General features: G+C 43.1%; 4 protein-coding genes across 5 annotated transcripts; 2 read left to right on the forward strand and 2 right to left on the reverse strand.

The window, feature by feature from the left end:
* Window positions 1-4488: 4488 nt before the first annotated feature.
* Window positions 4489-5757, reverse strand: RNF113A (ring finger protein 113A). The gene has a single exon (XM_055393500.2). It carries the CDS (start codon window positions 5569-5571, stop codon window positions 4540-4542), a length of 1032 nt encoding a protein of 343 aa, XP_055249475.1. The 5' UTR covers window positions 5572-5757; the 3' UTR covers window positions 4489-4539.
* Window positions 5758-5772: 15 nt separating this feature from the next.
* On the forward strand, window positions 5773-8870 carry NDUFA1 (NADH:ubiquinone oxidoreductase subunit A1). Its single transcript, XM_088833767.1, has 3 exons — window positions 5773-6021; window positions 7364-7453; window positions 8719-8870. The coding sequence occupies exons 1-3, from the start codon at window positions 5920-5922 to the stop codon at window positions 8737-8739; spliced, it is 213 nt and encodes a 70-aa protein (XP_088689893.1). The 5' UTR covers window positions 5773-5919; the 3' UTR covers window positions 8740-8870.
* Window positions 8871-14854: 5984 nt separating this feature from the next.
* On the forward strand, window positions 14855-31259 carry AKAP14 (A-kinase anchoring protein 14). 2 transcript variants are annotated; one of them, XM_055438763.2, is made up of 5 exons: window positions 21624-21790; window positions 21875-21966; window positions 27452-27631; window positions 30034-30086; window positions 31124-31259. In XM_055438763.2, exons 1-5 carry the CDS (start codon window positions 21634-21636, stop codon window positions 31251-31253), a joined length of 612 nt encoding a protein of 203 aa, XP_055294738.2. In that variant the 5' UTR covers window positions 21624-21633; the 3' UTR covers window positions 31254-31259. The 2 variants fall into 2 exon arrangements, with proteins under 2 accessions (XP_088689792.1, XP_055294738.2); XM_088833666.1 differs by lacking the exons at window positions 30034-30086; window positions 31124-31259 and adding an exon at window positions 14855-14945 and having other exon boundaries at window positions 27452-27696.
* Window positions 31260-32571: 1312 nt separating this feature from the next.
* On the reverse strand, window positions 32572-50752 carry NKAP (NFKB activating protein). Its single transcript, XM_055438760.2, has 9 exons — window positions 50236-50752; window positions 47582-47662; window positions 45143-45213; window positions 44703-44840; window positions 42885-42948; window positions 41380-41489; window positions 41206-41281; window positions 39992-40141; window positions 32572-34815 (listed from the first exon to the last, which is right to left on the reverse strand). The coding sequence occupies exons 1-9, from the start codon at window positions 50619-50621 to the stop codon at window positions 34641-34643; spliced, it is 1251 nt and encodes a 416-aa protein (XP_055294735.1). The 5' UTR covers window positions 50622-50752; the 3' UTR covers window positions 32572-34640.
* Between the last annotated feature and the right edge of the window lie 20188 nt (window positions 50753-70940).

Consider the following 70940-nt stretch of genomic DNA (forward strand, 5'->3'; position numbering starts at 1 on the left):
CAAAGAATAGCAAGGAGAGATAAGAAAGCCTTCCTCAGCGATCAATGCAAAGAAATAGAGGAAAACAACAGAATAGGAAAAACAAGAGATCTCTTCAAGAAAATTAGAGATACCAAAGGAACATTTCATGCAAAGATGGGCTCCATAAAGGGCAGAAATGGTATGGACCTAACAAAAGCAGAAGATATTAAGAAGAGGTGGCACGAATACACAGAATAACTGTACAAAAAAGATCTTCACGACCAAGATAATCACGATGGTGTGATCACTGACCTAGAGCCAGACATCTTGGAATGTGAAGTCAAGTGGGCCTTAGAAAGCATCACTACGAACAAAGCTAGTGGAGGTGATGGAATTCCAGTTGAGCTATTTCAAATCCTGAAAGATGATGCTGTGAAAGTGCTGCACTCAATATGCCAGCAAATTTGGAAAACTCAGCAGTGGCCACAGGACTGGAAAAGGTCAGTCTTCATTCCAATCCCAAAGAAAGGCAATGCCAAAGAATGCTCAAACTACCACACAACTGCGCACACACTGGTAAAGTCATGCTCAAAATTCTCCAAGCCAGGCTTCAGCAATATGTGAACCGTGAACTTCCAGATGTTCAAGCAGGTTTTAGAAAAGGCAGAGGCACCAGAGATCAAATTGCCAACATCCGCTGGATCATGGAGAAAGCAAGAGAGTTCCAGAAAAACATCTATTTCTGCTTCATTGACTATGCCAAAGCCTGTGACTGTGTCGATCACAATAAACTGTGGAACATTCTGAAAGAGATGGGAATCCCAGACCACCTGACCTGCCTCTTGAGAAACCTGTATGCAGGTCAGGAAGCAACAGTTAGAACTGGACATGGAACAACAGACTGGTTCCAAATAGGAAAAGGAGTACGTCAAGGTTGTATATTGTCACCCTGCTTATTTAACTTCTATGCAAAGTACATCATGAGGAACGCTGGGCTGGAAGAAGCACAAGCTGGAATCAACACTGCCAGGAGAAATATCAACAATATCATATGCAGATGACACCACCCTTATGGCAGAAAGTGAAGAGGAACTAAAAAACCTCTTGATAAAAGAGGAGAGTGAAAAAGTTGGCTTGAAGCTCAACATTCAGAAAACGAAGATCATGGCATCTGGTCCCATCACTTCACGGGAAATACATGGGGAAACAGTGGAAACAGTGTCAGACTTTATTTTTGGGGGCTCGAAAATCACTGCGGATGCTGACTGCAGCCATGAAATTAAAAGATGCTTACTCCTTGGAAGGAAAGTTATGACCAACCTAGACAGTACTTTAAAAAGCAGAGACATTACTTTGTCAACAAAGGTCCGTCTAGTCAAGGCTATGGTTTTTCAGTGGTCATGTATGGATGTGAGAGTTGGACTGTGAAGAAAGCTGATCGCCGAAGAATTGATGCTTTTGAACTGTGATGCTGGAGAAGACTCTTGAGAGTCCCTTGGACTGCAAGGAGATCCAACCAGTCCATTCTAAAGGAGATCAATCCTGGGTGGACCGATGCTAAAGCTGAAACTCCAATACTTTGGCCACCTCATGCAACGAGTTGACTCATTGGAAAAGACTCTGATGCTGGGAAGGATTGGGGGCGGGAGGAGAATGGGACGACAGAGAATGAGATGGCTGGATGGCATCACCGACTCGGTGGACATGAGTTTGAGTGAACTCCGGGTGTTGGTGATGGACAGGGAGGCCTGGCGTGCTGTGATTCATGGGGTCGCAGAGAGTCGGACACGACTGGGCGACTGAGCTGAATTGACTGAATCTTTTGGTATTTATCTACCCAGTCCCATACAGATTTTGCTCCTATGGGTCTTAGGTAACCTCCAGGAAGTTATTTCAATGGCTGTCTTGAAGTTAAGAAGTTATAATGAAATAATCTACCTGATGCTAATAAAGGCTTTAGAATGGTAAATAAAACCAAAAACTATTTATTAAATGAATGTCCGCAGTCCCCAGTCTAGTCCAGTCTGACATGATATCACATGGACTCGTGCACTAGCCTCCAGACTGATCTGTCTTGTGTCCAGATTCTACAGTCCATTCCCCACACTGAAGACTTATCTTTTTAAAATTCAAATCTGATCAACTCACTTTCTTAAAACCTTTTGATGGCATCCCTTTGCCTTTCTGATAAAGTCCAGAGTCGTTAACATGCCAGCAAGGTGGCTGTTCTTTGGCCCTGACTACCTGGCCACCTGTCTTTTTCCTCCAGCATCCTGGACTGCTTGGAGTTCTTAGCTAAAGCCAGTCTCTCACTTCAGGTCCTTGTTATATACTGACCCTCTGACTTGGATCCTCTTCATAACCCCCATTTACAGGTCTCCAATTGAGGGTTGTCTCCTAGAGGAGCCTCCTCTGAACTCTCAGACTAGGTTAGCACCTTTAGGGTCCAGCTGCAACTCATCTTGGCTCGCATGCTCTTTATCTCCCCATATTTATTTATTTATTTTTGGCCATGCCGCAAGGCTTGTGGGATCTCAGTTCCCTGACCATGAATTGAACCCAGGCCATGGCAGTAGAAGCCCAGAGTCCTAACCACTAGGCTACCAGGGAACCATCCCCGTATTTAATTTTTTTCTAACTTGTAAGAATAACTATTTAGTTTTCACCTATGAAATGAAGTTGCACCATTTAATTAGAGTAATAAAAATAGTTCTTTTAAAAATTTTAATCATAAATTTTGTAAACATGAAAAATACCTTGAGCATACCACGATTTTTGCTACTCATTGTCCTGTTTCTTTCCATAACACTTTTTAGAACACTGTCTTCCTTTGCCTTCCACCTCAGTGTGTGTTAAGTTGCTTCAGTTGTGTCCGACTCTCTGTGACCCCATGGACTGTAGCCTGCCAGGCTCCTCTGTCCAGAGGATTCTCCAGGCAAGAATACTGGAGTGGGTTGCCATGCCCTCCTCCAGAGGATCTTCCTGACTCAGGGATCAAACCTATATCATTTTACATCTTCTGCATTGGCAGGCAGTTTCTTTACCACCAGTACCACTTAAGTTTCTCTTTCTCCAACTGCCTCTACAACTTTCTCTTTCCTGTTCTCCTGGGTTTGTTTTTTTTTTTCTGTCTCATCCCTTAAATGCTGTTTTCTGTGTCATACTTTCTTAAATTCTTTTCCCACTAGGCTTCTCATGTATTCCCACTGTAATTAATACATTCTGTTAAAGAATATATGACATTGTACGAAATGACTTTGATTCTGAATTCTCTCAAGGGCTGGAATTGGCTTAATCCTGAGAGGTCAGCCCAGTGCACTTTTGTTTTTGTACTCATCAAACCTGCACTGTGTGATGTCCAGCTCCATGAGGTCAGGGTATATGTCTATCTTCTTTGCTAATATCCCATATGCTAGGCACAGTGCCTGACAAGAGTGGCTCCTCAAAGAATATCTTTAAATAGGTTAATGTATATGAATATAAAAACTCTAACCCACAATTTATTCTTAACATCTTTTCCCTGGGATCAGCCCAAATTCTAGTCAGATCAATAAAAATTTACTAGTCATTTGTCTTAATTGGCCTCCCTGCCTTCCATCTTGCTGCAATCTGATAGCCTGTAATCATAGTAACATTAAAAAAAAAAGTTTGTGTTCCCCTCCCCAAATTTCTTTACCTACAGAATATAGTCAAAGCTCCTCAGCCTGGGTTCAAGGCTTTGGCCCCGATCTCTTTTTTCAGACCTGAGTTTATTTATTAAGTGCTTATTACATGCCAAGCACTGGCCTGGTCACTGAGGAATTCACAGGCAAGTTGGGAAAACATGTACATAGATTAGTAGGGCATGATCAGCTCTATGAAAACACAGTTTCAGACACTGGATTATAAAATGTTAGGCTTTTGCCTTCTGCAGGTTCACAAGTACAGTCCAGAACTGCATAGGGTCACTACCAGCTACATTTCAAATGTCCAACAGCCACATGAAGCTAGTGGCTGTCATATTGGACCCCAGAGCATAGACCATTTCAATCATCCATGGAAGGAGTTACCTATGCTTCAAGGAGAGCAAGGAGCATTCCCCATACACACAGGTTGCAGGGCTAGCTACCGGTCCCCCATCCTAGTTCTCCCACTCTCACTGCTCCCCCAACCCCTAACACACAAACCTTGGCTGGGGTGTATTTTGAAGTACTACAGGCTCCCAAAAGATCATGCCTGAAAATACTTTCGTAAATTATTAAGTGATGCATAATTGTGATATAATAAATAGGCTCAGTTCTTGTTTTTATCACAGCTTTGGTCACTTCAAGCAAATTCTAGCTCTTTTGTTGAACTTCTCCCATCCCCCAAATTTATATAAAAGGGTGATGAAAAGTAACTGTTACACACAGGCAGCATTTATGCCAGATAAAACTGCAGATTTTACCTACCTTGATGCTTTTGCAAGCCATCCATCCAGGACCCCACTTCACCACCCGCCTTTTCCTCTCACTCACTTTCCCTAGAAAGGAAGGACACAAGTTAAGATTTCCAAAACAACAAAACGTTTATTTTGAGATTTGAGAATAATGGGAAAATTTAAGTAATGGGAACTGGATCCTCATCGGGGTCTTCTGGGAAATCTGAAGCACCACCCCCTTCCGCAGCTCGGTGCTTCTCCAGTTTAGCAATCAATTCTTTCGCTGGATTGAAGACGCCATTGGTCTGCTGGTCACAGACATAGCAGCGCGGGGTGGTGCGGAAATGCTGCAGCGCGCAGCTCTCGCAGAAATAATGCCTGCACTTGGTGACAACTGGGTTTTGGAAGGTCTGGCGACAGATGAAACACTTGAATGGTATTTCCTCCTCATCGCTTCCCACTTCATAGTTTTCGTCCTCATAGACGCCATAGCGACCCTCATCAAGCTCGCGTTCGATCTGCCACCCGTGCTTGTAATCTGAACGGTCATGGAGGAATTTGCAGCTGTCTCCGAAGCCGCAAAAGCCAGTCTCCTTGTAGTCCTTACAAATGTCGGGCTGGTAATCCCAGCGCACGGTGGCACGCAGATGCTCGGGAGCTCGGATGGGGCCCTTCCTCACCATTCCGGAGGAAGCATTGCCCATAGACGTATCCTTGGGTTTCATGTATTTCTGATAATTATTGATTCCCCGATAGATCTTGTCATCTTCCTTGCCCCTCAGCTCCTCCTGGATCTTCTGGCTGCGCTCAAAGATGGCTTGTGCGTCACGCTCCTTCTCTGTGTCTAGCTCGTAGACAGCCGTCGCCCCCATATCTTCCGGCCCCACGGGTTTCGCCGAGCGAGTGGACTTATAGACCACGCCGAGACTCTCGGGTTTGTTCTCCTCCTCCTCCTCGCTACTCAGGTCGCCATATGCTACCTTCTGTTTACCACTGCCACGGGTCTTCTGTATCATCGGATTGTGGACCGCTCGCTTCTTTTCCGGGCGAACCACAGTGTTCCCTTCGTCACTGCTGCTGCTGCTGTCTCCGGACTCCTGGTTGCAGATCGGGCGCTTTCTGCGGCCTGCAGCCACTTTTCGCCCAGGCTTTTTGAAAAGAAAGGTGCACACCTGGTCTGTCGTCTTTCCTGGGGAAAGTTGCTCTGCCATTTTTAGAGTCTTGAGGTCCGAAACGGCGATGATCTGCTGGCTGGCGCGGGGCTGGCTGGCGTTACTGCGCGTCGGGTGCACGACTGCGAGTTGATGCAAAATCTACTGCAGAAAGAGGACTGCGGGAGCGGGGAGTGCGCGAGAGCGCAGAGGACTGCGGGAGCCGGGAGTGCGCGAGAGCGCGGGCGCGTCCTCTTGAGCCCTGCCGCGCCCCGTCGCTTCCTCTGGGGGCTCACGTGACTCCTGCCCCGCTCGCGCGCAGCCGCGGGGCTTACCCGGAAGAGATCGAAGCCGGGTCACCTTTAAGGGACCTGGAAGGGAGTGTTTGGCCTCGGGAACGGTGTTGCGATGTGGTTCGAGGTTCTCCCCGGGATCGCCGTCATGGGCGTGTGCTTGTTCATCCCGGGAATGGCCACCGCGCGCATCCACAGGTTCAGTAACGGGGGCAAGGTAAGGCGGCTTCTCCGGCCCGCCGGCTGATTCCATCGCTGCCGTTACGTAATGGATGGTGGCGTCCGGAGGCCCTTAGGACCCGGAGGCTCTCTCCGAGATGGGTAATACTGAGATCCGTCGTCGCCAGCCTTTTTTATTGCCTAAAAGCGGAGACTTGCGGAACGATACCCGTCCGGAACCGTATTCCACTTTAGTAAGGATTTAGTAAGGTTGCTGGGTGAAGCCAGGCGGGAGGGTGGAGTAGAGACTAGGGGCTGGAAAGGTAGGAGATGAAAAGATGTTAAGTCCAAACTCCTAGGCAGAGGAGAAAGAAAATAGAAAGTCGCTCAGTCGTGCCCGACTCTGCAATCCCATGGACTGTAGCCCGCCAGGCTCCACTGTCCATAGAATTCTCCAGGCAAGAATACTGGAGTGGGTTATCATTTCCTTCTTCAGGGGATCTTCCTGACCTAGGGATGGAACCGGGGTCTCCTGCATTGCAGGCAGATTCTTTACCGTCTGAACCACCAGGAAAGCCCTACCTAGGCAGAGGAGAGAGGCGTCAGTTAGTCTTGCCTTCACCCCAAGTCTCCTTTCTGGCTGGATTTTGATTTTAATTTCTCGAATCCGTATCTCGGTAGCTTCTCGTTTTTCACTTTTTCCTAGCCTTGATTTAATTAGTTCCCCCCCCCACCCGCCTTGACTCGCTGTTTGCGAAATCTCAGTTCCTCGACCAGGGATTGAACCCGGGCAACTGGCTGTGAAAGCGCCAAGTCCTAATCACTGGACGGCCAGGGAATTCCCCTTAATTAGGTTTTTACCTTGACATTTTTTTTTTATCCCCCACTTTCTCTTGCAAGCCTTTAGGAATTTAGCTCAAGCTCCTGTTTTTTACTTTAGGATTGTGATTTTCCTCTCTAACTAGTTGTTTACGTTAACTCTGAAGTATAAAGTATCAACGTATTTGGTTTCTGGTCTTGTGATTGTCTTTCACTTGTGACCTACCGCTGTTCTTTCATCTCAGCGTCCCCAAAAGGAACAAGTAGTCATGGGCTGCTGTCTATGGGGTTGCAAAGAGTCAGACACGACTGACGTGACTTAGCAGCAGCAGCAGTCATGACTTAAAAAAAAGAGGAAAGAAAAAAAATGATGCTGGTTAAAACAGAAAGTGTAAGAAGTCATGGTTACCCTCTTAATTCTAAAGTTTAGTGGTCCGATTTTATTTAATATTCTGTCTTAATTTGGTTTTTATATGAGTGATGATTCCATTTTTCTGGAACGTCACTTATTAAAGTTCTAATATCTCTCTTTTGGCTCACTCACCTTTATAAACTGCAATAATGATTTCCTTTCATTATAGGAAAAAAGGGTTGCCCATTATTCGTATCAGTGGTATTTGATGGAAAGAGATAGGCGCGTCTCTGGAGTAAACCGTTACTATGTGTCAAAGGTAAGATGGCTCTGATGCTAGCTCACCTGTCAGGGTTGAGGTGCATTCTGGTTAACGTTTTCCAAAGGGCTTACAGCAGACTGGGAAAATGCAAATTAAAGTAGCACAGTGCCTTTTACATACTTAATGATCATCTTATTCTCTGCATTGTCTGCCTATATCCTTTCTTGTTCTGTTGTCTTTTTTCTTTTTGATTTATAGAGGTTCCTATTATACATTACAGATGTTAATCTTCTCTTTTATGTGGCAAATATTTTTCTGTCTGCTGTCTTTTTTACCTTATCCTGGCTTTCATCAGATAGATTTTTAATCTGGATGTTCTGTTTATCATAGTTTACATTGATACAAAGGACTTCTGTATCCAAGATTCTAAAAAAATATTTCTACAGTTTCTCCAAATACAATTAACAGTCCTTTCCCCTTTTTCACAGTTAGTACTCTGACCTGTCTACAGGTCATTTGGGGGTATAATGTGAAGCAAGGGTTTAACTTTAGTTTTTTCCAAGAAACAGCCAGTTGTAAGAATTATAGAACAGACCTTTTTTTTGTTTCAGATACCACTCTAGTAAACTAGATTTCCATATGCACATGAGCCTGTTTCACTGATGTACTCTTCTATACTCCATTGGTTTGCCAATTCATGCACCAGTACATTAAAGAAATACTATAATTTATATTTGATTGAATCACGAAATGACGTTTTATGGATCAAAAATGGTCAAACAGTAGCATTTTCATACGGTTAGGCCTAATAGTATGTTCTTATATGTTGTAGAAGTTTGTCCTCATTCTTTAAAAAGATTATTCCTACAATAGAAACAGAATACCTGGACTGTGTTATTTTGACAACCTGGAAGAAATGTCATCACTGATGACACTTTTACTCTATAGTTTCTGAAGCATTTGATTGTGAACTGAGTGTGATAGAATGGTCTTCTGAACAGTGTCATGCTTACAGGGCAAAAGTTTTTTGGGGGGCAGCGGTCCCTGAACTTGAATTCTGACTCTACTACTTCCTGACTGACTTAAGCAAGGGACTTTTAACCTGGCTGAGCCTCCGTTGTTTTGTTTTTTTTTTTTAACTTTTTTCATTTCTAAAAAAGTAGAATAAGGCTAATCTATCTCTTCCTGATGTTGGCTGTTGTTTTATCAAACAGTTTTAAGTGATATGTTTGCTACTGTCAGAAAATGAAAACTAGGAATCATTACGTGCATCTTTGAGAGGAACAGAATTCTCTCATTTTCCTTTTTAAACTGTTTTTCAGGGTTTGGAGAACATTGATTAAGGAAACGTTTTCCTGGTTGATGAAGAACAACTCAGTCATGCTCTTCTATCCCTGCTAGTATATTATGCAGCATATTGTGTAGCATGCATTGTATTTTGTAGTGTGTAATAAAAATAAAAAATAAAATCAGAGGTTTCCTTTACTTTTTAAAATTGTACTATACAAGATCAAGACGTCTACCTGATGTAGCGTTATCACTTAAAAAAAACTGCAAGGCAACTGAGGCTTATAAAATTACAGCTGTAATATACACCAAGCACCAATAACTGCCCAGCGCATGATGTGTCACAAAGGTAGTTCCTACTCTTGTAGTAGATAATAAAATATTGGAAAACAGTGTTTCTTCAGAGATTGCTAGAAGAATACAGAAAAAGTAGTACTTTTTTTTCCTCGTTCCTTTTCTAGGTGAATCCCTATATGCTTAGAATTCCAGATTGCACCTTCATTGTCCATGCCTCCTGTATCCACATATGCTGCTGCTGCTGCTGCTAAGTCGCTTCAGTCGTGTCCGACTCTGTGCGACCCCATAGATGGCAGCCCACCAGGCTCCACTGTCCCTGGGATTCTCCAGGCAAGAACACTGGAGTGGGTTGCCATTTCCTTCTCCAATGCGTGAAAGTGAAAAGTGAAAGTGAGGTCGCTCAGTCGTGTCTGACTGAGTGACCCCATGGACTGTAGCCTACCAGGCTCCTCCATCCATGGGATTTTCTAGGCAAGAGTATTGGAGTGGCTTGCCATTGCCTTCTCCGGTATCCACATATAGTAGTCACTTAAGTGTTGATTCTTATTTTAGCTTATTATGTGGAGCAGCAACAATGATTATGTTTATTGAAATGAATATATTTGAAATAAAGAATTGCATGTCCAGTGCTAAAGGTAACCAGATAATGTTAAGATCTGAAAAGGTGTAACTGCTGTGAAGGTGATAATCCCCGTGTATAGATCAACACCCCAGGTGACCACGGAGCCTCTAGGTGAGAAAATTAAGTTACCTTTCTTCTCCATCTTTTTTCCGGGGCTTTCCAGATGGTAAAGAATCCACCTGCCAATGCAGGAGATGCAGGTTCGATCCCTGGGTCGGGAAGATCCCCTGGAGAAGGGAATGGCAACCCACCCCAATATTCTTGCCTGGGAAACCCCATGGACAGAGGGGCCTGGTGGGCTACAGTTTGTGGGGTTGCAAAGGAGTCAGACATGACTGAGCCACTAAACAGGTTTGTTTTTTTTTAATCCAGTTTAACATTTGATTTACTGATGAATTTAAGCACACCTGCACTGTATGGCTTCTATTGACCTCGTCTTACAGGACAGGGCTTACAGAGGACGGAGGTGGCGGTCACACTCAGAGGAATACTCTATATTGTGCCACCTTAAAGGAAAGCTGTGGTGATGGTTACAAATTTAATACAACCTCTGGTCTTTCTTTAGTGCTATTATACAGGACTCATTTTATGATTGTTATGAGGGCTATCTGGAAAGGAAGGGAGAGCAGGTAGTGCAGAGAGGAATACAGGAGACTTAACAACATCACTAAATCCGTCACTAAATGTATTGATTTTTAGGTCTGTTCTCTGTCCATGGGCCTCTCGGTGGGGCCCATCCACTAGCAGACTCATCCTTAGATAAATGTCAGGGCTTGTCACAGCAAGGAGCTGCAAAGTGACAGAAATCAGTTGGTCAGGTTCAGCGTTAGCATCCAAATTCTTCAACTCTGTCTTTGGTAGCACTTGCTATGAAATTTAGCCTTATTTTTATACTCTACTGCCAGGGAGTGAACCAGATTAAAACACTTTGAAGCCAGATGAAGCTGGAGTAGAGTCTGAGCTGGGGAGGAGAATGTTCTTAGGACCTTCACAGTTTGATGCACGGTTGAGAAAAGACAAGATGAGGACATTTCTGGAAAGAATGAATCCAAGGCTATCTTTGCATAATCTTTCATCGTTAAAGGTTTCTTTGGTATATTTGCGTGTCTTCTGTGTCTGATGCTGTTGGCCACCCCCAAAGTCTCTTTGGCAATAAAGAGCCAAATCACCAGTTTGGGGATTTCCACAAATCTTGACTGAGGACTAAACACCTAATTGTTCTTTTCAGGGCACCATTGAGAAAATGGCCTCGCAGATCTGACTTGTGTTAACCCATGTAGATGCTGCTTTATTCATTTGCAGGCATTTTGTTTCATCTGTTGTTTTGTTTCATAGCAGGTGTCTTCCTCAATTCCAGAAAACATGGAGAAATCAATTATTATATGGGCTGGAGGGTGATCGGGAAATAAAATTTACAAACAAGTATGCAATTTCTTTTTTAACTTAATTTTTATTTTTGACTGCAATGGGTCTTCGTCGTGGCAAGCAGGGGCTACTCTCTAGTTGAAGTGCACAAGCTTTCATTGAAGTGGCTTCTTGTTGTAGAGCACAGGCTCTGGTGCACACAGGCTTCAGTAGTTGCAGCACACAGGCTCAGTAGTTGTGGCTTGCAGGCTTAGTTGCTCTGTAGCCTGTGGAATCTTCCTGGACCAGGAATCAAACCCATGTCCCCTGCATTAGCAGGGGGATTCTTATCCATTGCACCACCAGGTAAATCCAACAAATATGCGATTTAAATTATGACACCACAGAACTGTAATGCCGAAGGCAGTAGGAGAAAAGGGAAGACAATGGAAACACTGAGTGTCACTTGCCCCCAAGCAAACAAGAAGCTTTCCTGTGTGTTTAAGATTTTCTTTAGCATACCTGCCTGTCCCTCTATGTGCCACGTACCACACAGCTGGGGAATGTCTGTTTCACTTTGCAGACAGATGGTTTTCCTTTTAGGCTTAATACTCTTTGTTTCTAGAGGCCAGAAAACAGTGCATGCCCCCAGAAGCTCACTCCCATCTCTTAACTTTAAGAGCCTAGTCTTTGGGTCAAGGTGGGTCAGGTCTCTAGGGCAACTCTGGAGTTTTCATCCAGTGTCTGTTAAGCGCAGCCCAATGTGGGAATGACCATCTAGGCATCCCCGTCAAAAGACCAGCCATCTGGGAACAGTTCTGCCATAGTACTTGTGTAGGAAGTACATAGTACTTGAGTAGGAAGCTGTTCAATGAGGCACTCCCCCAGTGGCAGACCTGCGTGCTCAAGGACCGCTGGAATGTTGCAAGAGGTCTTTGTGATATCACAGCTCTCAGGGATCTGCCCACCTGGGGCTGACAGGCACAGTACTCAGGGTCTGTGGCCTTTATGGATGGAGAACAGGCCTCCGTTTAGGAAAGGCCCTGGGCTATCACCTCCTCTCCCTTCCGGGAGAGTCTTGTCAAGCCTTTTATGGTGGAAAGGCCCTGGGCTATCACCTCCTCTCCCTTCCGGGAGAGTCTTGTCAAGCCTTTCTCACTTGCTGAGAAGCTGCCCAAACCCCTGGTGCCTTGCTACATTTGACTCACTGCTTCTCTTTTCAGGTAAGCACAGTTTATCCTCCCAACTAGACTGTAGATGCACTGAGGGTGGGAAACTTGTTTCAGCTTCATGTTACCTCAGGGCCTGCAGTACTCAGAATACCCATGCTAGCTAACTGGGATCACTTGCCAGGGGATCGTCAGCATATAGTATGAGCTTCATCTCTGAGAACAGCCTTGTGGGGCATAGGCTGGGGTTGGGGGAGTAAGAAGATAAACAAGGGGAGGGGGTGACAGGCTGAGCATGAAGGTACCAGGAGAGGTGAGGGCAGGAGCTGAGAGGGAACGAACATGACTGAAGGGCTATGTTGAGGCCATCTGATCGTGGGCTGGAAAAGAATTTCCAGATACAGAGCATTTCAGAAGGGAGTGAGTTTTTATTAAGAACAAAGAGCAGAGATAATCTGAGCAATGTGAATGCAGTGGGACGACCTCCTGACAGAGGAGGGAAAGCTGACAGTTTTCGTGAGTTAATAGCCAATTTTTATAGCCTCAAGACGAAGAAAATTCCTGCAGGAAGGCTAGCGTTAGGTGATGGGTTGGGGCGCTATGGGGTGTTTAGTGGAGTGGGCACCTTGGCCTAATTGGGAGTCAGGAACTTGTTAGTGATGATCAGGGGGTCTTTTGGCAACCATTACAAAGGGGCTCAGTCAGTTTGGGAGGTGTCCTTGGTTCTGGGCTTCAATTCTGTGGCCTTGGTGCAAGGCCTCGCACCTGTGGCCTAGGACAAGCCTCAACAGGTTACAAGTGGGAAGGAAGAAAAGCCAAGGCCCAGGGTGTGTCTGTCCTTTCTCCTGCGCTGATGTCAACTGCCCCTGCGGGACCCCCTGCCCGCTTCTGCCCCCCTCCCCAACTTGTTCCTCCCCTGTCCTCAAGTCAGGAAGAAGCTGACAGCGACCAAAGCAACACCCACCACTGAGCACCGCCTCCTGGGTACCAATTCACCCCACTTTCCACACGCGGGGCAAGCGAGGCCCCGCCCCTTTCCCTCCCCTGGCTGGAGCAAGGAGACGGCGCGTTTCTGACCCCGTGTGACCCGGTGTCCAAGGTCCCCCGCAAGCTGACCGCGCACACTCGCCAGGCTGCCCGCAGGGTCTAGAAGGGCCCGGAGGCGGGGCGCGGGGCATGTCTTTGCACACAGGCTCCACGTTCTCGAAGGCGCAGGCTGGCGCACGGCTGGAGCAGGCCCTGCCCCCGCTCTCCCCGGGCCGGCCCCAGCTCTAGGGCAAGAGCTTGGGGACTGGGGTGTGTGAGAGGGGAGCTGCCAGAGGCTTCTTTCCTGCTCCTTCTCCTCGTGCCCCACCTGCTTCTCTCCCATCTGCGCCCCCACTTACAACCCCCCTCCCCACCCCCGCCCCCCAACACTCTTCTGCGGCGCTGCCCCGGGAAGAGGCATCCGAGGAGGCCATGGTTTGGAAGACCCTGTCCTCATTGCTGATGAGGGTTCAAAAGGTCTCTCAATCTGTTAGGCCCAGAGGCCAGAGTTTGTCGCTTCAGCGAGGGGCTTGGCTGGGGGTAGAAGGTGACGTTTTGGCCACCCACTTGAAGCTTCTGCTTCAATGAGGAGCCTAATCAGCTGGGAAATCTTTCCTGGCTCCCCCTCGAGAACATTTTACCTTCTAAGAGCGTCTCATCGGTGGATTGCACGTCTCTCTCCTCTGGGCATAAGGAATCCCACTGCCCACCCTTCCATGCTCACCCTGGGCCTCGCACCAATGGCCCCAGGGCTTCTTAGGTCTTGCCGCCCCTGCCGCATGCAGGAGGCTAGAGCTCTGTCCTTTTGGAGTGCAGCTGCCACCCGGCCCCGTGTTTCCAGTTCCCCCTCTTTCTCCCAGGGAACCCAGGAGGAAGACAGGGCTGTGGATCAGGGCCTGCTGAGGCACTAAAGGGTTCATGGCAGTTGGTCCAATGGGCCATATGGGAGTCAGATCGACAAACAGAACCCAGGCCAGTCCTCATCATCCAGCGTTTTCATAGCTCAGGAGCCTCTGTGCTCCCCAATGCCAGTGTCCACACGAGCCCTCCTCCTGCCTTGGCTCTGTTGTACCAAGCACTGTTCTCAGCCTTTTCTGTAAAACTGTGATTTTATCCTCATTAAGAATCCTATTCCACAGGCACTGTCATCCCCATTTTATAGACAAACTAAGAAATGTTAAGTAAATTGTTCCTGGGTATGTGCTGATAACCATTACAATAAAAGCTCATCCTGGATTAATAAAAGACATCTTTGAAAACAATCAGGCACTCAAGGGAGATCCTAACCTCAGAAGTTGGGAATAAATAAGCGAAAGCTCAGTCAATGAAAGTGGACAGCTCTGGGTTTGAGTTTTAGCCAACTTATGTAATACACTCTGTGCCCCTGCTCAACTGTAATGAAAACACCAACACCTGCTTCTTGGGGCTATTGTGATGTAGCACTTCCCAGTGACTGGCACACAATAAGGACTCCCAGTATATACCAGTTGCGAGGCTCACTACTCCTGGTGCAGCCCTGCAAGCCCACCTGCTAGGGGGAAGCTAGCATGGACAGGACAGCCTAGTCCTGATCCATAGGTCAGATTGCTGCTGTGACCTGACTAGCCCCCTCTCTCACTAACAGAAGAAGTCAATCATTTGGGCTTTGATTCTTATTGGCTGAAATTGGTGTTGCCTTGGTAGCACATGTAAACATTCCAGCCAGGAAGCCTAGGGAAAAGCTGCCCAGAGACTCTTCCTGAGGCTTCCCCGGGCTGCTGCTGTTTCATACGAGGATCCAGGATCCAATGATCCGGTCACTCAGGTATTGAGGGTTATGAAGGGTGGGAGGGCTCTGCAATAGGGGCCTGCACTTATTTTCCTGATTCGTCACTCACACCTCAAACTTGACCCCAGCCCTTCATAGCCATTCTGCCTTCTGGTCTCTCATTAGGTAGGGGAGGGGGAGAAAGAGCTAGGAGAGGCCAGTGGGAGGGAGGCTGTGGGTCTGTGGTCCACAGGCATGCAAAGATAAGATGGGAACTGGCTCCTGAGCCCTGCTCCCGGGGTCCTTCTGTAGACAAGGCCCCCGCTAATTTGCTGGGTTTGAAGGGCACAGATTTGGCTTCCAGTCAATTCATCAAGAGGCAATTTACTGAAAGTCAAGTCACTGAATAACCAAGTAGCCAAATGGGCCATTTTCTGAAGGATCACGTTGCTGGATGGGGTTTATGACAAACTGCTTTGGCCAAATTGGCATGGGCCTCGGGGTAGTAGAGCCAGTTCTCGAGGGCTAAAGGCCTCCAGACACACTTACCCCGACCCTTCAGTCCCTTCTCACTCTGGGATGGGCTGCCTGGGAAGATTCCGTTTTCCCCCAAAGGATGACCCTGTCCATGCCTCCACTGTACCCAGGGGAGCTGGGTTGCCTAGTACAGCACCCACCACAACCTGGGACCAGTGATGATGTCCAGAAAGGGAAGAAAGGATGACCTTCTTGAAAGAGACTCACAGTGATGAGGTCATCACTCATTGTGAAGCGTGGAGGGCAGGGAGGAGGGCAGGGTGAGAAGAGGCAGGCTGTGGAGCTGGATGCCCTGGTGTGAGGTTGGCTTCCTGGTTCACATGGTAACTAGAGTCCCTCTTTTTTTTCTTTTTTTTTTAAATTTTAATTGGAGGCTACTTACTTTATATTATTGTATTGGTTTTGCCATACATTGACATGAATCTGCCCTGGGTGTACATGTGTTTCCCATCTTGAACCCCCCTCCCACCTCCCTCCCCATCCCATCCCTCTGGTTCATCCCAGTACACCAGCCCCGAGCATCCTGTATCATGCAACGAACCTGGACTGGCAATTCATTTCACATATGATAATATACATGTTTCAGTGCCATTCTCCCAAATCATCCCACCCTTGCCCTCTCCCACAGAGTCCAAAAGACTGTTCTATACATCTGTATCTCTTTTGCTGTCTCGTATACAGGGTTATCATTATCATCTTTCTAAATTCCATATATATGCATTAATATACTGTATTGGTGTTTTTCTCTCTGGCTTACTCCACTTTATATAATAGGCTCCAGTTTCATCCACCTCATTAGAACTGATTCAAATGTATTCTTTTTAATTGCTGAGTGATACTCCATTGTGTGTATGTGCCACAGCTTTCTTATCCATTCGTCTGCAGATGGACATCTAGGTTGCTTCCATGTCCTGGCTATTATAAGCAGTGCTGCGATGAACATTGGAGTACATATGTCTCTTTCAAATCTGGTTTCCTTGGTGTGTATGCCCAGGAGTGCGATTGCTGGATCATATGACAGTTCTATTTCCAGTTTTTTAAGGAATCTCCACACTGTTCTCCATAGTGGCTGTACTAGTTTGCACTCCCAACAACAGTGTAAGAGGGTTCCCTTTTCTCCACACCTTCTCCAGCATTTATTGCTTGTAGACTTTTGGATAGCAGCCATTCTGACTGGCGTGAAATGGTACCTCATTGTGGTGTTGATTTGCATTTCTCTGATTATGAGTGATGTTGAGCATCTTTTCATGTCTTTGTTAGCCATCTGTATGTCTTCTTTGGAGAAATGTCTGTTTACTTCTTTGGCCCATTTTTTGATTGGGTCGTTTATTTTTCTGGAATTGAGCTGCAGGAGTTGCTTGTATAGTTTTGAGATTAATTCTTTGTCAGTTGCTTCATTTGCTATTGTTTTCTCCCATTCTGAAGACTGTCTTTTCACCTTGCTTATAGTTTCCTTTGGTGTGCAGAAGCTTTTAATTTTAATTAGGTCCCATTTGTTTATTTTTGCTTTTATTTCCAACATTCTGGGAGGTGGGTCATGGAGGATCCTGCTGTGATTTATGTCGGAGAGTGTTTTGCCTATGTTCTCCTCTAGGAGTTTTATAGTTTTTGGTCTTATGTTTAGATCTTTAATCCATTTTGAGTTTATTTTTGTGTATGGTGTTAGGAAGTGTTCTAGTTTCATTCTTTTACAAGTGGCTGACCAGTTTTCCCAGCACCACTTGTTAAAGAGACTGTCTTTTCTCCATTTTATATTCTTGCCTCCTTTGTCAAGGATAAGGTGTCCATAAGTGCATGGCTTTATCTCTGGGCTTTCTATTTTGTTCCATTGATCTATATTTCTGTCTTTATGCCAGTACCATACTGTCTTGATGACTGTGGCTTTGTAGTAGAGCCTGAAGTCAGGCAGGTTGATTCCCCCAGTTCCATTCTTCTTTCTCAAGATTGCTTTGGCTATTCCAGGTTTTTTGTATTTCCATACACATTGTGAAATTATTTGTTCTAGGTCTGTGAAAAATACCGTTGGTAGCTTGATAGGGATTGCATTGAACCTATAAATTAGTTTGGGTAATATATTCATTTTCACAATATTTATTCTTCCAATCCATGAACACGGTATATTTCTCCATCTATTAGTGTCCTCTCTGATTTCTTTCACCAGTGTTTTATAGTTTTCTATATATAGTTCTTTTGTTTCTTTGGGTAGATATATTCCTAAGTATTTTATTCTTTTCGTTGCAATGGTGAATGGAATTGTTTCCTTAATCTCTCTTTCTATTTTCTCATTATTAGTGTATAGGAATGCAAGGGATTTCTGTGTGTTGATTTTATATCCTGCAACTTTACTATATTCATTGATTAGCTCTAGTAATTTTCTGGTAGAGTCTTTAGGGTTTTCTGTGTAGAGGATCATGTCATCTGCAAACAGTGAGAGTTTTCCTTCTTCTTTTCCAATTTGGATTCCTTTTATGTCTTTTTCTGCTCTGATTGCTGTGGCCAAAACTTCCAAAACTATGTTGAATAGTAATGGTGAGAGTGGGCACCCTTGTCTTGTTCCTGACTTTAGGGGAAACGCTTTCAATTTTTCACCATTGAGGATAATGTTTGCTGTGGGTTTGTCATATATAGCTTTTATTATGTTGAGGAATGTTCCTTCTTTTCCCGCCTTCTGGAGGGTTTTTTTTTATCATAAATGGATGTTGAATTTTGTCAAAGGCTTTCTCTGCATCTATTGAGATAATCATATGGTCTTTATTTTTCAATTTGTTAACGTGGTGTATTACATTGATTGATTTGTGGATATTGAAGAATCCTTGCATTCCTGGGATAAAGCCCACTTGATCATGATGTATGATCTTTTTAATGTGTTGTTGGATTCTGATTGCTAGAATTTTGTTAAGGATTTTTGCATCTATGTTCATCAGTGATATTGGCCTGTAGTTTTCTTTTTTTGTGGGATCTTTGTCACGTTTTGGTATTAGGGTGATGGTGGCCTCATAGACTGAGTTTGGAAGTTTACCTTCTTCTGCAATTTTCTGGAAGTGTTTGAGTAGGATAGGTGTTAGCTCTTCTCTAAATTTTTGGTAGAATTCAGCTGTGAAGATGTCTGGACCTGGGCTTTTGTTTGCTGGAAGATTTCTGATTACCGTTTCAATTTCCGTGCTTGTGATGGGTCTGTTAAGATTTTCTATTTCTTCCTGGTTCAGTTGTGGAAAGGTGTACTTTTCTAACAATTTGTCCATTTCTTCCAAGTTGTCCATTTTATTGGCATATAATTGCTGATAGTAATCTCTTATGATCCTTTGTATTTCTATGTTGTCTGTTGTGATCTCTCCATTTTCATTTCTAATTTTATTGATTTGGTTCTCTCTTTGTTTCTTGAGTCTGGCTAGTGGTTTGTCAATTTTATTTACCCTCTCAAAGAACCAGCTTTTGGCTTTGTTGATTTTTGCTATGGTCTCTTTTGTTTCTTTTGCATTTACTTCTGCCCTAATTTTTAAGATTTCTTTCCTTCTACTAACCCTGGGGTTCTTCATTTCTTCCTTTTCTAGTTGCTTTAGGTGTAAAGTTAGGTTATTTAGTTGACTTTTTTCTTGTTTCTTGAGGTATGCCTGTATTGCTATGAACCTTCCCCTTAGCACTGCTTTTACAGTGTCCCACAGGTTTTGGGTTGTTGTGTTTTCATTTTCATTTGTTTCTATGCATATTTTGATTTCTTCTATGATTTGTTCGTTATTCATCAGTGTGTTGTTCAGCCTCCATATGTTGGAATTTTTAATAGTTTTTCTCCTGTAGTTGAGATCTAGTCTTACTGCATTGTGGTCAGAAAAGATGCTTGGAATGATTCCAATTTTTTTGAATTTACCAAGGCTAGATTTATGGCCCAGGGTGTGATCTATCCTGGAGAAGGTTCCGTGCGCACTTGAGAAGAAGGTGAAATTCATTGTTTTGGGGTGAAATGTCCTATAGATATCAATTAGGTCTAACTGGTCTATTGTATCATTTAACGTTTGTGTTTCCTTGTTAATTTTCTGTTTAGTTGATCTATCCTAGAGTCCCTCTTTTTATGACTTAGGGCCCCAGTGGGAAAACTGCTGGCATACAGAAAGTCAGGGAGAAGGGTTAAGTAAAGGGAATATTTACAAAGGTATGGGCAGAGGGTAGGGAAGGGAGGGTGAGGATGGCTCCTTAGGGCTGGTAACAGTGGGGCCATGACGTTCAGGGGAGAGTATGGTTACCCTCATCAGACTGAGAAGTGAACGAGCTGTCCTGGGACTGGTGGCCACCTCCTCCATGCAGCCAGTTAGGGGTAACCCGGGAGGCGGAGAGCCCCAGGGGAATACCTGCCTGGAGCTCACTTTCCTTCTTTCAGCCTGATCTCCCCATTGTGTGGCACCTCCTGGAAGCCAGAGAGCACGGACAGCCCACTGTTACAGTCCTGGCAGGTCAGCGTTCCCTGCTGGAGAGCAGGGGAGGTGGGGAAAGTGGGCCTGGAAGGCACAAGATAGGTGTCCAGCCATAATCTCACAGCTGTGCTGAGAGTTAAATGGAATGAGGCACATTAAATACCCCAAATTGGGAGTTTCTATTTATAGAGAAATATATAGCTCCCTTAGGAGCGAGAGAGCCACTTTCAGGGAGCACTGCCCAAGCAGGGATTGCCTGCAGGGGGTTTATAACTATGCTAGAAGTGAGTGCTCCTCAGTGAGGAGACTTCAGCACAGCAGGGAAAGAAAGACTCCAAGACTCAAGGGAAAACGATGGAAAATGTGCAAAGACTTCTAGCTTTGTGATGAACCCTTTACAGTCCTGATAACTAATTTCCACAATCTGGACAAGTGTTAAACACACTTGGAAAATTTTAATTATCTCTTACAAACATCTTGGGCCTCCCTGGTGGCTCAGACGGTGAAGAATCTGCCTATAATGCAGGAGACGTGGCTTCAGTCCCTGGGTTGGGAAGATCCCCTGGAGAAGGGAATGGCAACCCACTCCAGTAGTCTTGCCTTGACAATTCCATGGACAGAGGAGCCTGGCGGGCTACAGTCCATGGGGTCGCAAAGAGTCAGACATGACTGAGTGACTAACACACACAAACATCTTACTAAAATAGGAGCAGACAAATATTTTCTTAACAAATTTCAAGCTCTGAGCCAGCATCATACTTACTGGTGCCACACCAAAATGCACACCCCTTGAAGCCTGAAGCTAAAGAAACCACTGTCTCGTTTTCCTTCCATTTTTCTGGAAGTGTTACCCAAAGCTAACACTTATATATTGCAGGGAAAGAGATGGCAAAAGAAAAGATAGTTTCTGACAGATAATTGCATATCTGGAAAATCCAAGAGGAAAAAAACTGAAAAGCCAACCCCTCCTCTACTGTACTGCCTCGAATCCTTTTAATTCACTTTATCTTCCAAGAGCCACATGCCCTCAGTAGCCTAAATCAGGGTTTTGAGTTGTTGTTGTTGTTTTATAATTTTATTTATTTTTGGCTGTGCTGGGTCTTCATTGCTGCACAGGCTTTCTCTAGTTGCTGCAAGTGGGGGCTTTTCTTTGTTGCACTGCACAGGCTTCTCATTGTGGTGGCTTCTCTTGTTGCAGAGCACAGGCTCTAGGGCCTTCGGTAGTTGCAGCACATGGGCTCAGTAGTTGCGGGTCCTGGGCTCTAGAGCACAGGCTCAATAGTTGCGGCACAGGAGCTTAGTTGCTCCGTGGCATGTTGGATCTTCCCAGATCAGGGATTGAATCTACATCTCCTGCATTGGCAGGCGGATTCTTTACCACTGAGCCACCAAGGAAACGTGGGGGTTGAAGTTCTAATAAAGACTGTCTATGGGGTCGCACAGAGTCGGACACGACTGAAGTGACTTAGCAACAGCAGCAGCAGAAATCAATACTGTTAGAACTATAAGGAAGCTAGGAATAATTTGGCTACACCTTCCTTAAGTCTTCATGGTTATGAGAATCAGAAAATCCTTGGTTTTTAGGAATAGTAGATCTCAGCATCCAGGCACAGAAAGTAAACAGTGAGACCCCTCCTACCCTAACACTTAATACCCTCCCTAGAGGCAACAACCATTTCCTGTGTCTTGTGATTCTTCAAGAGATAGTCTGTACTTAAGATGAGTTTATACAGGCATGCACACACACACACACACACACACACAAAGTAACTTCTTGAATTTCTTTTTCCAGTGAAAAGAAAATGAATGTGACCAAAAATGTCAGATTTAAGGAGGAAGCAAATGAGGATCAAGGTTCTACAAGCCAGGGGAAGGCTACAGAAAACCTTCAAGACATAACAGAAATAGCTCTAACTTTGACCAAGGATGCCATCACTGCTGCTGTCAAGTCTGCAGAAGGTAGTAAACCTGTCTGGGTGCCTATGGTCTCGTTAGGTAATGCCCCACTAGGAGGTAACTAATACATTCATACTTTGTTTGCAGAAGCTGAAAACCCCGTCAGAAATATCAACTGGATCACCCATGGTGAATTCACAGAAGAAAAGGGCCGTAAGCAAGTTGAGGAGTTTGTTTTGGTAAGTCCTTTGGCCACTCCAGCTTTGCACACAAGGGCAAAGAATGACAAAAAGGATCCTGTTTGATGAAAAGTTGGAAGTCCTGCTAGAAAGCCTAAGTGATGATACCACAGGTGACTTGAATAAATAAAACTGTCTCATCTGGATTTCAAAATCAAGATGGGATAGTCTTTGAAGGTGCACAGCACGATCGTATTTCCCAGTGTTTGTATTGTCTTCACTGTACACTTCCCTAAGAAAATCAGATATTCTCAGCTAAGCAATTTTCCCATGCCACTGCCCTATAATGGGGGCCTAATGGCCTAAGAAGGAATTGTTTAGTTGTTAAGTTGTGTCTGACCTGTGCAACCCTGTGGACTATAGCCCACCAGGTTCCTCTGCCTATGGGATTTTCCAGGCAAGATTATGGGAGTGGGTTGCCATTCCCTTCTCCAGGTGATCTTCCCAACCCAGGGATCGAAGCCACGTCTCCTGCATTGTAGGCAGATTCCTTACCACTGAGCCACTGGGGAATCCTTTCTAAGGAGGGAGATGCCTCTTTAAAAACAGGGGTTCTGTAGTCCCAGCTCTGGAGTTCTCACGTTAACAGAGGGGATGTAGAGAGATCACATGGCGTTTTGACTTAGCTCTGGAATGTGTTCACTGTACAGTCAGATGCACATGCTCCTAACTCCTTTTCTTTTTCCTCCTGGTCCTGGCTCTGACCTATTTGTGGGGCTTATCCTGGCAGCTCTGGGGAGAAGGCCCTGGGTTGCTTTGCATACTGGCGGGGTGGAAGAAGAACACTGGTCTGAAACCCCCACTCACTCTATTTCCTTGGAAGAGAAACCAGTTGAAACTGGTGGAGGCAAACTCCCGGAGCCTGGAAGAAGTGTCCAGCTGTCTCTGTTTCTGTTCCTCTGGTCAGTCCATCCAAGCCTTCTAGCCTAATGGCACTTTCCCAGGCCCAGGAAGGCCCCAGTCAAGTGGGAAAGAGGAAAGGTCAGGGGTTCGGGACTCCACACCCTCCATTTGTGATCCAGCAGCACGACTGCTGTTGCCATTGCAAGGGGTACCAGGAACACAATGAAGACAAATGGTGCAAAGTTCTGGTTCCCCTTGGGCCTTCCCACTCGGAGAACATCTCCCATTTGGGTTTGGGCCAAAGGTTCTGCCTGCTGCACTCAGGGTTTATGAATCAGACTGAATGGGACAGAGAACAAGCAGGAAACCATGCCTCTGGAGATCCTACTGGTCCCAAGTAAAAGGCTAAAAGTCAGTCCTGCCTGGGCTACAGGGCCCCATGTGATCCAAGTCTCCATCCCTGCCTCCTCCCAACTGACTGCTCAGACCCCATCGCCTGCCACCTTCTCCCTGGTCACCTTTCTCACTCAAGTTGTGCTTGCAGTTCAACTGCCAGGCATGCTCCCACCTCAGGGTCTCTGCACTTGCTGTTCCCTCTCCCCTGAGATCTACCCTCATGGGTCACGTTTTCCCTCTCTTCAGGTCTTTGTTAAGACGCTTTATGCTCACTGAGGCCTTTCCCAGCCACCTAATTTAAAATTGCACCCATTTCTCCTCTGACTTATTTCTTTTCCATCAGAACTCAGTTCTATCTAGGATATTAGATTTTATTTACCCTATTGCCTTTTATCCGCCATCAGAACACATGGTCCATGAGGGCAGAGATTTTTGTTCACTGTCATGTTCCCAGGCCTTAGAAAGTTCGGGTACATAGTAGTGAAAGTGAAAGCCGCTCAGTTGTGTCCAACTCTTTGCGACCCCATGGACTATATAGTCCATGGAATTCTCCAGGCCAGAATACTGGAGTGGGTAGCTGTTCCCTTCTTCAGGAGATCTTTCCAACCCAGGGATCGAACCCAGGTCTCCTGCATTGCAAGCAGATGCTTTACCCGCTGAGTCACCAGGGTAGCTGCTCTATAAATATGTGTTGAATATATGAACAGATTTATGCTCTGTGCCATATTTCTTCACAGATGAAAAGCTAAGTCAAAGTATTTGTCTTGCTCATTGGTAGGACTGTTGTGAGGACAGAGACAAATTAGAAAGTAGAAGGTGATGGAAAAGCTAGAAGCTCTATGTAACTCCTGATATAAAACCACCATTTCTAGTCCTACTAATGCAGCAAGCCCTAGAAGTAAAGTCTACCATCTAAGTGCCAGGCATTTCTAATGGAGAGCTTTCTCAAGCTTACTGCAGATTTCTTAGAGTTCACCACACACCAGGGGATGGCAAATTAGGAGTTATTACCATTTACTGAGTGAGCACTGCAATGTGCCAAGCACCACTAAGCACTTCACAAGCATTATCTCATTTAATCCTCACAACAAACCTCAGTGTACCCATTTTACAGATGATGAACCTTGAGGGTCAGAGAGGTTGGTCAATTTGTCCAAAGTCTTTCTGATTAATCAGCAAAATGAAGTTTTGACTGTAGGTCTAATATACTTTTCTCACCGTTAATAGGAAGAGTCCTTTATGATTCCCAAAATAATACAGCTTACTATCAATGAAAAATGCAAATTCAAAAGATTTTAAGGTGTTACAATGTGAATAAGAATGATTCAATCTGGTATCAGAAGGCTTGTGTGTTTGTGGGGAGGGAACGGGTACACTTATACACTGCCAGTGGGCATAACTGGTTTATTTTCTTAAGCAATGCAATGTGGTAACAAGAACACACAAAGCAGTTCTTTAAAATTTTTTTTTTTAATTTTTATCTTTTGGCTGCACTGCACGGCATGTGGGATCTTAGTCCTCTGACCAGGGATTGAACCCATGCCCCCAGCATTGGCAGCATGGAGTCTTAACCACTGGACCACCGAGAAGTCCCAAGAATACACAAAGAAGTTTTTTATACAAGAAAACGTGGAAAATCCCTCATGCCTATCACACACTTAAAATATTTTCATAATAAAATTAAGATATCATTATTAAAAAAAAACTCAGTGAGCAAAAAGACACAAAGTAGACAGTGAAAACCCCCTTCTGTCCCCACAATATCCAGTTCAACTCCCTCAGATGTCACTTACCAGGGATAACAGTTTTGTGCATATACTTCCAGGTGCCTGTTGATTTTGAGTGCCTAATAGTATGTAATTGTCTAAGCCATCCATGGCAGAATAGCACAATGAAATACTCTTTTCCTGGAAGTGAGTATATAAAGCAGTGTTATGTAAAAATGACAAAACATGGGATAACACACACTCACAGCATAGAGATAAAAATGGGAAGAGATTGTCTTGATGGCGACAGCTGAATTTACTGTGTCTAAGCCCGCTTTAGAATATCCTAGAGCTGAGACATCTGATGGGGTGGAGAGAGCACTGAGCTGGCTGGCTGGGAGCCCAGGTCCCAGTTCCAGTTGTTTTGTTTGTCCTTTCCCATTTCTAGGTCCCAGGATCCTCATGTGCAAAGTGAGGGGCTCTGTTAGATGATCTTTAGGGACCAGTCCAATGCTACAGAGCCTGTGACTGTGTAACAGATTATTAAAAAAAAATTGGCTGCACTGAGAGGCATGTGGAATCTTAGTCCCTGACCAGGGATTGAACCCACACCCCCTGCATTGGAAGTACAGTCTTAACCACTGGACCATCAGAGAAGTCTCTGTGACAGATTAAACATTAGGCCTAAAAAAGTGTATCAAGTATAACACAGAAAGGTTGAAAATAAAAGGCATACTCCAATGGTCCTCATAGGGTTGACTGTCGACTCCTTCAGTCAAAGGAATAATGATCTATGTAAGAACACACAGACCTAATCTCAAGAAATTTAGAGTGTGATGTTCCTCTCCAGCTAACTCTAACAGCCAATTGGGTATAAGTTTGAAATAAAATCAGCTGAGGCAGAAGGCCAGCCTACAGTTTTTGTTTCTTTTTACTATTTTGTCTGCACTGGGTCTTTGTTGCAGCATGCAGGTTCTTCATGTGGCATGCAGTCGCACAGGCTTTAGGTTCCTCGCAGCATGTGGCATCTTAGTTCTCCAATTAGGGATCAAACCCACGTCCCTTGCATTGGGAGATGGATTCTTAACCACTGGACCACCAGGGAAGTCCCAATATTTATTTTTTAAAGGAAAGCCTGAAGTCTTTTTACCATCTCCTCCCAAACTCTCTTCTGATACCACTGAGGTTACTAGAGAATCCTACTCCCGTCCTTCTGCGGACCTTCATCTTAACTTAGGATCTTTTTCAGTTTGGAAGCTTTCTGTGCCCCAAGGGCCAGAGCAAGGGGGTTTTGCTGAACTTGATGAATACCTCCGGCTTTCAAGGCCTGGTGCTAAGACTCAAGGGTGCAACGTGATTTGTGTGGACCTGAGGTGTTATTAAGGTGTGTGCTTTGGAGGGGGAAAGCTTCTCCAAGCCATCTGGATGATCCTGACCTATTCCTTTTCTGACCTTATTTTACTTACCACCAAGGGCTGCAATGAAGTGAGTCTGGTTTTCTCTAACAGGTGACTAAATCAGCCTCATCACTTTCCTTTTATTTTTTAAAGTCTTTATTGAATTTGTTACAATATTGTTTCTGTCTTATGTTTTGGGCCAGGAGGCATGTGGGATCTTAGCTTCCCGACCAAGGATCAAACCTGCATCCCCCTGCACTGGACCACCAGGGAAGTCCCAGCCTCATTACTTTTTAGTAACACATTTAGGTCTCCTGGAGTGAGCAGAACACATGTTCTAAGCACTTTCTAGTTATTTGCCAATTAACCAAACTTGCCTTCCAAGTAAGGGTCCGGAAGGAGGTCACTGTGGACATGCATGCAGTGTGTATGTACACACACCTGAGTGTGCGTCCCTGCACTCCAACGTCCAATCTCAAGCAATGTCTGCACTGTTAGCTTATTTCCCATTTGAGCTCCACCTTTTCTCTCCTCTACCCTTGGAGGTAAGTGAGAGTTGACTGTAGCTTGAACCCCAGTCTAGTAGTAGTAGTGTAGTGTAGTCGTTCAGTCGTGTCTGACTCTTTGCAACCCCATGGACTGTAGCCCACCAGGCTCCTCTGTCCAAGGGATTCTCCAGGCAAGAATACTGGAGTGGGTTGCCATTTCCTTCTCCAGGGGATCTTCCTGACCCAGGGATTGAACCTGGGTCTTCCGCATCACAGGCAGATGCTTTACCCTCTGAGCCACCAGGGAAGCCCAAACCCGAGTCTAAAAGGTTAGAAATGGATTCCAGAAGCGGGGCTATAATCCCTACTGTTGTGTGCTGCCTTCAACACAGGGGTCCCCAGCCTGCAGGCTACAGACCGGTAGGTACCTCCAGTCAGATCAGTGGTGGCATTAGATTAGAAATAAAAGTGCCCAACAAATGTAATGCACTTGAATCAGCCCCAAAACTTCCCCCCTCCCCAACCCTGGCCGTGGAAAAACTGTCTTTCACGAAACTGGTCCCTAGTGCCAAAAAGGTTGGGGTGCGCTGAGAAGACCTGAACAGAAGTCTGCTTTTCTTCCTCTGTGTGCTTTTTCTTCTCTCCTGTGAAATAGAATTGGGAGTATCAAGGCCGCTGGAAGCACTACACAGAGTTTTTAAGGAAGGAAGATGTGATTCACAGCTTCTACTACACCTACTGTGTACGGTGGAGCATCCCAACTGCTCGGAGACCCATAACCCAAATCACTGCCAGTGTGTACTTCACCATCAAGATCAACAAAAACAAACCTCCGGTAAGCGCTTCCTTGGCTGCCCTGTTCCCTTCAGTGAGACTTCAATGAGAACAGACTCTGCATGTCAAGGCCATTGATGGCCCCTTCCTTGTGAAACTAAAAAGTCATATTCCTGTCTTCAATCTGGTGGAGCCCATCTGTAGCACCTGCCATCGCTGATCACGCCCTCCTCTGTGAAATGTTCCATTTGGCTTCTAGAACAACAACATTCTCTCCTGGTTTTCCTCTTGCCTCACTGACCAGTTTACTCTGGTCTCGTCTCTCACTCACCTCTTCATGTTTGCATGTCCTGAAACTCAGCCTTTGGATATCTTTTCTAGCCTCATTTCTTGCACAATCTTATCCGGTCTCCTGGCTTTAAATGCTGCCTCTAGCTTATTTTTTAAAAAACATTTATTTTTTCTACATTGGGTCTTTGTTGCTATGTATGAGCTTTCTCTTGCGGTGAGCAGGGGCTACTCTTCATTGTGCTGTGCAGGCTTCTCATTGCAGAGCATAGGCCTAGGGTGCATGGGCTTAGTTGCTCTGCAGTATGTGTAATCTTCCCAGACCAGGGATCGAATCTGTGTCCCCTGCACTGGCAGGAGGATTCTCGACCACCAGGGAAGCCCCACCTCTAGCTTATGATTCCCAAATTTCTGTCTCCAGACCAGACTTCTGTCACTTGGATATTTAAACATCTCCCTTACTGTATCCAAAGCTGAACTTCTGATTTTCCTTTCAAAGTCTGACCTACCTATGCCTTCCTCATCTCAGCTGATGGCCAAAATCCTTGTCATCTTCCTTGACTCTTCTTTTTCAGTCACATCCATTAGGAAATCCTGTTGGCCCTACTTTCAAAGTCGGCGCTCAATCCAAGCCTCTCTTCCCACTGCACCTCTACCCCCTTGGGCCAAGACACCATCATCCCTCACCAAAGTTATTTCAATAGCCTTCTAGCCAGTCTTTCTGCTTCCACCTTTACCTGCATCCTGTCTCTTTTCAGCCAGCCAGAGGGAGTCTTGGAAAAACGAAGTTATGTCACACCTCGAATGTTCCAACATGCTTCTCCAACTTCAAAATACATGTGACTCAGGTATTTTGTTAAAAGGAAGATTCAGATTCAGCAGGTCTGAGCTTCTGCTTTATTAAAAGCTCCCAGGAGCTGCTGATGCTGCAGATCCACAGATGACACCCTGAGCAGTGAGGGCCTATAGGCCTTATGTGATCTGGTCCCTTGTTATTTCTGCTTTCCCATTACCCCTGCCCCTTCATTTACTCTGGTCCAGCCACTCTGATCTTGCTACTCCTCAAATAAGCCAGGTAGAGTCCCACCTCAGGGTTTCCGTACTTGCTATTCCCTCTGACTGGACCTTCTGATCGTCTATGTAATTTCTTACCTTGTTATACTCTGCACCCCCACCAGAATGTAAGCTCCATGAAGGCAAGGATTTTGGTGCTGCTGTAAAACAAGACCTGGCAAATAGTTGGCACTGAGTATTTGAAGGAATGACTGCTTGTCACCACTAGGTTGACTGAATATGAAATGTGTTGACAGCTGCTGTGAAAGGAGTCCAAATGACACCCATGAATCCAGGGTTAGGATCCTTAGAACCAGGGTGGTACTAATGACGACGCCTGGAATACAGGAGACATAAAAGTGTTACTTCCCCTTTGCCTTCATCCTCTCACAAGCTATTTGAGGCTCTCCTGACTCTAAGGCTTTATAGATGACCACACCATAGTGAGCCAACCATGTTCTATATTCATCCTATCCTAGCACAAACTTACCTATTTGGAGAGTTTGGAACCTGGAGTGATCTAAAGAGGTAGACTGCAAGGAGTTCTCATTTCTCCTGGTCATACAGTCCACCATCAGCTATCTTGCTAACTGTCATGCTCTAAGATTGGAAAGAAAGGCTGCTGGAGGTAAACGAGACCACGCAGAGAGAGGACTTGGGAGCCAGGCTCTTGCTCAGAATTCCAAGTATAATTTTGGATGGTACACTGGATGAGGGTCACTAAGACAGAATTATAACTGTAAAAGACATTTTTAAAATGTCTTTGAACTGTGTTCATCTATATGGTTTCATTCTTAAACTGTCTCTACAAGGTAAGTTGGTGCTGTTGGCTGAGTAAACTGGACCACGTACAGAAGGCACATGACTTCCTCATGTAATGAGAGCACAGCCTCCCCTGACTTGTTTTCAATTTTGTGGAGACTCTTAAGGTATTTATTGCCTAAAAGATCTTTTGGGGGAACACAGGTTTAAAGTGACAAAGAACTACCACCCACAGATCTCCAATTCACAGGGAAGATGAATTCTAGAAATTAAAGAGTGTACTTATGGATACATGTAGCAGTGGAAAAAATCATGAGTTGGTATGACTGGTCTTGGCTGACAGTTGTCTTTTTCTCTCAGGACACACCCATTGATGTCTCTTATGTCTTTGAGGGCCATTCATTAGTTCACAGGTAAAGAAAATTTAGAGATTTTAAAAGGGTAGTAGGACAAGGTCGGAGAAGGCAATGGCACCCCACTCTAGTCCTCTTGCCTGGAAAATCCCATGGATGGAGGAGCCTGGTGGGCTACAGTCCATGGGGTCTCTAAGAGTCAGATACGACTGAATGACTTCCCTTTCACTTTCATGCATTGGAGAAGGAAATGGCAACCCACTCCAGTGTTCTTGCCTGGAGAATCCCACGAACGGGGGAGCCTGGTGGGCTGCCATCTATGGGGTCGCACAGAGTTGGACATGACTTAAGCGACTTAGCAGCAGCAGCAGCAGCAGGACAAGGTCATTACACTCCAAGAAGCCACGGGCCTGTTTTGTTGTTGCTGTTGTTTAGTTGCTACATCGTGTCTCACTCTTTTGCAACCCCATGGAGTGTAGCCCTCCTGACCCCTCTGTCCTTGGGATTTCCCAGGCAAGAATACTGGGAAATCTTTCTCCAGGGATCTTCCCAATCCAGGGATTGAACCTGAGTCTTCTGCATTTCAGGCAGATTCTTTACCACTGAGCTACCTTGAAAAGCCTTCAGTGACAGATAATTTATGTAATGGTCACTTGTCTTCTTTGGACCACCTACTCCATTAAGATAGGCTGAAAGTAAGATTCTGCTTTTATTCTAGAAAATGGATTTTATCTGTAATGTCTTGCTTTTCAGTGACTAACAACTTGAGGTTAGTTACTGGAGTAGGGTGGGGCCAAAGGAGGTCCTGTCTATTGTTTCAATGGGAAACTTCACAATCACATGGAACGCACTCATAAATAATATTCAATAATTCCTTTTATTTGTATAGCAGCTCTCTTACAGAATCTTTACATATAAACTCACCCTTTTATTGACTGGGCCTAAGGAATGGAGACAATCTTTGCCCCCACCCCCAAAAGGCATTTTGCTCACTAGTAATGTAACAGAGTAAACAGGGAATCAATGGATCCCTGGCTCAGGGATCCATTTGTTTCCCTTTAAAAGCTTTTGTTGTGTTTGTTTTTCTTCCTCTGCAGACCAGGAATGATTCGCTTTCGAGAAAAATGGCTAAGGGACATTATTGAGGCCAAATGTATTTTAATGGATCCAAATATCTTCCAATTCAACAGTATTGGAATCTTCCAGAATATTTTAGGAGATTTCTAATCAGAGCATATTAAAAATATGATACTGTACATCAAACCACAGAATATTTATTGAATAATAAATTTGTGACACACAATCTAGCTGCATTGTCTTTGCATTCATTTTCCAGTTGGCAACTTCCATTACATTAGCAGAGTAACCACTAAGTTGTCTTCTATTTTCTAAAAGGTTTTTCCTGTCACTATCTGTATCGCTCAGAATCTTATAGATACAGAAGCTGAGTTTAGGGAGTAGATAAAATTCACCTGTCAGACCAAACTGAGATTGGTCCTTGGCTCTTTGTTCCCCCATTTGAGCCTGAGTCTCCAGCCTGAACTTACCTCTTTTGTGGGCACAACTGGGGAACAGAAAAATGGCAAGAGTTCTACGGCTCATAATATAACTAGTCTGAAGGGTTTCCCTACTCACAGTTCCCTTTATTTAATGCAAGTTAAGCCTCACTGTTAAACGATACATTCTGAAACTCTGCAACTGGGCATGCTGCCTACCACAACACAGCGTCACAACTGTGATGGCACCAGGGTGGCCTGAGGATTGGCTTGATGAAACAGGGAAGGTTCAATCACCACCCTTATTATTTCTGGCCTTCTTCCATCCTTACACCAGATCATTTGTTCCTACCATCCCTATGAAGCTGATCTTGCCTGGCTGCAAGATTTTAAAACACCAAAGACAAAATTACGAGTGATTACTTATAGGTATATCAGAATATGTATTTATGTAGACAAGCACTGGAAAGGAACACAGAATACTAAAGACAATTGATGGGGTAAAACTGTGGGTAATTTTTCTTTCTTCTTCAACTGTTACATTTGTGAAATAAATTGAAAAGGAGGGAAAATCTTATCAGAGCAACAGGTGAGGAGGTGGGAGAACTAGGTAGGTCTCCTTGGAAAACAAAAAAATATATTTCAAATACAACAGCCTTCCCATTTGACTTATGGCTCAGGTGACTAAAACACACTTTGAAGCAGTAACTCTAATGGGCTGAAAATAAAATACTCTTAGTCCTTTTATTCTTCCCTCCTCTTTCCCAAAGAATATGCTACTGAAGCTATTCTTTGGCAGATCTTTCCTAAAAAAATCTTAATGAAAAATATGATAAATTTCTGAAATAAATTAATATATTTTCTTTCATTTACTCAATAAGCATTTATTGAGTATCTACTCTGTGGAGGAGACAGGAGAATCCAATGGAAATTCATAATATTCACATATCACAAAATAGTTACATTTAGGGGGAAGGATGGGGGTAAGGGTTAGGGAATTTGGAATTGACACATATACACTGCTATATTTAATAATGGATAACCAACAAGGACTACTGTATAGCACAGGGAACTCTGCTCAATGTTATGTGGCAGGCAATTGGAGGGGAATTTGGGGAAGAATGAATACATGTTTATGTATGGCTGAGCCCCTTTGCTGTCCACCTAAAACTATCACAACATTGTTAATCAGCTATAGTCCAATACAAAATAAAAAGTTGTTAACATCTGTTGCATTTAAACTACCTTGCCTACTGAATGAAAATCAGAGAACAACCCCATTCAGTCTCTAGGAACTGGTAACAAAAACTAATGTTCTTAGAGAACAAAATTTTTAAAAAATGTGGCACCCTTTTGCACAGTTTGTGGCATCTCAATTCCCTGACAAGGGATTGTACTTGGGCCCTCGGCAGTGAAAGCATGGAGTCCTCACCACTGGACTATTGGGGAATTCCTGAGAATAAAATTTTTAAATGGGAAATAAAAATTTACATTTTATTACACAGGGAAATGGACAGATTATGACTCAAATTTGGGACCTAGTTTCAACTTTTGGAAAGAATAGATTTATTAGGCTAGGCAACAATGACAACAAATCACAATCATTCCAAATTCAGGCATCAGAAATGTTGCCACGCGCCAACTGGCTGTTTAGTTCATTAATTGTGGGTTAAAGGTAGACATTTTCCTAGAATATATGTTAAGCAGTAAATTTTTTATCTAATAAAGTATATCAAGTATACTTTCACTGTTTTATTTTAAAACTTAAAAAAATACTTTCAACTATTATAATACTGGAGTGGGTTGCCATTCCCTTCTCCAGAGGATCTTCCTGACCCAGGGATCGAACCCAGGTCTTCTGCATTGCAGGCAGACTCTTTACCATCTGAGTCATCTGGGAAGTTAGTTTATAAGGAGAGAGGTCATTTTATAACAGCAGAGTCTAAAATTCCCCATCATTCAGATAATTTAAACTTATTTTAGGTACATAATAATGCAGTTCAAAACAACCTTAACAAAAACAGCCAAAACTACTATCCCCTCCCCGCTTCCCTCCTACGTCTTAACAACTAAACTTTAACAAAAGGAGGGAAGAAAAAGATCATGATCTCATAATCCCAGAATTTTTCACTTTCCCCAATAGTAGCCGTAAAAAAGTGATAAAGTGAGAAGTTAACCTGAATGACAGATGTAAAAAAGAAACTAAAAAGTTTAAGAATATTTAAAATGAAATCTGCATGTTACATGAAGTACAGACTTAAAAAAATTTTAATACCACATTATCTTCATCCTTATGACACAATGAAGTTAAAACAATGATTCATTATATTTTTCCTTATTAAACTCCTGATTATTATTGATTCCTATTCATTTATAGTGTTCAAATAATGATCTAAACACAATTCAGATGGAAATAATGTACTTAAATTTACACGATAGGCTTCCCAATATTTTATATTTGAAAAAGCCATTCTTAAGTAACCTGTTAAGAATTTTAAACCTAATGCTCACATTTTCAATTCAGTAAGTCTGTAGGTTAGTTTGCTGTTTGGCTTGTTGGTTGGTTTTGGGGTGGAGGTAGGGACTAAAATCAAAATACATTATTTCCAGAGCAGACAACATATTGTAATATACAAGTCAATCTTCAAATTCTAGATTTGCTTTTTTCAGCCATGCCTTCTTTCTGTTAACAAAAGTGGCCTCCTGTATGTTTCTGTCAAGTCCCTTTATGACATTCAACATAGAGGAATGGTAACGTCCCACAAGTTCAGTTGGGGTGGGCATCATGTAGAACTCGTGGCAGCACTGTCCCATAATGCAACAATTTAGTTCATTTTACCAGCACTTTCTCGCAATGCCTCCTCCCCCAACACAGTCGAATTTCACTCATAATTTGGATTTTTAAAACCAGAAAGTTGTTTTGGTTAATCCAAAATAACCCAAAGAGCTTGCTAAAGTTATATCAATACGCAGCTTTTTTATAGGACTGAAAGAATTAAATAGAAGGCACAGTAGCACTGTAAAGCTTTTTCAGATCATAATCTTTTTGTGTGTGTATATATGGAACCCAAACTTTCTTTTTGTTGTTAAAAACATCTGATGAACAATCAGAAAATCCTTATTTGTCCTCTTTCCCTTTAGTTTTTCTGTATACCATCTCTCGAAAACTGGCCAGGATCTTGTTTTCTCTCTTTCGTCTCTCTTCTTGGTTAAAGGATGCAAGGGCTCTCTTCTCATCAGCACTATAGATCTGGTTCTCTTTTCGCAGACGCACAGCTTCCATTCGGCGATGCCTGGAGATAATTGTATTTTTGGCTTAATTTCTCAGTAATTATTCTCATAGTGTTTCCTCACTAATCCTTTCCTAATACAGAGTAGTCAATTTAAAATGGTGACAAATAGAAACTTTCGCTAATGGGTTAGATTTTCCAAGGATCATTCATTTTATCCGCTGACATGTCCTTTGATTAATTTTTAGTATGTAAATAATGATCTCTGAGGTTCTGTCAATAAAGTTATTAATTTCGAATTCTAAGGGCATAAGTCTAGTTCTGTTGTTTCCAGTAAGACAAGCAAACAGGCAAATTATTAAACTTCCTAAGTGGTATGCAGACTTGATAGTAGGACAGATAAGATTTAAGTTGTCACCTAGCTGGTAGAACTTCTTCAGAGTTCTAATTCATCCTATAACCAAAAGAACTAGGTTTAAATATACAACTGAATCTTTGGATGTTTTGTGGGTAGATTTAACTTCCTTAGAATCCAGTAGCAGCTCACAGAAAAGAAAGAAGGGATTTTAGCCCAAGGGCCAAATCAGGAAAGTATAGGCTCTGAGGCAGAGGGAAACTCTTAGATCGTCTCCACTAGGTCTGCTTATTTAGAAGGAAAACTTCACGAAAACCTGCTGCTTTTATGTGTATGTACGCAAGCCTACACAATCAATTACAGATGAAGCTTGAACTATGCCTAGGAAAACACAGCAATCTGAGTAAGGCGAAGATGGGAGACTCATTTCAGGTTAGTGTGAAGGTGGGGGTGTGGCAGGTCAAGGAGTCAAGGAGATGACAATGTGTTTAGGTTGCTCAGGGTACAGTGAGTAGAGGAATTGATCTGGAACAGAAAGTGCTATATGAATAATGCTGTAGTAAACATCCATATACACATCTCCCAGTACATAGGAAAGATCCTCTTGGGTACACAGGTATGGAACTGCTGGGTCATAAAATATGTGAATGCTCAACTTTCCAAGACAACATCAGACTGTTTTCCAGAATGGCTGTTATCAATGTATACCACCACTAGCAATACTTAAGAGATCATATAGACCCACATCCTATCAAATGCTTGCAGTTGTTAGAACTTTGAACTTCTATCGAATGGGTGTAAAACCATATGTCCATAAGTTGATCTCCATTTCCAATGATTATGAACATCTTTTTTAGTTTAGTTCAGTTCAGTTGCTCAGTCGTGTCCGACTCTTTGCAACCCCAAGGACCGCAGCATGCCAGGCCTCCTATCCATCACCAACTGTCGGAGTCTACCCAAACCCATGTCCATTGAGTGGGTGATGCCATCCAACCATCTCATCCTCTGTTGTCCCCTTCTCCTGCCCTCAATCTTTCCCAGCATCAGGGTCTTCTCAAATGAGTCAGCTCTTTGCATGAGGTGGCCAAAGTATTGGAGTTTCAGCTTCAACATCATTCCTTCCAATGAACACCCAGGACTGATCTCCTTCAGGATGGACTCGTTGGATCTCCTTGCAGTCCAAGGGACTCTCAAGAGTCTTCTCCAACACCACAGTCCAAAAGCAACAACTCTTCGGTGCTCAGCTTTCTTTATAGTCCAACTCTCACATCCATACATGACTACTGGAAAAAACCACAGCCTTGACTAGATGGACCTTTGTTGACAAAGTAATGTCTCCGCTTTTTAATATGCTGTCTAGGTTGGTCATAACTTTCCTTCCAAGGAGTAAGTGTCTTTTAATTTCATGGCTGCAATCACTATCTGCAGTGATTTTGGAGCCCCGAAAAATAAAGTCTGACACTGTTTCCACTGTTTCCCCATCTATTTCCCATGAAGTGATGGGACCAGGTGCCATGATCTTAGTTTTCTGAATATTGAGCTTTAAGCCAACTTTTTCACTCTCCTCTTTCACTTTCATCAAGAGGCTTTTTAGTTCCTCTTCACTTTCTGCCATAAGGGTGGTGTCATCTGCATATCTGAGGTTATTGATATTTCTCCCAGCAATCTTGATTCCAGCTTGTGCTTCATCCAGCCCAGTGTTTCTTATGATGTACTCTACATATAAGTTAAAAAAGCAGGGTGACAATATACAGCCTTGACGTACTCCTTTTCCTATTTGGAACCAGTCTGTTGTTCCATGTCCAGTTCTAACTGTTGCTTCCTGACCTGCACACAGATTTCTCAAGAGGCAGGTCAGGTGGTCTGGTATTCCCATCTCCTTCAGAATGTTCCACAGTTTATTGTGATCCACACAGTCAAAGGGTTTGGCATAGTCAATAAAGCAGAAATAGATGTTTTTCTGGAACTCCCTTGCTTTTTCCATGATCCAGCGGATGTTGGCAATTTGATCTCTGGTTCCTCTGCCTTTGTTAAAACCAGCCTGAACATCTGGAAGTTCACGAATTGCTGTGTTCACGAATTGTTGAAGCCTGGCTTGGAGAATTTTGAGCAATACTTTACTAGCGTGTGAGATAAGTGCAATTGTGCGGTAGTTTGAGCATTCTTTGGCATTGCCTTTCTTTGGGATTGGAATGAAGACTGACCTTTTCCAGTCCTGTGGCCACTGCTGAGTTTTCCAAATTTGCTGACATATTGAGTGCAGCACTTTCACAGCATCATCTTTCAGGATTTGAAATAGCTCAACTGGAATTCCATCACCTCCACTAGCGTTGTTCATAGTGATGCTTCCTAAGGCCCACTTGACTTCACATTCCAGGATGTCTGGCTCTAGCTGAGTGTGAGTGATCAGACCATTGTGATAATCTGGGTTGTGAAGATCTTTTTTGTACAGTTCTTTTGTGTATTCTTGCCACCTCTTCTTAATATCTTTTGCTTCCATTAGGTCCATACTATTTCTGTCCTTTATTGAACCCATCTTTGCATGAAATGTTCACTTGGTATCTCTAATTTTCTTGACGAGATCTCTAGTCTTTCCCATTCTATTGTTTTCCTCTATTTCTTTGCACTGATCACTGAGGAAGGCTTTCTTATCTCTCCTTGCTCTTCTTTGGAACTCTGCATTCAAATGGGTATATCTTTCCTTTTCTCCTTTGCTTTTCACTTCTCTTCTTTTCACAGCTATTTGTAAAGCCTCCTCAGACAGCCATTTTGCTTTTTTGCATTTCTTTTTCTTGGGGATGGTCTTGATTCCTGTCTCCTGTACAATGTCACGAACCTCCGTCCATAGTTCATCAGGCACTCTGTCTATCAGATCTAGTCCCTTAAATCTATTTCTCACTTCCACTGTATAGTCATAAGGGATTTGATTTAGGTCATACCTGAATGGTCTAGTGTTTTCCCCACTTTCTTCAATTTAAGTCTGAATTTGGCAATAAGGAGTTCATGATCTGATCAAGAACATGAACATCTTTTTATGTATTGCCATTTATTTTTTTTCTTATGACAAATGCCTGTTTGTGTCATTTTCTCACTTTCCTTTTGTTTACAGAAATTCTTTAAATACTCTCAGTACTGACTCTTTGTCAGTTGTGTGTATTACAAGATCTTATCCCAGCTTGGAACTTGTCTTTTCACTTATTTTAAGATGTTCTGATGGACAAAAGTTGTTGCTTTTACCTCAGGTAAAGTTATCAATATATTATTGTGTGGTTGGTGCATTTTTTGTTCTTTAAGAAATACTTCCCCACCCCAAGATCTAATAGATATCTGTTCATATTCTATACTAAGAGTAATGAAGTTGTTTTTGACATTTAAGTCCATAATCTAGCTACACTGACTTTTAAATACAGTGATAAAGGGTTCTACTTTCATTTTTCTCCATACAGGTGACCATTTTCTTCCTGCTCCATTTACTGCCTAGTTCCTTCTTTCCCCACTGATTGGAGAAAGCAGCTCTTTCATGTAATGAAGTTCCATACATGCATAACTCTACCAGGCTCTGTATTTTATTCCACTGAACAGTTCATTTGTTTCCCTACTCTTTCTGAAGTGAAGTGATGCAAGCTTCATAATAAGCTCTCATATCAGTAGGAAAAATCACCTTCCTGCTCTTCTTCAGAAATGAGACGGCTACTCTTGGCCCTTTAGTCTAACATTTTAATTTTGCAAGAACTGGTAATTCTACAGTATTGCCTTCCTATTCATGAACATGATATATCTCCATTTATTTAGGTCTTCTTAAATGTCTCAGTGTTTTATAGTTTTGCCTGTAAAGATCTTAGACTTCTTTTGTTAAGATTTACTCCTAAGTCCTTCATATTCTCTGATGATACTGTTATAATAAATGTTTTCCTTTCATTTAATTGTATTTTCTAGTTGTTTGTTGCTGGTACACAGAAATGCAATTGATTTTTGTGTATTAACTTTATATCTAACCATTTGTTAAACATTCCTTAGGATTTTCTATCATTCACAAAAAGTGACAGTGTTACATCCTTTGTTCCAATTCTTGTGCCTCTCATTTCTTTTTCTTGTCTTATTGGTTCTTAGATATAATGTTTTCAAATGTCAGTCCTCAGAATTCCAAGATTCTGAAGATGCTTCAGGGGTCCTGCAAATATTTGCTCACTTTTAAAAGTTTATGAAGTTTTAGATAGGGAACACATGTACACCCGGGGCAGATTCATGTCAATGTATGGCAAAACCAATACAATAATGTAAAGTAATTAGCCTCCAATTAAAATAAATAAATTAAAAAAAAGTTTATGAAGTTTTAAAATTCAGTTTGATCTTGGTATTAACCCTATTAGTTCACTCTCCTTGTTCTTCCTGCTATTTTGCTTTTTCTTCCCCATTTTATATTCCTTTTCTCACACTGAAACTGACCTCTGTCATATCCTTTTTAACTCTTCATTCTCAGTGTCCAGAGGACTAGAGAGTCCATGTTCTCCACAGAGAACTAGAGGCAAACTCAGAAACTTTTACTGTCTTACTAAAATGCTTTCTTAACTACCAGAATGCCACAATGCTCATGGGGCACTGATAAGTAACTGAATTTAATTATCTCCTCCAGAAGATAAACTATCTGTATCAAACTATGAACTAGAAAAGGACACTGGAAAGACTAGTTCTTTGAAGCTGGAGATACAATTGAGTTGCATACCACTTGGAATTTTAGACAACTATATTTGTACCAATTAAACCAATAACAAACCAACATTTATACTCTACTTTTCGTTAGAAATGGACACTTAACGAAAATATATCACCAAAATATAATTTTGGTAGTTATAAAGGAAACTGACCTCATTGCCAAGAACATACCTGCTACCACTCATTACATAACCTGAACATTCAAATGATGCAATTTCTTCACTTGTCAAGCCAATTTCACCTCTTCGTGGGATACGTTTTCCAGCTTTTACATATTCAGCCATAGCTGCACCTTCACCGGGTAACAGAGCATGCCCATAGCTACAAAGTAATATAGAATTAAGAAAAGGTTCATTATAAAAGAAAGCACAAAAAACATTTCTCTCAGAAAACAGTAGGAGTAAGAGTTGCTGGGCAGCATGCTGGGAAGCCTAATGTAAATTACCTTAATTTAATTAGGGAACACTGCACTGTGACCTATACAACTAACCCAGAAATGCAGAGATACTTTGGAAGAATAAAAGGACTGATGTTAGTGAGCATATATTCATGGTTTACAATTATGGATTAATTTTCCCTACAGCTATTGTCTTTATTGCTTCTGCCTCCAGTGAATTCCTTTTCCCTTTAAATACAAAGTAGAGAAATCATATATCTCAAATTAACATATTTTTTAGACTTATAGCCAATAATAATGCTATACAGTAACAGTTCGCTATTAACTTTCATTCAAGGGGACTTTGAAAACTACCATCCTGGGACTTCCCTGGTGGTCCAATAGCTAAGACCCCACGTTCCCAGTGCAGGGGGCCTGGGTTCAATCCCTGGTCAGGGAACTAAACCCCAAATGCCACAACTAAGACCTAGTACACTTGAAGAAAAAATTTTTAAAAGCAGAAACAAAAACTACCACCCCTTCATTCAATTCACTAAATTCTTCATATCTATTAAACTCAAAGCTTGTAATATACAGTAAAAATAAGCTCTATTCTTGTGGAATTTATATATTAATAAGGATATAACACTAATACAATGTAGAATATATATTACAACGCACAAAAGAAAACGCTGTGAGTACTAAAGAATTAAAGAGGGGTAGGAATCACACCAACACGTGGAGGGAAGGTATTGGGAATCAGCACATGCCCCTCCATTTGAAAAAGGCTTTGAGAAATGTTAAGGATTTTAACAGGAAGGAATTGGAATTAGTGAAGAAACCAGGACTGGGAAAAGAAGGGAAGGCGTGTTGGAGGAAGAAGTAAGGTGAAAGTGCACAGAAACTTTGGGTCTAAATCAGGGAGTAGTGAAAGATATACTTGGAAGAGTAAGTTAGGACCATACTTTTGGGAAGGCACTTTAGAGATTATAAACATGCTCTTACTTACTTCAGAGGTTTATCGTCTTGAGAGGCAAGTGTTTTGGGAGCCTCTGGGCCAATCAAATCTGAGGGTTCTTCAGGCTCTGCAGGAAAGATATTCAGAAACATGTTCACATTTCGACTAATCAGTTAATTCAGTGTTTTATCTGTTCTGAAGTCAAAGTCTATCAGAAGAACCTACTTGATCGATCCTTCCAGGGATTCTCCAGAAACTCTTCTTGGGACTCTTTAGAACTTGAGTCACTGGAATCTTTTCTGCTCTTCTTAGATTTCTTTTTCTTATATTTCTTCCTGCATTGATAATTTGATATAAATTGATTTAATATTTCTAGGTTAATGGGCATCTTACTTTTTCAAGGCAACGGAAGACTAATTGAAATGATTTGGATGCTCAGTTTATTCAAATGTGTTAGAGAAGAATTTGTATCAAAAAATTTAACTTATTTAGCAAATCATATTTCACTATAAGCTGGCTCAGACGGTAAAGAATCTGCCTGCAATGCAGGAGACCCAGGTTCGATTCCTGGGTTGAGACGATCCCCTGGAGAAGGGAATGGCAACCCAATCCAGTACTCTTGCCCGGAGAATTCCATGGACAAAGGAGCCTGGCAGGCTACAGTCCATGGGGTCACAAAGAGTCAGATAAGACTGAGTGACAAACACTTTCACTTTCAATGGAACAATAAAATATAGTTCTCATGTTGTAGAAAGATAGCAGAAATAAAGCAGTTTAAGAAAACAGCTCTTACAATTTGAATATCAGTAATTTTCAGTATAATGGATTAAAACACATCAAATATATTTGAATCCTTGGGCTCATGATGATAAAAACCTCAATTCATTATTTTGAAAACTCATAAAACAAGTAAGCAATTATTCCACACTTTCTATACCAACTATACTTCAGGGTAACCAAATAGTTAATAAGGGTAGGCTTTTCATATAAAATTATTTTACCTAATAAATGAAGAATCATTTTGCAATCCCTAATGAAGTAAGGGACCTAAACAAAGACTATTGATGCAGGTTAATATGACAAAAAGAGATGACCAGACATTATCTGCCTACTGCTGGAAGTACACAGTACTACTTATGAAGTACACAGTACTTCCAAAAACTCAAATCTGAACCTTATATCAAGTGTCTAGACCTAACTATCAATCTACAGGAAATATAAAGGACAGAAAGCATGTTAAAAGGACACCACAAGAATATAACCAGCAAAATCCACACTTCAGGAAACCCTCCAGAGCAAATGATGTTGTTTCCTCTACAACTAAACTGCAGGAAGAAAAAGGGAAGGGAAAGCTATCTATTTAAAGAGATGGAAAAGACCTATCAACCAATCACAATTCATGTACATTGTTTAGATTCTAATTTGAGGAAACTATTCGAAAAACTGCTGAGACCTGAATGAAGAATTATTATTAAATATTTTACGTGGATTAATAGTACTGCACTTTTTTTTAAAGAATGCCTATCTTTTAGAGAAACTTGCAGCTTTATGGATGAAATGATATCTGGGACCAGTTTCAAAATAACAGTGGGGGTGGACAGCAGAGACTGTCAATAAGTTGATAATTGTTCAAGCTGTGTGATGGTTACACAGAAGTTCATTATACTATTTTATATAATTGTATATATTTTTGAAATTTTCTATAATAAAAATTAAAGAAAAAAACCAACGATCTGCGTTTCTTCTTCTTTTCCTTTTTCTTGACTTTCTTTGCTCTCCTTTTTGTATCTTCATCTGCAAATTAAAGCATATTATAATTTAAACTCTAAAACCTTAATACTTTTGAGTAGATAAATACCTTATAACTCTTCTATTTGTTGTTACAGAGAATTTAATTCATTCAAACATTTATTGTTAGGAAATGTGCAAGGAATGAGGGACATAGAAATTAAAGCTGCACTAAGTATTTGGTTCTATAGGGTATTATTATTAACTTGATTGCATGAGATAATAGTATCGTGATTAGATAGGAAAATGTCCTTATTGTTTAAAGATGTACACAAAGATATTTAGGGTGGCAGTGTGATATTTGTAATTTACCTTGAATATCTCAACAACAACAACAAAATCCGTATTTTAAGTAAACATGTCAAAATGCTAACAGATGGTACACCTGAGTGACAAGCAAAGCATTAATGACACTACCCCCTTCACTTTTCTGGATGTTTGAGCATCTTCATGATGTGTGTGTTTGGGAGGATGCTTTCCAGGAGCTCAGTCTAGTGGAGGAGACAGAGGGAAGGGGGTGAGTAGAATCTGAGTGACAGGGAATTGGGAGGGGGGGTATTCTGGGCACACAAAGGAGTCTCACTATCAGGCTGGTTTGGAGAGGGTGGGTGAAGAATGGTTGACCATGAAAAGGTGACTCGTAAGCTAGTTCTTTCTAAAGTCAGCTTTATTACAAAAGTAATGCATGTCCATCTATGCAGCGAGTAGGCCAAGCCGCATGCAAGGAGAGACTGGCACTGTAGGCAGCCGGATTCTGTACCACACGGGAGAGTCGGGAGAAAGGACGTGCAGTGTGAGGAGATGAAAGTCATTCTGAGGCTGCACAGGACGCTGCAGGAGAGCGACAGGGTACGTGTGATGAGAGAGCCACAGAAATGTGTCCCCAGAGGAGGCACCCTCTGTCAATCACCAGCCAGGGGAGGGCACCAAAAGACAGCTTTGTTGTGATGCAGCCCCACAAGAAGTGTCTTCTAGAAATCAACTGCTGGCCTGAAGGGTCCCCTATGTTGTGCCTCTTTGAAAATCGCACAAAGCTGCCCACTGAGTGTGAGAATCTCACAAACGAGATGCTCCACTGGGCTGATGCTACCCCTATGGCCTGGTTTGGCACACTTGCCTCACAGACTGACCCCAACTTGATTCTCTGCCGCAGGCCTTGTGCAGCTGCACACAACCACTCTGGAGTCACACCGCTTAGCTCTGAATCCCCACTGTGTGACCTTGGGTGCAGGAGGTACTTATAACCTGCTCAAGTCCTCTGTCTCCCCAGCTCGAAGATGTGTCTGACAGTGACTGTGTGGATTAAACAGCAATAGTGCATATCAGGCACTTAGTAGGGTGCCCGACACAAAGTCAGTGCATGTTCAAAACTCTTGGTTATTATTATTTTAAAGATCTTTTTTCTAGCATAAGCTTTGGACTTCCTTGGTGGCCCAGTGGTTAAGAATCCGCCTGCCAATGCAGGGGAAAAAGGTTCAATCCCTGGTCCGGGAAAACCCCACATGCCAGGGAACAACTAAGCCCATGTGCCACAACCACTGAGCCTGCACGCTCTAGTGTCTGAGCTCCACAAGAGAAGCCACTGCAATGAGAAGCCTGTGTACTGCAATGAACAATAGCCTCCACTTGCCACAACTAGAGAAAACCCCCACGTAGGAACGAAGATCCAGCACAGCCAAAAATAAATAAAAGTAAAATAAACTTTAAGAAGTAAAACTAGTTTTAAAGTAAGGCGGGCAGAATGATATTGGCTTTCTTACCACTGGAGTCTGTCTCAGAATCAGAGTCGCTGTCACTATCATCAGAATACTTCTTGTGTTTTCTTTTAGATGATTTTTTCTTCCTCCTTTTCTTGGATCTTTCTTTTGAATGACTAGACTTCTTCTTCTTTTTTTCTTCTACATAAAATACAAATAAAAATTACTTCTAAAGAAGTATTTCTTTTTAAATTTTTTTTAAAAACTTATTTTGTACTGGGGTATAGCCGATTGACAATGCTGTGATAGTTTAAGGTGAACAGTGAAGGGACTCAGCCATACATATACAAGTATCAGAAGTATTTCTGAGTATCAGTTTTATTGTATTTGAAATACTGAAAAGGAAATGATGACAGGCAATTTGAGTAAAAGTCTAATGTTCAACTATTTATAAACATATTTTTCAAAATTCCTCGATAAAAAGCTCTCAATTAAAAAAATACCTTCTGAAGTAGATGCTGAACTGGTGCTTTTCTTTGGCTCTTCATCCTCTACTGGTGTATGTTCATCAGAGCTGAATTTAAAGAAAATGGTAATAAGAATCAGAAGAGTGTTAAAGGCAACCTACTGAATGTTGTTGTTGTTCAGTCGCTCAGTTGTGTCTGACTCTTTGCAAACCCAGGGACTGCAGCATGGACTGAATGAGAGAAACCATTTGCAAATCATATCCGAGAAGGGATTAATATTTAAAAAAAAAACCCCAAAACATGATGTGATTTTACAAATAAGCAGAGGATCTGAATAGACATTTTTTCAAAGAAGACACACAGATGGCCAATAGGTAATGAAGAGATGTTCAACATCATTAATCCTTGGGGAAATGCAAATCAAAACCACAATAAGATATCACTTCACACCTGTATGGATAAATGTTACCAAGAAGACAAAAGATAACAACTGTTGGTGAGAATATGGAAAAGAGGGAACACTTACACTCTGTTAGTGAGAATATAAAATGGTACGGCTATTATAGAATCCAGAATGGAGGTTCTTCAAGAAATTAAAAATTGAACTTCCATATCACCTAACAATCTCATTTCTGGATATATATCTGACGGAACTGAAATCAATATCTCAAAGAGATATCTGCACTCTCATGCTCACTGCAGCATTACTTACAATAGCCAAAATGTTAAAACAATCAAATATCCATGAATGTATGAATGGATAAAGGAACTATGAGAAAAACACGCATACCCCACAGCAGAATATTATTTATCTTTAAAAAAAAATGAAGCTTGCCATTTTCAACAACATGGACAGCCTGTGAGGGCATTTGCTAAATGAAATTTCAAACAGAGAAAGATAACACATCTCACTTATATGTGAAATCTAAAAAACAAAATCCACCACACACAAGATACGGAGAACAGACTGATGGTTGCCAGAGCGCAGAAGGTGGGGGCAGGGCATGGGTAAAACACATGATGGGGATCAAGAAATACAAACTTCCAGTTATAAAATAAGTAAGTCATGAAAATGTGATGTACACCATGGTGACTGCAGTTAATAATGCTGTATTGCATATCTGACAGTTGATAAGAAACTAAATCTTAGAAGTTCTCATCAAAAGAAAAAACTTTTTATAACTATATATGGTGACGGATGCTAACTAGACATACTATGGTGATCATTTTGTAATATATACAAATATTGAATCATCATGTTATAACATGTCTGAAACTAATATTGTATGTCAAATATATCTCAAAAAATAATAGGGGGTAGGAAAAAACAACAATTTTTTAAGAAGAAAAAAGAACTTTCAGATAATAATGCTTTATCACCCTGTTGCAAATTACAGGTTTACCTGTCAAGCACCTTGTCTCAACTCTAAAGAAAACACAGAAATAGAGCAGAGGGTAGATGCAGCTTCTGAATGGCACCAAAGAGAGAAAAGCCGCAGTCCATAGGGTTGCAAAGAGTTGGACATGACCGAACAACAACACAGAGGAAAAAAAAATAAGGAAAAGGAAAAAGCACTAGGCCTTTAATAATACTGAATACAGGAAACTAAACAGACTCAGTATATTCATTTTTTAAAACTTTTTGTAATGTTAATGTCTGACATTTAATCAGTTACTGGATTGAGCAAAAATAATTCAAAATAATATAAATGTATTTGTTTCAACAGTGAACCCTTCTATGAACAGAAAATTAGCATCCCATGAATTACAATTTAAAGAGAACAATTACCATGCTAAAAGCCACCAGGAGCATGTTTTAATCCTAAGGTATGTTTAATGTTTTTAAAACTCAAGGCATACTAACACATATATATGGAACTTAGAAAGATGCAAATAATAACCCTGTACACGAGACAGCAAAAGAGACACAGATATACAGAACAGTCTTTGGGACTCTGTGGGAGAGCATGAGGGTGGGATGACTTGGGAGAATGACATTGAAACATGTATGTTGTCATATGTGAAACGAATCACCAGTTCAGGGTTGATGCATGTTACAGGATGCTCGGGGCTGGTGTGCGGGGATGACCCAGAGGGAGGATAAAGCGAGGAGGGAGGTGGGAGGGGGGTTCAGGAAGGGGAACTCATGTACACCCGGGGCGGATGCATGTCAATGTATGGCAAAACCAACCAATATAATATTGTAAAATAATTAGCCTCCAATAAAAAAAAAAACAAAAAACCTCAAGGCACAGAATAGCATAAATCACAAGAAAGAGGGAAAAAAAGAGCTGCAGTTAAAGTTCTTCACTTAACAAAAATTTTGACCATAGACTCTGGATTTAAACAAATGTTGCATTCAAAAAATATATATATATATATATTTAAAATTTATTTTTATTAATTAAAGGATAATTGCTTTACAATATTGTGTTGGTTTCTACCATATAAAAGATGTATTTTTTAATCACTTACTCTGGTTCTGGATTCTTCGGAGAAAGTCCCCACACTTCAGGAGCTCCCAATTCTCCAATCCTCTCTCTCTCACTTAGTCTCCTAGAAGAGACAGGCAGGTAAACTGTTTACTAAATGTATTATAAGATTCAAAGGGGTCCAGTTAAGTCCTGTTTCCCTCTACATTTTAAACTTTAAACGAATAAAATCTTCGTTTAAACTCAGGAACTTCTCTGCCAGTCCAGTGGTTAAGACACTGTGCTACCACTGCAGTGATACAGGTTTGATCCCTGGTTCAGGCACTAAGATCCCACATGCCACAAGAGATGGCCAAAAATTTTTTTTTAAAAAGTAAACTCAACATTAGGATCTAATGTTCTGATGTATCTGATGTTCTATCAAATAGTACAAACTACAGACAGCCCGGTAGGCCTGGCCAGAGATTTAGCCTGGGAGGCTGTCCAGTGTGTCATTTCCAGTACATGCATCCCACAGCTCCCAATTGCTCATTTCGTCATCTGCAATATGTGACAAAAATTGTCTTACATTTGAAAATAACTTCATTTGTTTATGTATCCTTATGAAAGTAAAGAGAATTCTCTACTTATGACAAGGTCAAACCTTCGTTTTCAAGAAGTCAGGAATTAATGAAGAAAATAAAAATGAAGCATTAGAAGTAGAAAATAAAGGGAGCTCTGAAAGTAAAAGTAAAGTTTTATATGACAAAAATTTACTCAATGAGATATAGCATTTGTTTTCTGTTTTTCCCCTAATTCTTTTTTCAAAAAGGAGTAAATTCTCTATCTACCCTTGGAAGACAAAATTATTTTGTTTGTGATTTCTTAATTTTTGATATTCCTTATAAACACATAAACAATACACAACAAAAACTAAGGTTTACTTCTTCAAACTTCAGCTGCTGTGACTCCACTTGTTTAAAAAGAGCCTTACTAAAGAAATAAAATCCTTTTGATTTTTTAAAACAAATTATTTTTTTCTTCCTTATTCAGGGGAAAAGGTATAATCGTGCAGAGTCAGACTGAGGTTTCCTACTAGAAGTAACGTAAAATCTAATAGAGGACATATTTATAGCTAAACTTTGAATACATACATACAGGATGAAGAATGCTTGACAGGCTAAAAAGACCAAGCAGTAACGTTCTTATCCCTCCTGCCACCCGACTTCATGGATACTTTAAAATTATTTATCTTCTAAATGTACAAATGCAAATTTCATCCAAGGAATTCTGACATCTTTTGGTGAGGAACGTCTAGTATGGAAACTGGATGCTTTTTGATGGACACAGCCTGGGGGTAACTTTCTGGAAATTTTAATTTGGAGAAGTCGGTCTCCAACCTAACTCAGGACTGTTTGTACTGTTTCTGTTCCCATGCACGAAACACTACAGCTAACACTTAAGGGCAATTTATTGTGTTCCAGGCACTAAATCATTCCATCTCTAAAAAGCTGTTGTGCTAATTTTTCCCTTTTAATGGTGAAGAAATGAAACTCAGAGAGGTTAAGTAACTTGCCCAAGGTCACACAAGTATTAAGTAACAAAAGAGGGCTTCAGATTCAGGCAGTCTGATTCTGGAGTCTGTCATCTTAATCACTAGGCTTTAGTGCCTCCCACTTTTGGAAGAAAAAGACTCAAGCTATCTCCCAACTGTTGAAACCTTAACTTGCCCCTCAATGCCTGTTACACTTTTAAATTACTTGTATTTTTAAACACATACAGTATGATCAGTACAGCGCCTGACACACAATTTAACACTCAATAAACATTAGATATTAAGACTTACAAAGCACATAACTGCTATAAATGAAGTATAACCTTTAAAAATAGTGAATCACTATATTATTGTACACCAGTAACTTAAAAACACTGTATATCTACTATACTTCGATTTTTTAAGTAAAAAAAAAATTAAAGCTTACAAAACAATTATAATTCTTTTCCTTTCTCCTTAAACTATTCATTTTCCTCTCCAATACTCACTGTCATTAAAGGAGATCTGATCTCAATCTGACCTCATTTTTCATGGTCAAGATTGAGACCGCTTAAGATCTTTCTCAATGTAGTCCAACCTTACAGTTTAGCAGATCATTTTTTTCTACATTTAGTCAAACATCGTTTCAGAGGTTCTCCTCCCCTCCAATCTAAACCTTAAATCTCTACCTTTCCCAAGTCGCTGCAAAACAACTCCACTCACTTATCCTATTGTCTCAAACCTGTTTGATCATTCAACAAGCAATGGTTGCGCACCTACACAGTGCTCCGCACTGTAAATTTTGTGATCAATACACTGGGCTCTACCAAGGGCTCAGTCTACTGGGGAATGAAAACGTGATCACTAATGACAACGACACAACCAAGTAAATGCTGTAATTCTGGCAGGTCCGAGGCTCATAACCATGCCCGCAACAAGCGAGGAGGCTGGAAGGGATAGCGGGAGGGAGACCGGAGCATTAGATGAAGGACCCGGAGGATGAGCGAAAAACCTAACGATGAAAAGGGATAAATAAGGCGTTATCGTGGGTGGACTGAAGCAAGGGATGAAAACGCGCGCAAGTCAGGGAGAGCGAAATGCGAATAGTCGGGTGCGGAATGAACGATAAATCGGACTCTAAAGGCTGGTGGGCTTGCGAAAGAAAGTGCGTTCATCTCACTCACTTCTGCCGCAAGCTCTCCTCCCTCTCCTTGTCCAGGAGGCTAGGCCACGGCTTGTCGCTCCCGTAGGGGCGTGAGTAGCCGCCATAATAGGCTGACGAGGAGGCAGAAGGGAAAGGGGCGCCGCGCGGTGCGGAGGGCCGCTCTCGAGAGCGTGACCGCGAGCGCGGACGGTAGGACTGGTTTCGGGAGCCTTGACTGGAGCCACTCAGCTGATGGCTGAGGCCATTCCGGTCCCCGGACCGAGAGCAAGAGCGCGAGCGAGAGCGGCGGCCGCGCGGGGAGCGGGAGGATTTGCTAGGCTTAGGGCTCTTCGAAGAACTGCGACGCTTCCCCCCGGAGCTTGAGGCCTCCCACTCCGGGCTGCGGGAGCCAGACACCGGAGCCATCGCTATTGCTGGGTCCCTAAATCCGTGGGTGAAGGGGGCGCTCGCGCGAGCCTGGGAAAATTTTCCGTTGCCCTGGCTCCCAGGACCGGCAGCGGTACCGCCGCCAGAACCTGAGGAACCCTTGTTCCGGGTACGTCGGCAAATTCGTTCCCCAGACCTAGGCGGTTCTACTGACTCAGGGACGGGATGTGTGTAGCCGTGTAAGGAAGCCGGTGAGGTAACAAGGTTTCCTCATCCTTCAGGTTCCGAATGAGGCTGCTCAATTCTAAGCTCTACATGAGACTATACTTTTTTCATCTTTGAGTTGAAAGACCTAAAGGGAAGGACGACAGGCCACAGGATACGTGTCACTGAACAGCTGTATGAACAATAAGTACTGTGTAACTAAAAGTAAGTAAATAAACAATTGTATGTCTATGTATGTATGCATGTAAGTATGAGTTCCCAGGTGGCGCTAGTGGTAAAGAATCCACCTGCCAGTGCAGGAGACAGAAGAGACGTGGGTTCCGTCCCTGGGTCAGGAAGATCCCCTGGAGGAGGGCATGGCAACCCACTCCAGTATTCTTGCCTGGAGAATGCCACGGATAGAGGAACCTGGCGTGCTACAGCCCATAGTGTCGCAAAGATTCGGAAACGACTAAAGTGACTTAGAAGGCACAAACACACACACCGTTTTTTTCTTTCCAATTCCAAGCAAATTAAAGGGGCTTCGTCTAAATTGACAAAACGTGGTCCACTGGAAAAGGGAATGGCAAACAACTTCAGTATTCTTGCCTTGAGAACCCCGTGAACAGCATGAAAAGGCAAAAAGATAGGAGGACACTGAAAGATGAATTCCCCAGGTCAGTAGGTGCTCAATATACTACTAGAGATCAGTGGAGAAATAACTCCAGAAAGAATGAAGAGACAGAGCCAAAGCAAAAACAGCACCCAGTTGTGGATGTGACTGGTGATGGAAGTAAAGTCAGATGCTGTAAAGAACAATACTGCATAGGAACCTGGAATGTTAGGTCCATGAATCAAGGTGACAGAGTCCACATGGGGGTCTCACTGATAAGATGGCTTATTATGTTGACCTTGCAAACAAAGAATAAATCACTGTGATCCTTGATACTGTGGTCCTTGACCAAATTGCCCAAATGGCATCCTGTTATCGCACTGGTACCTATCTTCTCAAAGCTGTGAGACCACCAGATTCCAGACCTCTGACTACGTGACCATCCCTTCAGAGAATTTTTCATTGCTGGGGTATAAGAAGGACTCTATCAGAAGAGAGGACGCTGGTTCTCCTTAAGGGCCAGTCATCCTTTCTTTTCCTTCTAATAATATTTCCCTTTTCTTGCCTGTCTGCCCAGCCGCTCTCTTTTTCTCTGCACTCGCCTTACATTCTGGTGCCAAAACCTGGGAAAGAAGATCCATTGCAACTGGGTGGGCTCCTCTCACGAGCCCAACTCCAGTGGTCCCCTCCCTTGGACCTTGCCGAGAAACTGAGGCGAGCTCAGGAGTGGGACTTTCCACTTGCCTTGCTGGACTGACATCCACACACCGGTCCACATTTCATCCGTCGGTTACAAGGATGAGTGAAATCCCATTCTCTTGGATCCTGTGTCTCTCACCTCATTTCCAAGTCCTAGTGCTAGGCAGGAGGATCCCCACAGCCCTCTGGCCCTTGGCCTTGTGCCAGTCTGACTTTGAAATAGGGGACACCCATTTCAAAGCAGACTATTATTACTCTCTGAGAAAGTCCTGAGAACGGGGACGCCTTTTCTCTCGGACCTTTCTCCTTGCTTTCTCTCGCCCTTGTCTAACCTCCTTATTCAGCCACAATGGGAAATTCTCAATCCCAGCCATCAAAATCTACTCCTCTAGGATGCCTTCTCCAAAACCTAAAAGCTTTGGGCTTCCAAGAGGAAATAAGACCAAAAAGACTTATTTACTATTCTAACACTGTCTGGCCACAATACAGACTTGATAACAGGTCCCAATGGCCAGAAAATGGAACTCTTGATTATAATAATCTATGGGACCTCGATAACTTCTACTGCCACAATGGCAAGTGGTTAGAAATCCCTTATGTTCAGGTTTTCTTCACTCTCCACTCTTGATCCCCTCTCTGTGAATCCTGTTCTAATTCTCAAATACTCTTAGCCCACTCTGGGCCACATCCTCCTAATACAATGTCTCCTGATCCCTGTTCAGACTTTTCTTCTTCCTTCGACCCTTCCGACCACAGCCCACCCCCTAGCGCTCCCAATCCCCTTGCAGCTGCACCAGATCCAGTTCCACAACCTCCACCTTACGTCCCCTCCTCCCTCCCTCCTTCTCAAGCACAGGCCTCCACCACAGCAGCTCCCAATCCCCCTCCCCAGCTTGTGCCTGAGATAAGCTCTGAGACCTCAGCCCCAACCTCTACCCTGAGGGTCCCAAGGCTTTACCCCAACCTCCCATCCCCTCCTGTACCGGTTCCAAACAACTTTAAAACAGGAAACTTCACCACAGGACCCCGCTCCTTCCTCTGCTACATTGCTCCCTTTACGGGAAGTAGCTAGAGCAGAAGGCATTGTTCGGGTTCATGTCCCATTCTCCCTCACTGACCTATCTCACGATTTACATACTGCTGAAGCCTGGCTTGGAGAATTTGAGCATGACTTTACTAGCGTGTGAGATGAGCTGGAAGAAGCACAAGCTGGAATCAAGATTGCTGGGAGAAATATCAATAACCTCAGATATGCAGATGACACTACCCTTATGGCAGAAAGTGAAGAGGAACTCAAAAGCCTCTTGATGAAAGTGAAAGAGGAGAGTGAAAAGGTTGGCTTGAAGCTCAACATTCAGAAAACAAAGATCATGGCATCTGGTCCCATCACTTCATGGGAAATAGATGGAAAAACAGTGGAAACAGTGTCAGACTTTGTTTTTTTGGGCTCCAAAATCACTGCAGATGCTGATTGCAGCCATGAAATTAAAAGACGCTTGCTCCTTGGAAGGAAAGTTATGACCAACCTTGATAGTATATTAAAAAGCAGAGACATTACTTTGCCAACCAAGGTCCGTCTAGTCAAGGCAGTGGTTTTTCCCGTGGTCATGTATGGATGTGAGAGTTGGACTGTGAAGAAAGCTGATCGCTGAAGAATCGATGCTTTTGAACTGTGGTGTTGGAGAAGACCCTTTGAGAGTCCCTTATACTGCAAGGAGATCCAACCAGTCCATTCTAAAGGAGATCAATCCTGGATGTTCATTGGAGGGACTGATGCTAAAGCTGAAGCTGCAATACTTTGGCCACCTCATGCGACGAGTTGACTCACTGGAAAAGACTCTGATGCTGCGAAAGGTTGGGGGCGGGAGGAGAAGGGGACGACGGAGAATGAGATGGCTGGATGGCATCACCGACTCTGTGGACATGAGTTTGAGTGTACTCCGGGAGTTGGTGATGGACAGGGAGGCCTGGCGTGCTGTGGTTCATGGGGTCGCGGAGAGTCGGACACGACTGAGCGACTGAACTGAACTGAACTGACCTATCTCAGATTGGAAAGTATCTTGGCTCCTTCTCCTCTGACCCTGATAATTATCTAAAAGAATTCAAGTATCTTACCCAGTCTTATGACTTAACCTGGCAAGATATTTACATCATACTTTCCTCCACTCTTCTCCCAGAAGAGAAGGAACAAGTATGGCAAGTCTCTCAGGCACATGCTGATGAAATACACAGGACAGAGGACACTAAACCTGAAGGGGCAACGGCTATCCCCCAAGATGATCCCAACTGGGATTATCAGGCAGGGAGACCTGGACAAGCAGCCTGTAATCATATGATTGCTTGCCTCATTGTGGGTCTTCAAGAGGCAGGGCATAAAGCCGTCAACTTTGATAAGCTCCAGGAAAGAACTCAAAGACTAGATGAAAACCCAGCACAATTTCTAGCCAGGTTAAAGGAAGTGCTACATAAATATAGAAAATTAGACCCTACTTCAGCAGAGGGGACCATTGTCCTTAACACCCATTTAATCTCCCAGTCATCCCCAGATATCCTAAAGAAACTAAAAGGCAAACCCCTCAACGAGACCTTTTAAATTTAGCCTTTAAGATTTTCAATAACCAGGAAGAACAGGCAAAGCTAGAGAAGGCCCAATGAGATCAGGCCAAATACCACCTTTTAGCCACTGCCCTACATGGCTCCAAGCCTCCATCAACCAACAAAGAAAGGAAGCCACCGGGCCCTGCTTCAAATGCAGCAAAGAAGGCCACTGGGCCCGCCTATGCCTAAAGCCAAGGCCCCCTCCAGGTCCATGTCCCAGCTGTGGCATAAAGGAACAATGGAAGGTCGATTGTACAAATCCCCCCCAGAGACCTGGACATCCCCTCCTGGTCCCGAGCAGGAGTCCTCCCACCCAGCTTTGCCCAGCCTCCTCAGACTCGCCACTGAAGACTGAAGGTGCCCAGGGCCCCAGGCCCGACTCTCATCACCAGCATGGAGCCCAGGGTAACTCTTACTGTGGCAGGTAAGACGATCTCCTTTCTCATTGACACAGGGGCCACTTACACTGCTATGCCTGCCTAATCTGGAAAAACCAAGGTCTCTCAGGTCTCTGTTATGGGGGTTGGTGGTTTAATAACTACACCACAAATAACCAAGCCTCTACCTTGCACACTTCAAGATACCCCATTTTCCCATTATTTTCTCATACTCCCAAAATGCCCCACTCCTATTCTTGGGAGAGACCTTCTCTCAGAATTCAAAGCCTCTATTACTATCCCAAGTCTACCCTCTGATCTAGCCTGGCTACTGCTTCTTAACCCCACCTCCTCTTCCCTCACTCCACTGCCCGCCTTGTCCATAAACCCCATAGTTTGGGATACAGACAACTAATCTGTTGCCTCTCACCATGCTCCAATTCATATCCGTCAAAGACCACGCTAAATTCCCCAATCAACAATACCTCATCTCCCAAAAACATCAACAAGGGTTAAAGCCTATCATCACTAAACCCCTACATCAGGGCCTCTTGCACCCAACTCACTCTCCCTATAACACCCCTATCCTACCTGTCAAAAAGCCAAATGGCTCCTATTGCCTGGTCCAGGACCTAAGACTTATAATTGCATCTGTTATCCCCATACACCCAGTAGCTCCAAATCCCTATACTCTTCTCTCTCTCATTCCCTCTTCCACTACCCACTTCACTGTTCTAGACCTCAAGGATGCCTTCTATTTATACCCAGACTCTCAAGAGCTCTTTGTCTTTACCTGGACTGATCCAGACAATCATCGCTCCCCTGATAGCCCTCATTTCTTTGGCCAAGCTTGAGCATCAGACCTAATCTCTCTTGACCTTACTCCAAGTACTGCCCTCCAATATGTGGATGATCTCCTTTGTAGTCCTTTGCTTACACATTCTCAACAACACACTATGCTGCTGCTGCTGCTGCTGCTAAGTCACTTCAGTCGTGTCCGACTCTGTGTGACCCCATAGACGGAAGCCCACCAGGCTCCCCTGTCCCTGGGATTCTCCAGGCAAGAACACTGGAGTGGGTTGCCATTTCCTTCTCCAATGTGTGAAAGGGGAAAGTGAAAGTGAAGTCGCTCAGTCGTGTCTGACCCTTAGCGACCCCACGGACTGCAGCCTACCAGGCTCCTCCATCCATGGGATTTTCTAGGCAAGAGTACTGGAGTGGCTTGCCATTGCCTTCTCCGCAACAACACACTATACAATTCCTTAATTTTCTAGCTGATCGAGGCTATCGAGTATCTCCCATCAAGGTTCAGCTCATTCTTCCTAGAGTCACCTATCTCAGAGTCCTTTTAACACCAACAAAAAGATATATTACTACCAATAGAAAGTCCCTTATATCCACCTAACCACTCCCTACATCAGAAACAGAGATCCAGTCCTTCTTGGGATTAGCTGGATATCTACTCCTCTGGATTCCTAATTTGGCCCTCTTGGCACAACCCCTATGTCAAGCCGAGGAGACCTTTCAGAACCCTTAGAGCTAAAATCAAATATACGTTCAGCCTTTAACAACCTTCCGTTCCGTTCAGTCACTCAGTTGTGTCCGACTCTTTGCGACCCCGTGGACTGTAGCCTACCAGGCTTCTCCGTCCATGGGATTCTCCAGGCAAGAATACTGGAGTGGGTTATCATTTCCTTCTCCAGGGGATCTTCCCGACCCAGGGATCGAACCCGGGTCTCCCGCATTGGAGGCAGACGCTTTAACTTCTGAGCCACCAGGGAAGCCCTTTAACAACCTTAAGCAAGCCATTCTCTCAGCCCCAGCTGTAACACTTCCTGACCTTTCTCGCCCTTTATACTCTACACTACTGAGAGAAACAAAATTGCCCTAGGAGTTTTGGGACAAAATCAGAGCCCTCCTTCACCCCTGTTGCTCATCTATCAAAGCAATTAGATACCACAATTCAAGGATGGTCAGCCTGCCTACATGCTCTGGCAGCAGCTGCACTCCTCCCTCAGGAAAGTAAAAAACTTACTTTTGGAGAACCCACTGTCATTCGTTCACCAGATGACTTGAAGGACTTCAGTTCAGTTCAGTTGCTCAGTTGTGTCTGACTCTTTGCGACCCCATGAATCACAGCACACTAGGCCTCCCTGTCCATCACCAACTCCCGGAGTTCACTCAAACTCATGTCCATCGAGTCGGTGATGCCTTCCAGCCATCTCATTCTCTGTCGTCCCCTTCTCCTCCCGCCCCCAATCCCTCCCAGCATCAGTGTCTTTTCCAGTGAGTCAACTCTTCGCATGAGGTGGCCAAATTATTGGAGTTTCAGCTTTAGCATCAGTCCTTCCAGTGACCACCCAGGATTGATCTCCTTTAGAATGGACTGGTTGGATCTCCTTGCAGTCCAAGGGACTTTAAGGACTTACTTTCTCACAAATCCATGACCCTTCTGTTTCCTTCAGGCATTCAACTAATTCATGTCACCCTTCTCAAATCTCCTGAGTTTTCCTTTGAACGCTGTCCTACTCTAAACCCTGCCACACTTATCCCTAATTATTCTGAGCCCCCTATTCTTACTTGCAAAGAGGCAATAGAAGACCTGATGCCCCATTTTCCCCACATTTCCTCAACCCCTTTAAATAACCCTGACTTTACTTGGTATATTGATGGCAGCTCCTCTATGACATCAAAAGGAAAAAATGTAGCTGGATATGCAATTGTCTGTGACACTGAAATTATTGAATCCCAACCTCTCCCCTGGGGAACCCCTTCCCAAAAGGCAGAACTTATTGCACTAACTAGACCTCTTACCCTCACAGCTAAAAAGAGAGCAAATATATACACTGACTCTAAATACACTTTCCACATCATACACTCACATGCTGCCATTTGGAAGGAAGGAGGGCTCCTATCTACTAAAGTGAAAGTGAAAGTGCTCACTCGTGTCCGACTCTTTGCAACCCCGTGGACTGTGGCCCACCAGGCTCATCCGTCCATGGGATTCTCCAGGCAAGAATACTGGAGTGGGTTGCCATTTCCTTCTCCAGGGAATCTTCCCGACCCAGGGATCGAACCCAGGTCTCCCGCATTGGAGACAGACGCTTTAACCTCTGAGCCACCAAGGAAGCCCCCTATCTACTAAAGGCTCTCCCATAACTAATGTCCCGCTTATACTCCAACTTTTGAAAGCAGCTAACATGCCAAGTGAAGTAGGCATCATACATTGCCGAGGCCACCAGGTGGCCTCAGGCTCCATTTCACGGGACAACGATGATGCCGCAGGCAGAGAAGCAAAACAAGCCTCCCTCCGATCACCAGCTCAACAGTTTATAGTAATCCCCAACATAAAGAAAGCCTTTTTACCTCCCTGAATAAAAAACAATTATAACAAGATTATTACAAGAGGGAGCACAACCACAAGGAGACTGGTTACAAAAACAGGGCCACCATGTCCTTCCCCAATCTCAAGCCACACAGATTCTTCATCAGGCCTTACACATAGGCACTAAACCTCTTTATCATCTCTTAAAACCTCTTATCACCTATCCTAACCTTCTTTCACTCCTACAGCAAATCACTCACTCTTGCATTATCTGCTCCTCAGTCTCACCCCAGGGAGCCCTAAAGCCTTTTCCCTCATTCCCAACAAATGAGGCTCAAGGTCATATCCCAGGAGAGGACTGGCAAATCGACTTCATTCACATGCCTCCAACACGAAAAATAAAACTCACGCTCACTCTAGTGGACACTTTTTTAGGGCAGATTAAGACTTTTCTTACGAGATCAAAACACAGTTTCTCATACGAGAAATCATCCCTAGCTTTGGCCTCCCACTCTCCAATCCTATAATGGGCCAGCTTTGATCTCCCAAATCACTCAACAGGTAGCCCAATCCGTTAGCATAACCTGGAAATTACATATTCCTTACAGACCCCACAGACTGGTTCCAAATAGGAAAAGGAGTACGTCAAGGCTGTATATTGTCACCTTGCTTATTTAACTTATATGCAGAGTACATCATGAGGAACGCTGGGCTGGAAGAAGCACAAGCTGGAATCAAGATTGCCGGGAGAAATATCAATAACCTCAGATATGCAGATGACACCACCCTTATGGCAGAAAGTGAAGAGGAACTCAAAGGCCTTTTGATGAAAGTGAAAGAGGAGAGTGAAAAGGTTGGCTTGAAGCTCAACATTCAGAAAACAAAGATCATGGCATCTGGTCCCATCACTTCATGGGAAATAGATGGGGAAACAGTGGAAACAGTGTCAGACTTTATTTTTTTGGGCTCCAAAATCACTTCGGATGCTGATTGCAGCCATGAAATTAAAAGACGCTTGCTCCTTGGAAGGAAAGTTATGACCAGCCTAGATAGCATATTAAAAAGCAGAGACATTACTTTGCCAACCAAGGTCCGTCTAGTCAAGGCTATGGTTTTTCCCGTGGTCATGTATGGATGTGAGAGTTGGACTGTGAAGAAAGCTGATCACCGAAGAATTGATGCTTTTGAACTGTAGTGCTGGAGAAGACTCTTGAGAGTCCCTTGGACTGCAAGGAGATCCAACCAGTCCATTCTAAAGGAGATCAATCCTGGGTGTTCATTGGAAGGACTGATGCTAAAGCTGAAACTCCAGGACTTTGGCCACCTCATGCGACGAGTTGACTCACTGGAAAAGAGTCTGATGCTAGGAGGGATTGGGGGTAGGAGGAGACGGGGACAGCAGAGAATGAGATGGCTGGATGGCATCACTGACTTGATGGACATGAGTTTGAGTGAACTCTGGGAGTTGGTGATAGACAGGGAGGCCTGGTGTGCTGTGATTCATGGGGTCGCAAAGAGTCGGACACGACTGAGCGACTGAACTGAACTGAACTGAACTACAGACCTCAATCAACGGGAAAAGTAGAAAAGGCAAATTCTATTCTCAAAACAGACCTAACCAAACTCTAGAACTACAAAGGCCACGGACTGAACTCCTTCCCATGGCTTTGGCTCACTTTAAGGCTACACTGCATGGACTCCCTTTTCTTTTAGGTCAGTTCCCTAGTGCCAGGCCCTTGCTGGAGATTATCTTCCATCCTTAACCTTATTAGACATCTCATGAGAGAACATGCAGATCGCTCTCTCCCAAAGCCTCATCAAATGAATTCAGCTGACTTAACAGTCATACACAGGGACCTCAGTCAGTTCAGTCGTGCAGTAGTGTCCGACTCTTTGCGACCCCATGGACTGCAACATGCCAGGCCTCCCTATCCATCAGCAACTCCTGGAGTTTACTCAAACTCATGTCCATTGAGTTGGTGATGCCATCCAACCATCTCATTCTCCGTTGTCCCCTATGCCTCATGTCTTCACTCTTTCCCAGCATCAGGGTCTTTTCAAATGAGTCAGCCCTTCGCATCAGGTCGCCAAAGTATTGGAATTTCAGCATCAGTCCTTTCAGTGAACACCCAGGACTGATCTCCTTTAGGATGGACTGGTTGGATCTCCTTTCAGTCCAAGGGACTCTCAAGAGTCTTCTCTAACATCACAGTTGAAAAGCATCAATTCTTCAGCACTCAGCTTTATTCACAGTCCAACTCTCACATCTATACATGACTACTGGAAAAACCATAGCCTTGACTAGATGGACCTTTGTTGGCAAAGTAATGTCTCTGCTTTTTAATATGCTGTCTAGGTTGGTCACAACTTTTCTTCCAAGGAGCAAGCGTCTTTTAATTTCATGGCTGCAGTCACCATCTGCGGTAATTTTGGAGCCCAAGAAAATAAAGTCTCTCACTGTTTCCACTGTTTCCCAATCTATTTGCCATGAAGTGATGGGACCAGATGCCTTGATCTTAGTTTTCTGGATATTGAGTTTTAAACCAGATTTTTCACTCTCCTCTTTCACTTTCATCAAGAGGCTTTTTAGTTCTTCCTCACTTTCTGCTATAAGGGTGGTGTCATCTGCATATCTAAGGTTACTGATGTTTCTCCCGGCAATCTTGATTCCAGCTTGTGCTTCATCCAGCCCAGCATTTCTCATGATGTACTCTGCATGTAAGTTAAATAAGCAGGGTGACAATATACAGCATTGACGTACTCCTTTCCTGATTTGGAACCAGTCTGTTGTTCCATGTCCAGTTCCAACTGTTGCTTCCTCACCTGCATACAGGTTTCTCAAGAGGCAGGTCAGGTGGTCTGGTAGTCCCATCTCTTTAGAAATTTTCCACAGTTTATTGTGATCCACACAGTCAAAGCCTTTGGCATAGTCAATAAAGCAGTAATAGATGTTTTTCTGGAACTCTCTTGCTTTTTCCATGATCCAGCGGATGTTGGCAATTTGATCTCTGGTTCCTCTGCCTTTTGTAAAACCAGCTTGAACATCTGGAAGTTCACGGTTCACGAATTGCTGAAGCCTGGTTTGGAGAATTTTGAGCATTACTTTACTAGCGTTTGTGATGAGTGCAATTGTGAGGTAGTTTGAGCATTCTTTGGCATTTCCTTTCTTTGGGACTGGAATGAAAACTGACCTTTTCCAGTCCTGTGGCCACTGCTGAGTTTTCCAAATTTGCTGACATATTGAGTGCAGCACTTTCATAGCATCATCTTTCAGGATTTGAAGTAGCTCAACTGGAATTCCATCACCTCCACTAGCTTTGTTTGTACGGATGCTTCCTAAGGCCCACTGGACTTCACATTCCAGGATGTCTGGTGAGTGATCACACCATCATAGTTATCTGGGTCATGAAGATCTTTTTTGTATAGTTCTTCTGTGTATTCTTGCATCTCTTTTTAATCTTCTGTTAGGTCTATACCATTTCTGTCCTTTATTGAGCCTATCTTTGCATGAAATGTTCCCTTGGTATCTCTGATTTTCTTGATGAGATCTCTAGTCTTTCCCATTCTATTGTTTTCCTCTATTTCTTTGCATTGATCACTGAGGGAGGCTTTCTTATCTTTTCTTGCTATTCTTTGTAACTGTGCATTAAAATGGGTATATCTTTCCTTTTCTCCTTTGCTTTTCACTTCTCTTCTTTTCCCAGCTATTTGTAAGGCCTCCTCAGACATCCATTTTGCTTTTTTGCATTTCTTTTTCTTGGGGATGGTCTTGATCCCTGTCTCCTGTACAATGTCATGACCCTCTATCCACAGTTCATCAGGCACTCTGTCTATCAGGTAAGAGAAACCCAAGTAAGACAGTAGGTGCTGAGAGAGGGCATCAGAGGGCAGACAGACTGAAACCACAATCACAGACAACTAGCTAATCTGATCACACAGACCACAGCTTGTCTAACTCAATGAAACTAAGCCATGCCATGTGGGGCCACCCAAGACGGACAGGTCATGGTGGAGAGGTCTAACAAAATATAGTCCATTGGAGAAAGGAATGGCAAACCATTCCTTTCTCAAGTATTCTTGCCTTGAGAACCACATGAACAGTATGAAAAAGCAAAAAGATCGAACATTGAAAGATGAACTCCCCAGGTTGGTAGGTGCCCAATATGCTACTGGAGATCAGTGGAGAAATAACTCCAGAAAGAATGACGGGATGGAGCCAAAGCAAAAACAACACCCAGTTGTGGATGTGACTGGTTATAGAAGCAAGTTCCGATGGTGTAATGAGCAATATTGCATAGGAACCTGGAATGTTAGGTCCATAAATCAAGGCAAATTGGAAGTGGTTAAACGGGAGATGGCAAGAGTGAACGTCGATATTCTAGGAATCAGAGAACTAAGATAGACTTGAATGGGTGAATTTAACTCAGATGACCATTATATCTACTACTGTTGGCAGGAATCCCTTAGAAGAAATGGAGTAGCCATCACAGTCAACAAAAGAGTCTGAAATGCAGTACTTGGATGCAATCTCAAAAACGACAGAATGATCTCTATTCGTTTCCAAGGCAAACCATTCAACTTCACGGTAATCCAAGTCTATGCTCTGACCATAGAAGAAGCTGACAGTGAAGAAGCTGAAGTTGAATGGTTCTATGAAGAACTACAAGACCTTTAAGAACTAACACCCCCAAAAATGTCCTTTTCATTATAGGGGACTGGAATGCAAAAGTGGAAGTCAAGAGATACCTGAAGTAACAGGCAAATCTGGCCTTGGGGTACAAAATTAAGCAGGGCAAAGGCTAATAGAGTTTTGCCAAGAGAGCACACAGGTCATAGCAAACGCCCTCTTCCAACAACACAAGAGAAGACTCTACACATGGACATCACCAGATGGTCAACACCGAAATCAGATTGATTATATTCTTTGCAGCCAAAGATGGAGAAGTGCTATACAGTCAGTAGAAACAAGACTGGGAATTGACTGTGGCTCAGATCATGAACTCCTTATTGCCAAATTCAGACTTAAACTGAAGAAAGTGGGCAAACCCACTAGACCATTCAGATAATGGTGACCTTCTTCAAAAGATCCTGTGCATGTACTGCTACACTCAGTGCCCCCAACCCTGCAGCAGGCCACCACTGACCCATGCCTCTGCTGGAGACTCCCAGACACAAACAGGCAAGTCTAGGTCACTCTTGTGGGGTCACTGCTCCTTTCTCCTGGGTCCTAGTGCACAAGGTTCTGTTTGTGCCCTCCAAGAGTCTATTTCCCAGTCCTGTGTAAGTTCTGGTGGTTCTATGGTGGGGTTAATGGCGACCTCCTCCAAGAGGACTTATGCCATACCCAGGTCTGCTGCACCCAGATTCCCTGCCCCTGTGGCAGGAAAACAAATATCGATAAGTAAAACAAAAATAGATGTATTGGTTACTAATTGGACTGGGATTTCCCCTACTTATCCTATTCACAATAGGACTTTACTCTGTGTCTCCCCCTGAGTGAACTATCATTCTAAAGCTTTCCCTCTATTTTACCTACTTCTCCATAGTTCTTGTTTTTTGGGGGCGTGGCCCTTCTCTTACTGTGATCAGCCTAGATGAATTCATTATCCACTTTCCTTCACATAGTAACACAAGCCCTTACCTTTCCTGGAAACACCACTGTTACTGATCTCCCCTTATTCCTTGACTTTATAACTGATCTTTGGCTCCAGAGAGATTTCATAGAGTTCACACCAACCCAAATTTCTACACCTGGATTCTTATTTTTATCATTTTTTCCCATTAGACATGAGACACCACATCATGATTTTACTCTTACTCCCTCTTCTTTTACAGTCCAAAATTCACATTAATACCCTACCTATAACTCACCCTGCCCCAAACCTTGCCTGCTGCTGCTGCTAAGTCACTTCAGTCGTGTCCGACTCTGCAACCCCATAGACGGCAGCCTACTGGACTCCTCCGTCCCTGGGATTCTCCAGGCAAGAACACTGGAGTGGGTTGCCATTTCCTTCTCAAATGCATGCATGCATGCTAAGTTGCTTCAGTCGTGTCCGACCCTATGAGACCCTATGGACAGCAGCCCACCAGGCTCCTCTGTCCACAGGATTCTCTAGGCAAGAATACTGGAGTGAGGTGCCATTTCCTTCTCCAAAACCTTGTCTACCTATTCATAACTCTAAATCTGACCCATCATTTACTCAGTACCTCAAACCCAACCCTGGCCAGTCCAATGAAGTAATGTGTTTCATATCAAAGGCATTGCTTTTAATACGAAGAACTGATGCTTTTGAACTGTGGTGTTGGAGAAGACTCTTGAGAGTCCCTTGGACTGCAAGGAGATAAAACCAGTCAATCCTAAAGGAAATCAGTCCTGAATATTCATTGGAAGGACTGACACTGAAGCTGAAACTCCAATACTTTGGCCACCTGATGGGAAGAACTGACTCACTGGAAAAGACCCTGATGCTGGGAAAGACTGAAGGCGGGAGAAGAAGGGGATGACAGGATGAGATGGTTGGATGGCATCACCGACTCGATGGACACGAGTTTGAGCAAGCTCTGGGAGTTGGTGATGGACAGGGACACCTGGCATGCTGCAGTTCATGGGGTTGCAAAGAGTCAGACACGACTGAGCAACTGAACTGAACTGAATTTGGAAGTACCACACTGTTTTGATTATAGTAGATTTATAGTGAATCTTGAAGTTGGATAGTGTCAGTCTTCTGGCTTTGTTCTTCTTCAGTATTAATTTGGCCATTCTGGGTCTTCTGCCTTTACATATAAATTTTAGGATCAGTTTGTCTATTTCTTTTCTACAGGGTAACTTGCTGGTATTTTGATTGTTATTGTGTTCAATCTATAGATCAAGTTGGGAAGAACTTACTTCTTAACATTATCAAGTATTCCTATCCATAAACGTAGAATATCTCTTCATTTATTCAGATCTACTTTTGACTTCTTACATCAGAGTTTTATAGTTTTCCACATATAGATATTGAGATATTGCATATATTTTCTTAGGTTTATACACAAGTATCTCAGTTTTGAGGTGCTAATATAAATGGTGTGTGGGGTTTTGTTTTTAGGGTTAAGCTTTTAAAAATATATATGTTTAATTTATTTGTCTTTGATGGGTCTCACACATGGCATGCAGAATCTTTACTTGCTGCATGTGGGATCTAGTTCCCTGACTAGGGATTGCACCCAGGCCCCCTGCATTGGGAGTGCAGAGTCTTAGCCACTGGACTATGAGGGAAGTCTCATACCTTTTAAACTGTCTACAGTTCTTCAATATTCTTTTCTGTTTGTTTTTTTTAATTCTTTTTTCTCTTTGCTTATCATTTGGGGATGTTTCCATTGTCATATTGGGATGTTTCTATTGTTTTATCTTTTACCTCACTGATTTTTACCTGCCTCATCCAGTCTTTTGATAAACCCATCAAAGACATTTTTCATTTCTGTTACAGTGTTTTTTATTTCAAGCTTTTTCTTTTGATTCTTTCTTAAGAGTTTTTATCTCCAGCTTACATTACTCATCTGTTCTTGTATCTTGTCCACTTTTTTCATTACAACCCTTAGTATATTAATCATAGTTATTTTAAATTCTAGATTCAATAATTACAAAAATCTCTGCCATATTTTAGTCTGGCTCTGATGCCTGCTTTCTCTCTTTTGAATGTTTCTTTTTATTTTTAGCATGCCTTGTAAATTTTTATTGAAAGCCAGTCATGATGTATTGGATAAAAGAACTGAAGTAGATGTTTTTTTCTTGTGAGGTTTTTTTTGTGTTTATCTGGCTAGGAATTAGGCTGTGTTTACTTCAGTGGTAGGTGTCAGAGGCTAAAATTTCCACTAGCATCCTTATTCGTCTCCCCTGTCATATTTCCATTTCCTTAGAGGCTTCTTCTTTTTTTTAATATTTATTTATTTACTATTTGGCTGTAGTGGGATCTTTGATGGATCATGGGGGATCTTTTTATTGTGGTGCTTGGGCTCAATAGTTGTGGCACTCAGGTTTAGCTGCCTTGAGACATGGGGGATCTTAGTTCCCTGACCAGGGATCAAACCTGCATCCCCTGCATTACAAGGTGGATTCTTAACCACTGGACCACTGGGGAAGTCCCTCGAGGTTTCTTCTTAAACAGAGTTGGAGCTTGCAGTTCTTTCAGCTGTAATCCACTTTTATTATACAGGAGCACTATTGATGTGGTGGTAAGTTTGGGGGCAGGGGAAGCAGTCTGTAGTCCTATGATTGGATCTCAGTCTTTTAGTGAGCCATCTCCCTGAACTGTGACCTTTACAAGTGCTTCTCAACTTTCCCACCTTCCCTTTAGCAGAGACAAGAAGGCTGCTGCTGCTAAGTCACTTCAGTCATGTCCGACTCTGTGTGACCCCATAGACGGAAGCCCACCAGGCTCCCCCATCCCTGGGATTCTCCAGGCAAGAACACTGGAGTGGGTTGCCATTTCCTTCTCCAATGTGTGAAAGTGAAAAGTGAAAATGAAGTCGCTCAGTCGTGTCCGACCCTTAGCAACGCCATGGACTGCAGCCTACCAGGCTCCTCTATCCATGGGATTTTCTAGGCAAGAGTACTGGAGTGGCTTGCCATTGCCTTCTCCGGACAAGAAGGCTAGAAGGAGCTTAAATTGGGTATTTCCCTGCCACCTGGTCAGCTCAGCTTTAGCAAAACCCAAGGACCTAACAGAAGCAGAAGAGATTAAGAAGAGGTGGCAAGAATGTGAAGAACTATGCAAAAAAGATGTTAATGACCCAGATAAACCACAATGGTGTGGTCATTCACGTAGAGCCAGACATCCTGGAGTGTGAAGTCAAGTATGCTTTAGGAAGCATTACTACAAACAGAGCTAGGTGATGGAATTCCAGCTGAGCTATTTCAAATCCTAAAAGTCGTTGCTCTTAAAGTGCTGCACTCAATCTTTCAGCTCAAAATCCTACAAGCTAGGCTTCAGCAGTGTATGAACCAAGAACTTCCAGATGTACAAGCTGAATTTAGAAAAGGCAGAAAAATGAGAGATCAAATTTCCAACATTCACTGAATCATAGAAACAGCAAGGAGATTCCAGAAAAACATTTACTTCTGCTTCCCTGGCGGCTCAGATGGTAAAGAGTCTGCCTGCAGTGTGGGAGGCCCAGTTTCAATTCCTGGATCAGAAGGATCCCCTGGAGAAGGAAATGGCAAACCACTCCAGTATTCTTGCCTGGAAAATCCCATGGACGGAGGAGCCTGGCAGTCTACAGCCCATGGGGTCCCAAAGAGTTGGACACGACTGAGTGACTTCACTTTCACTGTTTCAGTAATTACACTAAAGCCTTTGACTGGGTGGATCATAACAAACTGTGGAAAATTCTTATAGATGGGAATACCAGACCACCTTACTTGTCTCCTGAGAAACCTGTATGCAGGTCAAGAAGCAACAGTTAGAACTGGACATGGAACACCAGACTGGTTCAAAATTGCTAAAGGAGTATGTCAAGGCTGTATATTGTCACTCTGCTTATTTAACTTATATGCAGAGTACATCATGTGAAATGCCGAGCTAGATGAATCACAAACTGGAATCAAGGTTGCTGGGAGAAATATCAACAACCTCAGATATGCAGGGGATTCCCTGGTGGCTCAGGCAGTAAAGAATTTGCCTGCAATGTGGGAGACCTGGGTTTGATCCCTGGTTTGGGAAGATTCCCTGGAGGAAGGCATGGCAACCCACTCTGGTATTCTTGCCTGGACAATCTCCGTGGACAGAGGGGCCTAGTGGGCTACAGTCCTTGTTGCAAAGAGTTGGACACGACTGAGGGACTATGCACAGATATGCAGATGACATCACTCTAATGGCAGAAGGTGAAGAGGAACTAAAGAGCCTCTTGATGAGGGTGAAAGAGGAGAGTGAAAAAGCTATCTTAAAACACAACATTCAAAAAACTAAGATCATGGCATCTGGTCCCATCACTTCTTGGCAAATAGATGGGGAAAAAATGGAAGCAGTGACACACTTTATTTCCTTTGGCTCCAAAATTACTGCAGATGGTCACTGCAGCCATGAAAGATGCTTGCTCCTTGAAAGGAAAGTTATGACAAACCTAGACAGCACATTAAAAAGCAAAGACATCACTTTGCCAACAAAGGCCTGTATAGTCTCAAAACTATGGTTTTTACAGTAGTCATGTATAGATGTGAGAGTTGGACCATAAAGAAGTCTGAACACAGAAGAATAGATGCTTTCGAATTGTGGTGCTGGAGAAGACTCTTGAGAGTCCCTTGGACTGCAAGGAGATCAAAACAGTCAATCGTAAAGGAAATCAGTCCTGAATATTCATTGGAAGGACTGATATTGAAACTGAGGCTCCAATACTTTGGCCACATGATACGAAGAACTGACTCACTGGAAAAGACCCTGATGCTGGGAAAGATTGAAGGCAGGAGAAGAGGAGGACAGAAGATAACATGGTTGGATGGCATCACCAACTCGATGGACATGAGTTTGAGCAAGCTCTGGGAGTTGGTGATGGACAGGGAAGCCTGGCATGCTGCAGTCCATGGGGTTGCAAAAAGTCGAACATGACTGAGTGACTGAACTGAACTGAGGAAAGTGAGAAAAAAAGGAAAAAGAGCTCTGGGGACTTCCCTGGTGGTCCAGTGGCTAAGACTCCTCACTCCCAATGCAGGGGGCCCCAGGTTCAACCCCTGGTTGAGGAACTAGAGTCCATATGCCACAACTAAAGATTCCCTCATGCAGCAACCAAGATCAGAGATCTGCATGCCACAAGTAAGACCTGGGGCAACCAAATAAATAAATTTTAAAAAAAAAGAGCTCTGTTGCTTGACTTTGTGATGAGGGCTGTGGAAGGAGATGTAAGGAACTCACCTGCACATGAACCTGAGTCCTGTTTCTCTTTTCTCTTATAAAGCCCAGCTGGCCAGAGCCATCTCCTTGTACCCTTCTGACTGCTATCCAGAGGCAGTGCCGAGCTGCCAGCCTGCCTCAATACCCAGCTCCCTAAACCAGATCAGTGGCTCTGGGCCCAGATGTTGACATAGATTTCTTTTTCCTCTGGAGCCTCCTTTTCCACTTACTATGAAAAAACATCCTTTGTTTCATCCTTTGTGTCTTTTGTTCAAGGGAGAGGTGGACAGAGACTTACTTTTCTTTGGATCCTACCTATCTCATTAACCCCCCAAGATCAAGATTCTTGGGCCTGAAATAGGAGGAGGCTGTGGCTCAGATCATGAACGCCTTATTGCCAAATTCAGACTTAAATTGAAGAAAGTAGGGGAAACCAATAGACCATTCAGATATTATCTAAATCAAATACCTTATGATTATACAGTGGAAATTAGAAATAGATCTAAGGGACTGGATCTGATAGATAGAGTGCCTGATGAACTCTGGACAGAGGTTTGTGACATTGTACAGGAGACAGGGACCAAGACCATCCCCATGGAAAAGAAATGCAAAAAAGCAAAATGGCTGTCTGAGGAGGCCTTACAAATAGCTGTGAAAAGAAGAGAAGCGAAAAGCAAAGGAGAAAAGGAAAGATATAAGCATCTGAATGCAGAGTTCCAAAGAATAGCAAGGAGAGATAAGAAAGGCTTCCTCAGCGATCAATGCAAAGAAATAGAGGAAAACAACAGAATAGGAAAGACAAGAGATCTCTTCAAGAAAATTAGAGATTCCAAGGGAACATTTCATGCAAAGATGGGCTCGATAAAGGACAGAAATGGTATGGACCTAACAGAAGCAGAAGATATTAAGAAGAGGTGGCAAGAATACACAGAAGAACTGTACAAAAAAGATCTTCACGACCAAGATAGTCATGATAACGTGATCACTGACCTAGAGCCAGACATCTTGGAATGTGAAGTCAAGTGGGCTTTAGAAAGCATCACTACAAACAAAGCTAGTGGAGCTGATGGAATTCCAGTTGAGCTATTTCAAATCTTGAAAGATGATGCTGTGAAAGTGATGCACTCAATATGCCAGCAAATTTGGAAAGCTCAGCAGTGGCCACAGGACTGGAAAAAGTCAGTCTTCATTCCAATCCCAAAGAAAGGCAATGCCAAAGAATGCTCAAACTACTGCACAATTGCACTCATCTCACACGCGAGTAAAGTCATGCTCAAAATTCTCCAAGCCAGGCTTCAGCAATATGTGAACCGTGAACTCCCAGATGTTCAAGCAGGTTTTAGAAAAGGCAGAGGCACCAGAGATCAAATTGCCAGCATCCACTGGATCATGGAGAAAGCAAGAGAGTTCCAGAAAAACATCTATTTCTGCTTCATTGACTATGCCAAAGCCTTTGACTGTGTGGATCACAATAAACTGTGAACATTCTGAAAGAGATGGGAATACCAGACCACCTGACCTGCCTCTTGAGAAACCTGTATGCAGGTCAGGAAGCAACAGTCAGAACTGGACATGGAACAACAGACTGGTTCCAAATAGGAAAAGGAGTACATCAAGGCTGTATATTGTCACCTTGCTTATTTAACTTATATGCAGAGTACATACATCATGAGGAAT

The sequence above is a fragment of the Moschus berezovskii genome, chromosome X (genome assembly GCF_049115385.1).
Source record: "Moschus berezovskii isolate FMDL1 chromosome X, NW_MosBer_1.0, whole genome shotgun sequence".
NCBI lineage: Eukaryota > Metazoa > Chordata > Mammalia > Artiodactyla > Moschidae > Moschus > Moschus berezovskii.

Bases quoted from the DNA above. Each gene is read 5' to 3' on its own strand.
- RNF113A (XM_055393500.2), bottom strand. From the start codon at position 5,571: ATGGCAGAGCAACTTTCCCCAGGAAAGACGACAGACCAGGTGTGCACC.
- NDUFA1 (XM_088833767.1), top strand. From the start codon at position 5,920: ATGTGGTTCGAGGTTCTCCCCGGGATCGCCGTCATGGGCGTGTGCTTG. The intron at 6,022-7,363 runs GTAAGGCGGCTT...CTTTCATTATAG, and splicing joins GGTTCAGTAACGGGGGCAAG to GAAAAAAGGGTTGCCCATTA. The intron at 7,454-8,718 runs GTAAGATGGCTC...ACTGTTTTTCAG, and splicing joins ACCGTTACTATGTGTCAAAG to GGTTTGGAGAACATTGATTA.
- AKAP14 (XM_055438763.2), top strand. From the start codon at position 21,634: ATGAATGTGACCAAAAATGTCAGATTTAAGGAGGAAGCAAATGAGGAT. The intron at 27,632-30,033 runs GTAAGCGCTTCC...TTTTTCTCTCAG, and splicing joins TCAACAAAAACAAACCTCCG to GACACACCCATTGATGTCTC. The intron at 30,087-31,123 runs GTAAAGAAAATT...CTTCCTCTGCAG, and splicing joins GGCCATTCATTAGTTCACAG to ACCAGGAATGATTCGCTTTC.
- NKAP (XM_055438760.2), bottom strand. From the start codon at position 50,621: ATGGCTCCGGTGTCTGGCTCCCGCAGCCCGGAGTGGGAGGCCTCAAGC. The intron at 47,663-50,235 runs GTGAGTGAGATG...TGTCTCTTCTAG, and splicing joins GAGGAGAGCTTGCGGCAGAA to GAGACTAAGTGAGAGAGAGA. The intron at 40,142-41,205 runs GTAAGTAAGAGC...ATTACTTTGTAG, and splicing joins CAAGACGATAAACCTCTGAA to CTATGGGCATGCTCTGTTAC.